Source organism: Solanum verrucosum, unplaced genomic scaffold, assembly GCF_900185275.1.
Source record: "Solanum verrucosum unplaced genomic scaffold, falcon-dt-bn FXZP01000033.1, whole genome shotgun sequence".
Taxonomy (NCBI): Eukaryota; Viridiplantae; Streptophyta; class Magnoliopsida; order Solanales; family Solanaceae; genus Solanum; species Solanum verrucosum.
The window spans coordinates 1,284,116-1,356,204 of NW_026020752.1; the positions used below are offsets into that span (position 1 = coordinate 1,284,116).

General features: G+C 39.0%; 1 pseudogene; it reads right to left on the bottom strand.

The window, feature by feature from the left end:
- Positions 1–9,702: 9,702 nt before the first annotated feature.
- LOC125812754 (uncharacterized) lies at positions 9,703–48,375 on the bottom strand (annotated as a pseudogene).
- Positions 48,376–72,089: the final 23,714 nt, after the last annotated feature.

A 72,089-nucleotide genomic window follows, 5' to 3' on the forward strand; every position in this document is an offset into this window, starting at 1 on the left:
TAAATTCATCCACAACTACTAAAATAAATCACAATTAAACTACGATTAAACTATCAGCAAGCAAGACCCAACAATTATCTTAACCCATATTTGCTAAATCACACCCCAAGAATTGGGGATTTTTGCCACACATGTATAAGAGATAGAAATTTATACCAAATTGAGCTTGCATTCAACTGGTATGAACATTTAAGTCTTGATACATGCCAAAATTGAAGAATCCAAGAGACCCAAATCCAAATCTTAAAGATGAAACCCTTTGGATCTTCAAGTCTGCAAAACCCTCTCAAACTTAGAGAAAAAATATCAAAAAGTACTATTCTAGATGAAAATTGGAATAATTGTTCGACTCTTAAAACTAGAACTCTAACTAGTATTTATAGTTTTCACAGATTTGTGCTGCAGCAGATCATTCGGTATCGTTAGTCGGAATGACCGGTCAACTCAGTGATTCGCCCTTTGGTGTAGTTCATCGCCGTCTTGCACCAGCCTTCAGCATCGTCGAGCTCTGGGTCATTGGGTTACATGGTACTGCTTTGAGGAACTTCTCAGAGGTGCGCCGACTACTCCCTTTTTCCGCTGAATTTATTCTTTCATTCTGGGCTCATCACACTGGTAAAGTAAGACCCTTCGGCGACTCGCCTAGTGGACTCGGCGATCCTCATGCCTTCATTTCTTCGTTCTTTTCAGCCTTCTTGCGACGTAGTGTCCATGCCTTCCTTCAAACTTCGAATACCTGAAACTTAAGGGTTTTCATCAGATATTAAGATAAAATAAGCATTTGAGGACACAATTTCTATTAAAATATAGCCCTAAATGAGTCCAATTTGTGGACTCATCAACACCCCCTAATTAAACTTTTGCTTGTCCCCAAGTAAACTCAAGTGCAGTAGTTCAACAAGGATGTCTCAAACAGTGCTACACAAGACTCAATTACTTATGCAAGGATCAATTGTGTACTCAAAGATTCAAGTTGTGACATACCATTACCAATGATTCTCAAGCTCACAATACTTGCTTCAAATGAAAGTTCAAGCTCAACAAAATTCTTCGAATGCCCTCACACAAATGATGATTCCATTTTCACATGTAAACGTATAATCAATTTAAAGTTCAAGAATCAGATACAATGCTCACACTCACAAAGAAGAACATAATGCATTCTTTCACCCATAAGTTTGCCCGTATTTTCTAATCAACATTTGTTTCGAGTTTCTCAAGATCACAAAGGTCTTAACAAGGCTTGTAATGGGGCTGAGTGTAAAGGTATGGTCATATAGGCTCAGTGACTTTTATTCTAATGAAATGTGGTGCTCTCAAAACTTTCTTTCTTTTTCCTTCGTCATTTTCATTAGTGCATCATATGTCATCGTATTATTCACTTCCCATGGATTGTTCGAAACCTTATTTCTTTGGTACTTTATTCCACAACTTTCTCTTTTTTTTTCTTTTCTTCTATCTTTCTCTCTCTCTTTTTTTATATATATGGAAGGGTTCCATTTATCTCAACACCATGGGTTAAAGGAGACTTTCCTTGCAGTTCTTGACTTTCCCTTTTCTTTTTAACTACACTCCGAACTTAGGCTTTTGGCCTAAATTGTCTATTCAATGAACCACAATTCAAGAGGATTATAGGTAATGGATTAAGAAAGGTAGCACCCACCTTCATTCAAGAGGATTATATGTAATGGCTATTCTTGTAATAGTAGCAACCACCTTATCAATCTTGGTGTTCCATCTTTCTTCGCCATCAAGTAGCGGAGTGCAACATGATCAGTGTGTACTATTACTTTGGTGCCTAGGCAATATGCCCAAAACATTTCAAATGCATAGACCACTGCGAGCAACTCTTGTTCAGTGACCGTATAATTTCACTAGGCACTATTCAGATTTTTGCTTGCGTAATAAATTGGGTGAAATAGTTTGTTGCGCTTTTGCCCCAACATTACCCCAAATGCCAGACCACTAGCATCACACATTACTTCAAAAGATTCTGACCAATCAGGACTGACGATAATCGGGGTAGATACTAATTTTTCTTTAAAACACTTAAATGCGGCCATATAAACATCATCAAAATAGAACTTCACTTCTTTCTGTAGGAGTTTGCATAGTGGGTGTGCATTCTTTGAGAAGTCTTTAATGAACCTTTGGTGGAAACCTGCATGCCCCAAGAAGCTGCTAATACCCTTTACTGAAATTGGCTGGGGTAGTTTCTCAATTACCTCAGTTTTTGCCATATCAACTACTAGCTCTTGTTGTGACACCTTGTGTCTTAAAACAATACCTTCCTTCACCATGAAAAGACATTTCTCCCAATATAGGTCCATCTTCGTTTCAACGCATCATTGAAGAACTTGCCCTAAATGCTTTACGGACTATTCAAATGTATCCCCTACAACTGAAAAGTTGTCCATAAATACTTCCATAGAGTCTTTGATCATATCCGCAAAGATAAACAACATCCAACGTTGAAATGTGGTTGGGCATTACATAGTCCGAATAGAACTCTTTTGAATGCAAATGTTCCATAAGAGCAAGTGAAAGTGCCTTTTTCTTGGTCTTCTGGTGCAATAGAGACTTGATAGTAACTGGAGTACCCATAAAAAAACAATACCATCCTCTTTATAATAACTAGTCAAGCATCTGGTCCATAAAAGTCATTGGAATTTGGTCTTTCTTGGTCCATGAGTTAAGCTTTTGATAGTCTATGCATACTCTCCACCCAGTCACTAGTCTTGTCGGCACAAGTTCTCCTTTTGCATTTGGGACTACGGTTATACCTCTTTTTTTCGGTACACATTGCACCAGACTTTCCCACTTACTAACTGAAATAGGGTAGATCACTCCCGTATCTAGCCACTTAATGATCTCCTTTTTCACCAACTCTTGCATTAGAGGGTTCAATCTTTGTTGATGCTCCATACTAGATTTACATTCACTGTCGGGCCGAATCTTGTGAGTACAGATTCCAAGAGGAAATCCTACTATATCGGCTATTGTCCATCCAATAGGTTTTATATGTTTTTGCAGTACTTTAACGAGCAATTTCACCTGCCTTTCAAGTAAATCAGCTGCGATAATCACTGGTAAAGTATTATTCGCTCCTAAGAAGGCATATTTGAGATGAGAGGATAGGGCTTTTAACTCCAGATTCGGTGGATCTTCTGTTGATGGCTTTGCTAGAGGATTTTCTCTGTTTTTCAGGTCAATATCCAACTTGATTGGATTCTTTGAATATACTCCTAACCCTGCTAAGGCAACTACCACTTCCTCATAGACTTGAACTTGGGATTCATCATAATTGGCAAGTACATATTAAAGGGGTTCATTCTTGCTCATTAAATGGCTCACACTTCCCACTCCCTCATCTATAATATCCTCAGTAGACACCACATGGATATTACTTGGTTGCTTCATGGATTTATAGATATTGAAGGTCACCTCATCATCGTTTACATGGAACTTGAATTTCCCGCTTTCGACATCCACCAATGCTTTCCAGGTACCTAAGAATGGCCTTCCCAGAATAATGGGGATTTCAGCATCGATCTCACAATCTAGAATCACAAAATCAGCCGAAAAGATGAACCAATCTACTTTTACCAATATGACATAAAGTATGCCCACTGGGTGTTTGATTGATTGATCACCCATAAGGATTCTCATTATGGTTGCCTTTGGTTCATCCAAACCAAGTTGCTTGTATATTGCATAAGGCATCAAGTTAATGCTTGCTCCTAAATCCCACAAAGCTTTAGTGAATTGGAGCATGCCAATTGGGCACGGGATTGTGAAAGCCCCATGATCTTCTCTCTTAGTGATTGACTTATTTGTCATAATTCCACACCACCTATGGGGCACCTCAATCGTTTCATAGTCCAAGCTCCTCTTCTTTGTAACTAGCTCTTTCATGAATTTGGCGTAACCTGGCATTTCCAACAACACTTCCACCAGAGGAAGGTTAATTGATAAGTTCTTAAATACTAAACAAGAACTTTTTGAACTTCTCATCTTCATTCTTCTTTTTTAAACATTGAGGAAATGGTGGGGGTATTTTGGGTAAAGGGTGAGTGACTTTTGGAACTTGAACATGTTGCTTTGCATCCTCTGTGGTTCTTCGGCAAGGTTTTGTGGAATAGGCAATTCTCGTTCATCTATACCCTGGCTCTCTTCCTGCATTCGAGGGTCCTCATCCTCTATCACATTCTCTTTTTCCATCTTTCCACTATGGGTAACTACAACCAGACCTCTTCCATTATCTTCCATCATTTTCCTGGATGTTTAATTGAGTTGATAATTGACTCAATTGACCTTCTAGAGTTTTGATGGCATCAGCTTCAGAATTCATTTTATTGTTTAATGATGAAAAGTCATCTCTCATCCCTTTTAGCAAATCTTCAGAGCCCTCAACTTTATCAACTATGCGTGACAATAGACCATTTACCCGAGGACTACTTGCACTCCCTTTTGATTTTAGGCCTTCACTCAATTGAGTATGGTCTTCCTCATGGTCATCTTGCTTAGCCCAACCGTGGCAATATCTCCTTGGTTCTTCACTCCTATAATGCTTCCAACCTTGATTTTTGCCCCGCTATTGATAGCGTGGGTGGAAACCCTCGTCGTATCTTGTGGAGTTCCAACCTTTATTCTCCTACGGCCTTAAGTAATCGGATGAAGAACCCTCCTCAACTCTTTTGGAGTTCCAACCTTAATTCTCCCCCGGTCTTAAGTAACCAAAAGAAGAACCCTCCTTAACTCGAAATACTTTGTACGTCTCGTTCATGTGCTCTTGTATCACTTCCATTTGAGACAAATCTTTTTGATGTTTTCATCCCTCTCAATTTCTTAATCGAGTTGTTCTTGCATTAATCTGAAGCACAGTCGGGAAACTTGGTCAACTTTTGTGTGCCATGCTTGATTTACTCTAGTCATGCCATCTAGGAGAATGAGGCTACTTCAAATGATTGTAAGATTATTCAGCCTTGCACCAGCTGATCAACTATCCCTTTATTAACCAAATCCAGATTACGGTACAAGTATTGGACCAATAACTCACTCGACAGTCCATGCCTTGGACATTTTCGCAAAAATCTCTTAAATCTTGTCCATGATTCGTGAATCGGTTCGCCCTCCTTTTGATTAAATTTTTTAATGTCTCTCTCAGTTTCATCATCTTTGATGGAGGGAATAATCTTTCATGAAAAGTCGTAACCAACTCCTCCCATGACATGATGGAGTTCTTTGGAAACTCGACCAACTACTTAGTGGCTCCCCCGATCATGATAATGGAATTATGCGAAGCCGTCTGAACTCTTGTGATAAATTCTTGAATGACAGAGGGATGTAGATTTCTATGAAGCTTCGTATATGCTCATACGAATCGTCATACTCTAACCCTCCATATAAACCTCTTGAATGTATGAGATGGAGTGTTGTGCTAGTAACTTCAAATGTTTCACTTCCGTCTGCTTGTGACATGCAAATTGCACACATCTCACCCACTTGGTCAAGGTTGTACACACTATTATTATCATTAATATCGTCTCGATGAAAAGCATAACCTGGTAGATGGCCTGCTTGGCAGCTATTTTCGCCGTTCACACTCATACGTCTGTTGAAACACACAAACACTCAAAACAAAACTAAAAATTAGGTAAATAGACTACAACTAAGAAGAACAAAAATTCTACTAATCTAAGAATTCCCAAATAACACCACTCCCCGACAGCGGCACCATTTTGATGTTTGCATAATCATGACATAACTTCCGATGCAAGTGTCTACGATCATACAATAGTTTAGTAAGCCAATCAAGGCTTGGGATCATTCCCAAGGGAGTGGTTTTGAGAAATAATAGAAGAATAAGATTTAGCTCTAACTAGTCGTAGCTAAAGACATTAACGATTAAAAACATTGTAAATTAAAGGGGACACAAGAGTATCAATTAACAATGGGGGGGGGGGGGGGGGGTTCCTCACAAGTAAGTAAAAAGAGCAAAATAAACAAGGATTTCTAAGTAATGAGAGGGGATATTTGGGATGTGACGCGAATAAAAGTTAAGCTAGATTAATGGGTACATGCTTTCGATAGAAGATTCATAGAATAACTGTGACTAGGCTAAACTTTAAGGGGGATAAGTTCTCTCTCGAGCAACTTACCCCGTTTCAAATTCGTTCCTCTCGAACACCCACTTGCCGCATGAAGACTACCCTACGACTTAAACCACTCACTATCTAGAGCTGAGTGTATTGGAATGAGACTAGGATTCACTCTCTCGAGCTGAACCTCATGTCGACCCACTCCCACCATCCATCAATTTAGTAGTTTTAGTTTTACGACCTCTCTCTCTCGCAAGCCGAAAACACAGAAATAAACTTATTTTTTCAACTACAAATTCATTAAATTCATCCAGAACTTCTAAATAAAATCACAATTAAACTACGATTAAACTATCAACAAGCAAGACTCAACAATTATCATAACCAATAGTTGCTAAATCACACCACAAGAATTGGAGTTTTTAGCCACACATGTATAAGAGATAGAAATTTATACCAAATTGAGCTCGCATTCAACTGGGTATATAGATTTAAGTCTTGATACAGGCTAAAACTGAAGAATCCAAAAGACCCAAATCCAGATCTTAAAGATGAAACCCTTTGGATCTTCAAGTCTTCAAAACTCTCTCAAACTTAGAGCAAAAATATCAAACAGTACTATTGTATATGAAAATTATAATAATTGTTTGACTCTTAAAAGTACAAATCTAACTAGTAGTTAAAGTTTTCACAGATTTGTACTGCAGCGGATCATTCGACGTTGTTAATCGGAATGGCCGATGAACTTAGCGATTCGCCCTTTTGTGTAGTTCATCATTGTCTTGCACCAGCCTTCAGCATTGTCGTGCTCTGGGTTATTAGGAGACATGGTACTGCTTCACGAAACTTCTCGGTGATGCACCGACTGCTCCTTTTTTCCATAGACTTCATCCTTTCCTTCAGGGCTCAGCATACTGGAACAAAAGGCGAAGTAAGACCCTTCGGCGACTCGCCAACTAGACTCGTTGATCCTCAGGCTTTCATTTATTTGTTCCTCTCAGCCTTTTCATTCCTTTTTTCTACGTAGTGTCCATGCTTTCCTTTAAACTTTAAATACCTGAAACTTATGGGTTTTCATCAGATATTGAGATAAAATAAGAATTTGAGGACACATTTTCTATTAAAATATAGCCCTAAATGAGTCCAGTTTGTGGACTCATCAATTAGTCATGGTAGCTTGGGATTGAGGATTTATACTCTCCTAAGGATAACTTAGGGTTTAGAATTATACTCCCCTATGGATAGCTTGGACTTGCATGTTACTGTGTCTTCCAAGTTAGTTAGCTTAGCTTATCCTAGTTATGTTAGTAAGATGATAGCATGGTCTAACCTATTAAGGGGTTATTCCTTGATAGCCTTGAGTAGAGGTAAATAGAATAGATGTATTAGTCCCCAACTAGTGGACATTCATGTTAGTCTAATTGAGTACTTAGTGTGGATAGAAGAATGGGATGCTATCCTTACATTGCACAAGTATGACTTAAGTCTAGGTATGAAGGGTTCCCACACATAGTATGACTTATCTTGGGTTGTTGCCATAGTGCCTTCCAAGATATTATTCACTAAGATGGTAGTTCCTTTGTCTTTATGAAGTAAGCTTATAGTAAGACCAACGTAGGGTGAATATGAATAAGATGACTTCAAGGTTATTCTTAATGTGAAGGGTAGTATGGGATGCCTTTCATGCATTGCACAAGTGTGTCTTGAGGTTACTTGGAAGTATGGTGCCTTTATGGTTGAAAGACTTATGACTTAACCATGCATATAGACTATGATTAAGATGATTAAAAAGGGATACTTGGCTTGGGTGGTATTATGGGATGCTATTCATGCTTTGCACTTCTATGCTTTTGAGGTTACTTGAGAATGATTCTATTATGGTATGGATGACCAAGGGCCAATTATGCTTATATGATTATGACTTGTCTCCTATGCTCATTAAATATGTCTTATGTTGACTTAAGTTTATATTATGCTTATGTTGGAGACCATGATGTGACTATGTGGATTATGCTATGAATATATATTACTTCTTATGCTTATGTCTTATGTTGACTAACCATTTTGAGATGCTCTTATGATGTTGTTCTAGCTTTTATACTAGATACATCTTCTACTAACACATATTGCCTACATTCTGATGAAATGTAGGGTTGAGGATATTGAGTTGCTTTGAAGGCTAGGTTACCAAGGATCAAGAGGAGTTGAAGAATTGGTGAGTCCTCATAGGTTCGAGGACAAACCCATCATGTTCCTTTATGTCATTTCTTTATGTTTTAGACTTTGTATGGGTTGCGTCCAAAGAATTTTTTTCAAGTATTATGTTAGATTGTTTGAGACACTGGTTTTGTAAAGACTTCCGCTTCTTTTGTTATGAAAATGACTTCCATTGTAAAATTTTTAAATTGCCCCTACTTTTCTAGTATCTTATGTTATGATTATGCTAAGGGCTTTTATGAGACCCCTTCGGGGTCAAGTATGCCACGTTACTTCTAGGGGGTAACCTCGGTTCGTGACATGACCTTTCAACAATACCTCAATTTATACAATAGTCATAGGATCTTCACTTTCTAAGTGAATCATAACTTCATACACAACTTTCATCAATATGTACAAACCCTCATAATTTTACCCCTAAAGTGTCATGAATCATGTCTCACAATAACACCTAGAAATACTACATTAGGCGTGAATAAAACAAGATTCAATAACTATAATACCATAGAAACAATTCATAGTATTCACCTGGCATCAATACACCCATCAAAATTCATGAAATTGGGGTCATGGGAAATCCATGGGTTCATGGGTGATTTTACTATAAAAATCACCATTAAACATCAAATCATTCATAATATAAGACAATTAACCCATAGAAATAATTTTTAGGAAGAACCCATGGCTAGATTGAAAACCCTATTTTTTAAGAATCTACCAATTCCAAATTAAGTGTTGAACGGCTTCGTGGAAGAAAGCTTTCCATGAATCAGGACTCACATACCTTGATTGAAGCTTTCCCACGAATTGGAGTTGAGAAGACGGATTCTTGAGCCCTAGTCTTTAAGTTTTTGTTCTTCTTTAATGGAGGATTTATAGTGAGAGAAATATTATGAGGGAGAGGATTTTGGGAATTATTTGGGTGTTGTGAATTAATGACTAATATTGGGTGAATTTGACTTAAAATCAACTTATATAGTAACCCTAAAAATACCCAAACGACCTCACTTTGATTGGACTTAAAAAGGAAAACACTTAAATTACCATCATTTATAGACCACACCTAGGTGTCACGAGCACCTTAACGAGCCGTGGTGAGGACCACGATCCATGATCCTGCCCGTGAAGGTTGGGACAGTTGCTAGGAACTTAGGGATTTTGGCTCACAAGCCCAAGGCATTACGATGAGGGGCTCCACGAGCCGTGGTCAACACCACAAGCTGTGGTCCCTCTTGTGCTCCTTAAGGCAATGGCCTTGCCACTGCGACCCTTAGATCAATGCCTAAGGCAAAAACACGAGGACTCCCACGAGCCGTGGTGATGGCTGTGGAAGTTGAGGCAGTAGCAAGGATTTTGGGTGGCAGTTTCCATGGGCAAGTAAGCTTTACGAGCCGTGGTGAGGACCACGGTCCGTGGTCCCCCTCGTGAAGGGTGAGGCAGTGTGCATAGGCAAGAGGCAGCCTTGGGCTTTGGCTTGGCCCCTTTTACTTGGCACTTGCCTCTTGGCTTTGACCCTTATAAACCTCATTTCAACCCTAGATGACTTGTTTACATTCGGGGAGTCATTTTATGATCTTTACCCTTACATTTAGGCTGTAGTTTAACCTACCATTTTCCGTAGGGTTACATTATCTCCCCCTTGGGAACATCTGTCCTCGAATGGAGATTTAGACACCTTATGGAATTAAAGACTCAAGACTAACAACCCATCATGCATGCAACATTAAAATAATGAACAATTCATAAGAGGAAACATCAACTACATTCTCAATACATATGCAACGCAACACAAGGAAGTAGGAGCTACATCCACAACCCATTATGCACAAAACTTCATCATTTCATATCATCATAGGAGGAATTACCTTTTCCAACTCAAAGCAACCTCAACACCACAATATGAAGCTAATATGTCATTTCATCAAAAGCATAACTAAGCATGTTCATCATCAACATAACTAAGCATGGTAAACATATAACCTCATGAAGTAAAATATGCAATCATCATACAAAAATGTAAATCAACACGACGAACATATAAATCATGAAAACTCAATTTATTCTAAATATGAATTTTCACAAGAACATGCATATCATAAGGAAATCATAAAGAACACTTATAGCACATATGACTTCCAAAACACCAACTGAAGAAAACTACTTACCTCAAGTTTGGATAGGAGTAGAAGGAAATAGATGGGGATAGAGGGACTTCATATCCGCCTCAGCCTCCCATGTAGCACCCTTAACTAAGTGATTCCTCCATAAAACCTTAACGGAAGCTACTTCTTTGTTTCTCAACCTCTTAACTTGCCGGTCTAGGATCTCTACCAGAATCTCTTCGTAGGAAAGGCTCTCGTCAACTCCCAAACCTTCTAAAGGAATGATAGTTACCGGGTCACCAATGCACTTCTTGAGCATAGAAACATGGGATACCGGGTGAACCAGAGTCAATTCATTTGGCAAATCTAATTCATAGGCAGAATCTCTTCGTAAGAAAGGCTCTCGTCGACTACCAAACACTCTAAAGGAATATAGTTACCGGGTCACCAATGTACTTCTTCAGCATAGAAACATGAGATACCGGGTGAACCAGAGTCAATTCATTTGGCAAATCTAATTCATAGGCAACTTTCCCAATACACTTAAAGATTTGATATGGGCATACATACCATAGACTAAGTTTCCCCTTCTTTCCAAACCTCATCACACCTTTAATACCTGAGATTTTCAAATAGACCCAATCACCAACCTCAAATTCTAGATCCCTTCTTCTATTGTTGGCATAAGACTTTTGCCGACTTTGGGTTGTTCTCAACCTCTCTCTTATGAGTCAAATGTTCTAAATGGCCTCATAAAATAGTTTGGGACCGATTAAAGCAATTTCACCCACTTCAAACCACCCAAACAGAGATCTACACCTCCTACCATATAGTCCTTCCTAGCAAGGACAACATTAAGTCCAACATAATAAGTCATAAAAGACAAGAAATTTGGAAGTTTTCAAAAACATAAAAGAAGCACATACTGGAAGGGACATGAGAAGATCACTCTTGACCTTCTCTAGATTGAAGAGCATAAAACCTATTCATCTTTGGAGTCTCATCATCCCCACCACTAGAGGCAACTTGCTAACCCTCTCTTATAGTAGCCTTTGCCTTTGGCCAATATTTATTTTTGTGGACACTCTCACCACATCCATAACAACCATCTCTACTAGCCAAACACTTACTCTCATGCCTCTTACCAAACCTAGAACAAGTGGGCCATAGGGACTCACTACATTTCCCTTGTGTCCTAGGGGTAGACACCCTCTCATCCTTATACTTAGGAGCATTAGAATACCCTTGTCTGGAAAACATTAGTTGATTCTTAGATCGACTATGTCCATCGGACCTATCATTATCCACCCTAGACCTATTTTTCTCCCTAGACCTCTCCTTCTTGAGTTTTGACTATTCTATCTTTTGGGCAAACACCATAAGACGTGAGATATCCATATCATGAACAAGCATTGTCGTACGACATTCTTTTTCTACCAAATTAGACACCCCCGTCATGAACCTATTTATCAAATCCCTAGGAGTTGCTACCAAATATGGAGCATACTTACACTAAAGAGTGAACTTCAAGGCATACTCATAGACACTCATGCTGCCTTGCTTAAGCTTTATGAACTCTTCCAACTTAGCCTCCCTGAACTCCCAAGGAAAGAACCTATCTTGAAATGCCAACTTAAAAGTTTCCCACTCTGTAGGGGCCACCTCTACCGGCCTAGCATCTTTCCATTGGTCATACCAAATTTGGGAAACATCCTTCAATTCGTAAGCGGTCAGTTCCGCTTTTTCTCTAGAAGTTACCCCCATGATGGCAACTGTCTTATAAACATCATCTATGAACCCCTTTGGATCCTCTTCTACCTTGGAGCCACTAAACTCCGGAGGGTTCATCCTCCAGAAATCCATAATCCTATAAGCAGCCATTCCCCTTTAGAGTTTGCCGGAGCCACACCCTCTCTATTGGCTTGCGCCGTAAAGGTTTCAGCCTACAATTCCATAGAAGCCCTAAACTCTGCTAGAGTGACATTCCCAATAGGAGGGTCATTAGGAACTTGAGAAGGAGTTTGTTGTGGAATTTGGGAAGGAATCTCATGGTCCCCAACGTCTTCCCCTTCTTTCCTATCATTCGCCCTCGTATTAGCTATACCGTGAAAAACAACGGGCACGGATTAGAAAATGGGCCTACTAAAGCCAAATTATATGGCACGACTAAGAGAATGAAGAAGTGAAAATTTTCCTAATCATCCAATAAACTCCTATTCATAAATGTGTCGCGACTCACACCTATGAATAAGACTCTACTTAGATGTGATTTGAAACATCCTATAACTTATCCCAAAACCTTATGCTCTGATACCATGTTTGTCATGACATAGGGGTACCCCAAGACATAACACGACGTACTCGACCCCGAAGGGGTCAAATACAAGCTCGTAGCATCATCAAAACATACGATCATAGAAAAGTAGGGGAAATGTAAAACTTTCTTTAAAACATTCAATCAAAAACATTTCATAAAAGCGTAAGTCTTTACTAAGCCTTTGTCTTAAACCATCTATGAATAACATGAATAAAAGTCTTGGGACGCAGCCCATATAAAGTCTAAAACATAAGAAATGACATAAAAGGAACACAGTGGGTTTGTCCTCGAAGCTATGGGGACTCATCAATTCTTCAAGTCCTCTTGCACCTTTACCACCCTAGACTTCAAGCAAAATCAATCTCCCAACTCCCTACATTTGATTAGAATGTAGGCAATGTACGTTAGTACAAAATGTACCAAGTATGAAATCTAACAAACTAACATAAACAATCCCAAATGATTAGTCAACATAAGACATAACAATAAGAGACAATAAAATATTCGTAACATAAACTCCATCATATACATCATATCATCACAAGTCAACATAAAACATACATAAATTCATACTTCAACCATTAGTCTTTATATTCAAGAGAACTGCTCCACAAGCCACCTCCAAGCATACTTGTGTAAGGCAAGGATAGGATCCCATAATACTATTCAAGATAAGTACCTCTCTTTGGCCATTTTTGGTCATAGTCCACACTCATAGTCAAGACGTAGGTTTTCATATCATAAGAGCACTTATACTTCTATGTAACCTGAAGGCACATTTGTATATGCATGTGGGCCATCCCATAATACCACACACACTAAGCACATCTTGAAGTCACCCTATTCATATTAACCATTTCTATGTGCCACTATAGACCTACTACATCTTGACAAGGAACTATCAGCATAAGTCAATCGTATCATGGAAGGCAACTATAGCAACAATCCAAGCTACTCATACATCACATAAGAGGATAATTCATAAATAGCTTCAAGTCATATTTGTGCAATGTATGAATTGCATCCCATGCTACCACTCACACTACGTACTCATTTAGGCTAACTTACGCAATGCTTACTAAGCATCATTCTAAACTATAAAAGAATAGCATACTACTATGCTAGACCTAGCTACCATGCAAATCACCTTTCTATGCAACCCAAGCTATCCTAGGAAACATAGAAGCATACCAACCTAGCCACCATGAATCAATCAATAGGATGGAAGCTACCCTTAGGGTAGTATGAATCCCTCAACCCTAAGCTATCCTTAGGAGAGTATGGTGTCCCAATCTTAAGTTACCATGTAATGGTCTTGACCTAACAATGTCAAGCTACCAGGAAACCCATTCTAACACTGCTAGTGCAAGCTACCCATAGGAGAGTATAGATCCTCAATCCTAGGCCACCATGCCTATACTAATGCAAGCTACCATGAAAAGCATCCTACCAATGCTAATTCAAGCTAACCTTAGGAGAGCTTAATTACTTAATCCCAAACTACCATGAGATCTACCATCCCAAGCTACCATGAGATCTACCATCCCAAGATACATAAATCAACTATACATGAAGGAATCATAAGTCTAAACTCCAAACCATTCTATTCTTAAAAGCACAATTCATTTTACGTAATTAGCCTTTCTATCTAGAATCATTCTATGTGAGAATATCTTTCACATTCTACATACATGCAAGCTATCTCATCATAGAGTTACTCTTTAAGGCCTTATGATCAACATTATGACTTCAAACCCACATTCAAGCTTTATTCCACAATCATCATACTAGTCTAGATCACAAGAAACATTATCCCTAAGCCTTAGTCATAGGAAATTGTAAGCATAAATCACCATAGAGTCCCAATTTCAATCACTATAATTCATGTTCTATCATACATGCATAATCCTAGTTCAGTTCATGATTTCATATTCCCACTTTTTGACAAGTTGTATACATGATAACAACCCAAGATAATCTAGCAAGAATCATCAATTTCTCATCCAAAAGCATAAACCCACATACTTTGAAATTTACCAAGGAATTCACCTAAATTCTTTATAATATCATGAATCAACAATAAATTAATCGTATATGAGTAGTATCCAACCATTTGGAATCATACCCATCCAAAACACGTACATTGCAAGTAACCCTAGCTTGATTGGGTTTCTTCTTCACAAATTGGGGGAAATTCTAGGGGAATCAATGAGTGAAAGAACTCGTAGATTAAAAGCTAAACATACCTTTAATCGAAGCCCTAAAGCAAGCTCTCAACAATAGACTTTGTTCTTGACCCAAGCCTGAAGCTCTATCTCCTTCTTCAATATAGGTTCTTCGTAGAGAGAAATATTCTATGGAGATGATGAAGATGGGTTTTCTTTTAATTCTAGGTAGAATAACTTAATAAAGGTAAACTTAGGTCTAATAAGTTATTGTAGTTGCTAGGAAAGCAATAGAATAATGTAGTGTCAACTTTGGTAAAGAAGTAATGACGCTAAACGTTTTAACTAAAACAAATTACTAACCCTCTTGTCCTTGCTCGGCCTTTAAACCATCATGGCTCGCCAACTGCACTAGGCGACTTGCGAAATGGACCCTTGGCTCGCCCATTTTTCCATCAAGGTCCATAATGGGGCGGTTTCACTAGGCAATCTAGGGGACTTTTGGGTGATTGGCCAAGTTGGTTGGTAAGCTATCAATTAGTTTGCACTTTGTTCCAAAATCAAGGTCAAAGGGGACAACCCACTAGGCGACCTTAGGTTCCCTTTGGCGCATGGACAAGTACCTTGGGCGATCAAGCTGCCCAATCGCCAACTAGGCACCTAGGAGAACAAGCTCTCTTTCACACTACCTTGATAGCTTAGGCCCTTACAACCCTATACCATTCCATAGATAGTCTTCTAAGCTACGGTGTCTAACACGTATCTTGACGTTCAACTACTAAACCCCTCATTCAAAGTACGAAAAGTATCATCTACGACTCTATTTCACATACATCAAACCTTAGAACCATAGCTCGAGGCACTAATTTGGTCTACTGGTTTCCGAGGTGTTACAATATCTCCACCTTGGGAGCATTCATCCTCGAATGACCTTTGTAAATACTTCCCAAAGGGAACAACTTTAGACTAGTAGCGCAATATGCATGTGCTACATCTAAATGCACGCAACCAAGGAGGAAAACTTCAATCCAAGCTAAGCTTAATCAATGCAACACAAGGGAGTAGGAACTAATCTACCAACCCAACATGCATGAAATTCTTTATCTATTCAATTTCAAGGGGGAACTACCATCTCCTAGCTACAATATGCTCACCACACACTACATGGAGCCTAAAATGCATATTGACTCAAGGATGATACGACATGAGGCAAAACAATGCATGTAAGTCATATCTAACAAGACCTAGGCATTTTCATGAACATGCATATGGGGAAATCATAGCAACGCATAATCACATAGTAGCCTTATTGGGAAGGCACACTATATCCCCCTTGGGAACAAACCAGCACATGATTTTGTAAACATCATTTATAGATAGTACAACATCAAGTCCAAAATAATAAGTCACAAAAGACAAGAAATCTGGAAATTTTCTAAGACATAAAAGAAACACATACCGGAAGGGACATGAGGAGATCACTCTTGATCTTCTCTAGATTGAAGAGCATAAAACCTTTTCATCTTTGGAATCTCATCATCCCCACCACTAGAGTCAACTTGCTATCCCTCTCTTATAGTAGCCTTTGCCTTTGGGCAATCTTTATTTCTGTGGACACTCTCACCACATCCATAACAACCATCTCTACCAGCCAAACATTTATTCTCATGCCTCTTACCTCACCTAGAATAAGTGGGCCATAGAGATTCACTACCTTTCCCTTGTGGCCTAGGGGTAGACACCCTCTCATCTTTATACTTAGGAGCATTAGAATAGTCTTGTTTGGAAAACTTTTGTTGATTCTTAAAACGACTATATCCATCGGACCCATCATTATCCACCCTAGACCTATTTTTTTTCATAGCCCTCTTCTTCTTGAATTTTGACTTTTCTATCTTTTGGGCAAACACCATTAGATGTGAGATATCCATATCATCAACAAGCATTGCCGTACGACATTCTTCTTCTACCAAAATGGACTCCCCCATCATGAACCTATTCATCAAATCCCTATGACTTGCTACCAAAGATGGAGCATACTTAAACAAAAGAGTGAACTCCAAGGCATACTCATTGACATTCATGTTGTGTTGCTTAAGCTTTATAAACTCTTCCAACTTAGCCCCCCTGAACTCCTGAGGAAAGAACCTAACTTGAAATGTCAACTTAAAAGTTTCCCACTATGTAGAGCCCACCTCTACCGGCTTAGCATCTTTCCATTGCTCATACCAAATTTGGGAAACATCCTTCAATTGGTAAGCAGTCAGTGCCAGTTTTTCTCTAGAAGTTACCCCTATGATGGAAACTATCTTATAAACCTCATATGTGAACCCATTTGGATCCTCTTCCACCTTGGAGCCACTAAACTCCAGAGGGTTCAACCTCAACAACTCCATAATCCTATAAGCACCCATTCCACCAATAGAGTTTGCTGGAGCCACTCCCTCTCTATTGACTTGCGTTGTCAAGGCTTGAGCCTACAATTGCATAGAAGCCCTAAACTCTGCTAGAGTGACATTCGAAATAGGAGGGTCATTAGGAACTTGAGGAGGAGCTTGTTGTGGAATTTGGGGAGGAATCTCCTGGTCCCCAATGTCTTTCCCTTCTTTTCTAGCATTCACCCTCGTATTAGCCATACCCCGAAAAACAATGGGCACAGATTAGTAAAGGGGCCAACTAAAGCCAAACTATATGGTACGACTAAAATAATGAAGAAGTGAGACTTTTTCTAAGCTTCCAAAAGACTCATAATCTTAAATGTATCGCAACTCACACCCATTAATAAGACTCTACTTTGACGTGGTTTGAAAAATCCTAAAACTTATCCAAAAACCTTATGCTCTGATACGAAGTTTGTCACGACCCACGGTACCCCCTAGATATAACACGACGTACTCGACCCCGAAGGGGTCTAATTCAAGCCCGTAGCGTCATCATAACATACGATCATAGAAAAGTAGGGGAAATTTGAAACTTTCTTTAAAACATTCAATCGAAAACATTTCATAAAAGCGGAAGTCTTTACTAAGCCTTTGTCTCAAACCATCTATGAATAACATGAATAAAAGTCTTGGGACGCAGCCCATATAAAGTCTAAAACATAAGAAATGACATAAAACGAACATAGTGGGTTTGTCCTCGAAGCTATGAGGACTCACCAATTATTCAAGTCTTCTTGCACCTTACGAACCTAGCCTTCAATCATCTCAATCACCCAACACCCTACATTTGATTAAAATGTAGGCAATATTCGTTAGTACAAAATGTAACAAGTATGAAAGCTAACATACCAACATAAAACATCCCAAATGATTAATCAACATAAGACATAAGCATAAGAGACAATAAAATATTTGTAACATAAACTCCAACATATACATCATATCATCACAAGTCAACATAAGACATACATAAATTTATATTTCAACCATTAGTCTTTTATATTCAATAGAACTACTCCACAAGCCACCTCCAAGCATACATGTGCAGGGGAAAGATAGGATCCCATAATACTATCCAAGCTAAGTACCTCTCTTTGGTCATTCTTGGTCATAGTCCACCCTCATAGTCAAGACGTAGGTTTTCATATCATAAGAGCACTTATACCTCTATGTAACCTCAAGGCACACTTGTGGAATGCATGTGGGCCATCTTATAATACCACACACACTAAGCGTATCTTGAAGTCACCCTATTCATATTAACCATTTCAAGGTGCCACTATAGACCTTCTTTGTATTGACAAGGAACTATCACCATAAGTCAATCGTATCACGGAAGGCAACTATAGCAACAATCCAAGCTAGTCATACATCACATAAGAGGCCAATTCATAAGTAGCTTCAAGTCATATTTGTGCATTGTATGAATTGCATCCCATGCTACCACTCATACTAAGTACTCCTTTAGGATAACTTACTCAATGCATACTAATCATCATTCTAAACTATCAAAGAATCACATACTACTATGCTAGACCTAGCTACCATGGAAAACACCATACTATGCAACCCAAGCTATCCTAGGAAGGATACAGGTATACAAACCTAGCCACCATGCATCAATCAATAGGATGCAAGCTACCCTTAGGGGAGTATGAATCCCTCAACCCTAAGCTATCCTTAGGAGAGTATGGTGTATCAATCCTAAGTTATCATGTAATGGTCTTGGCCTAACAATGTCAAGATACAAGGAAATGCATTCTAACAATGTTAGTGCAAGCTACCCTTAGGAGAGTATAGATCCTCAATCCTAGGCCACCATGCCTATACTAATGCAAGCTACCATGAAAAGCATTCTACCAATGCTAATTCAAGCTAACCTTAGGAGAGCTTAATTCCTCAATCCCAAGCTACCATGAGATCTACCATCCAAAGCTATCAAGAGATCTACCATCCCAAGATACATAAATCATCTATACATGAAGGAATCATAAGTCTCAACTTCAAGCCATTCTATTCTAACAAGCATGACTCATTTTAGATATTTAGCCTTTCTATCTTGAATTATTCTTTGTGAGAGTACCTTTCACATTCTACATACATGCAAGTTATCTCATCATATTAGACTTACTCTTTAACCCTAGTTATTAAGATTATGACTTCAATCCCACATTCAAACTTTATTCCACAATCATCATACTAGTTAGATTACAAGAAACATTAGCCCTAAGCCTTAGTCATAGGAAATTGTAAGCATAAATCACCATGGAGTCCCAATTTCAATCACTATAATTCATGTTCTATCATACATGCATAATCCTAGTTCAATTCATTATTTCATATTCCCATTCTTGGACAAGTTGTATACATGATAACAACCCAAGATAATCTAGCAAGAATCATCAATTTTTCATCCAAAAGCATAAACCCACATACTTTGAAATTTATGGTTAACCAAGGAATTCACCTAAATTCTTTATAATATCATGAATCAACACTAAATTAATCATATATGAGTAGTATCCAATCATTTGGAATCATACCCACCTAAAACCCGTACATTGCAAGTAGTCCTAGCTTCATTGGGTTTCTTCTTCACATATTAGGGGAAATTCTAGGGGAATCTATGGGTGGAAGAACCTGTAGATGATAATCTAAACATACCTTTAATGAAATCCGTAAAGCAAGCTCTCAACAATGGAGTTTGTTCTTGACCCAAGCCTCAATCTCTATCTCCGTCTTTAATGGAGGTTTTTCTTAGAGAGAGAACTATTCTATGGAGAGGATGCAGACGGGTTTTCTTTTAATTCTAGGGAAAATTACTTAATAGAGGTAAACTTAGGTCTAATATGTTTATATAGTTGCTAGGAAAGTAACAGAATAATGTAAGGTCAACTTTGGTAAAGAACTAAGGACCCTAAAGATTTTAACTAAAAAAATTACTAACTTTCCCGTCCTTGCTCGCACTTTGCACCATCATAGCTCGCCAAGTGGACCCTTGGTTCGCCATTTTTCCAGCAAGGTCCATAATGGTGCAGTTTCACTAGGCGATCTAGGGGTCTTTTGGGCGATTCGCCAAGTAGGCTGGGAACTATGACTTAGCTCGCCCTTTCTTCCAGAATCAAGGACAAAGGGTACAGCCCACTAGGAGACCTTAGGTGCCCTTTAGCGCATCGCGAAGTACCTTGGGCGATCAAGCTGCCCAATCTCCAACTATTCACCTATGAGAACAAGGTCTCTTTCACACTACCTTGATAGCTTAGGCCCTTGCGACCCTATACAATACATAAATAGTCTTCTAAGTTATAGGGTCTAACATGTGTCTTGACGTTCAACTACTAAGCCCCTCATTCAAAGTACGGAAAGTCTCATATACTACTCTAGTTCACATACATCAAACCTTAGAACCCTAGCTTGAGGGTCAAGTTTTGTCTACTAGTTTCTGAGGTGTTACATAAATTGGCACTCAAGGATCTCTACCGAAACCTCTTCATAGGAAAGGCTTCATTAACTCCCAACCCTTCTAAGGGAATAATAGATGTCGGATCTCCAATGCGCCTTTTAAGCATAGAAACATGGAATACAGGATGAACCGGGGCCAAATCATTTGACAAATCCAACTCATAGGAAACTTTCCCAATACGTTGAAAAAATTGATATGGGCCTACATATCGAGGACTAAGTTTCGCTTTATTGCCAAATATCATCACACCCTTCATGGGTGTGATTTTCAAATTGACCCAATCATTCACTTCAAATTTTATATTCCTTTTTTCTGACTTTTGCATAAGATTTTTGTCTAGTTTGAGCTATTCTTAACCTCTCTCTAATGAGACAAAGTTTCTCAATAGCCTCAAAAACCGATTCGGGACCAATAAGATAAATTTAACCTACCTCAAACCAACCAACTGGAGTCCTACATCTCCTACCATACAAGGCTTCAAAAGGAGCCATATCAATACTGGAGTGATAACTATTATTGTAAGCTAGCTCTATTAATGGAAGGTGGTCATCCCAATTACCTTTGAAATCTATAACACATTCCCTCAACATATCTTCTAATGTTTGGATGGTACACTCTGCTTGCCTATCGGTTTGGGGATGAAAAGTCATGTTAAGCTTAACCTTAGTACCAAGCCCTTTTTGGAATGACTTCCAAAAGTTTGAAGTAAATTGAGTACCCCGATCCGAAATTATATATAAAGGGACCCCATGCAACTTCACTATCTCATTTACATATATTATTTTGCATAGTCTTCCGCCGAAAGAGAAACCATGATGGGAATGAAGTGGGCTGATTTTGTTATCCGATCTATAATGACCCAAATAGAATCATGTTGCCTTCGGGTACGAGGCCAACCCACAATAAAATCAATATTCACCTCTTCCCACTTCCAAGTGGGAATTTGTATATTTTGTAATAAGCCTCCCGGTCTTTGATGCTCGACCTTAACTTGTTGACAGTTCGAAACATTGGCCACAAATCCCGCAATATCCTTTTTCATTTCTTTCCACCAATAGACTTCTCGTAGATCAGGGTACATCTTGGTGGCTCCCGGATGAATAGAATATCGAGAACTATGAAGCCTTCTCTAAAATTTTCTCCCTCAAACTGTCAACATCAGGAACACATAATAGACCTTGGTACCTAAGTACCCCATATCCCCCTTGGGAGAAAGCCTCTATGGACTTTTTGAAGACCGATTCTTTCAACTCCACTAATAAAGGATCAAGACCTTGCTGAGACTTCACATCCATCACAAAGGATGACTTGGAATCACTATGGCCATGACACCACCCTTGGTAGAATCCACTAGTTAGACACCTTGTCGGGCCAATGCACCTCACGAACCAATTCTTTCTTTGCAACCTCGACATGAGCCACGTTACCCATGGATAATCTACTAAGTGCATCCACTACAACATTAGCCCTGTCGGGTTGTAAAGGACACTCATATCATAGTCCTTCAAGAGTTCTAACCACCTTCTTTGTCGAAGATTCAAGTCCTTTTGACTAAACACATATTGAAGATTCTTGTGATCGATTAAAACATCCACATGAACTGCATACAAACAATGCCTTCATGTTTCAAGGTAAATATAACCGCCTCTAATTCAAGATCATGTGTCGGATAATTCTTCTCACAAAATTTAAGTTTCCTTGAAGCATAGGCAATTACCTTACATTTTGCATGAGCACACATCCCAACCCCACTATAGAGGCATCACGATATAGTACTAAATCACATGTACTCTCCGGTAAGGTTAACACCATAGCAGGAGTAAGTCTATCCTTGAACTCTTGGAAGCTTTTCTCACAAGCCTCCGACCACTCAAAATTAGCTTTGGTTTTAGTCAAAGCCGTCAACGGAGAAGCAATGGAGGATAACCCCTCAACAAGCCTCATTTAGTAACCGATCAACCCCAATAAGCTTCTAATGTCGAAAGGAATAAGAGGTCTAGTCCAACTCTTGACCGCATCCGTCTTCTTAGGATCTACCTCAATACCCTTTTTTGACACAATGTGACCAAGTGAAGTTACAGACCTCGACAAAAATTCACACTTTTTAAACGTTGCAAAAAGTTGTTGGTCCTTAACAACATTTAACTTAATTCTCAAATGGTTCATATGTTCCTTCTCACTCCTTGAATAGATCAAAAAATCATCAATAAACACAATCACAAATATATCAAGGTAATGTCTAAGCACTCTATTCATCAAATCCATAAATGTCGTCGGGGCATTTTTCAACCCAAATGACATAACCACAAATTCATAGTGACCATACCAGAGCCTAAAGGCCGTCTTGGGAATATCAACCCCTCTCACCCTTAATTGGTGATAACCCGAACGAAGATCAATCTTAGAGAAATAGCTAGCCCCTTGATGTTGGTCAAACAAATCATCAATTCTTTGAAGGGAATATTTATTCTTGATGATAACTTTATTCATTTGATGCTAATCGATGCACATTCTAAGAGACCCGTCGTTCTTTCTAACAAACAATACCGGAGCACCCCATGGATTTGTACTCGGTCAAATAAAGCCCCTTATCTAACAAATTTGTTAGTTGATCTTTCAACTCTATCAACTCGGCCGGAGCCATTCTATAAGACGGAATGGAGATAGGTGGCGTATCTGGTAAAAGGTCAATACCAAAATCTATTTCCCTCTCTGGAGAAACACCGGGTAAATCATCGCGAAAGACTTCCAGAAACTCATTCACTATCGAAATCAAATCTAGAGAAGGGGTTTCAGACTCAACATCTATCACCCCAACAAGATGGTAAATACACCCTTTGGAGATCATCTTCCTAGCTTTAAGGCAAGAGACAAATTGACCTCTAGGCATAGAATTTCCCCCCTTCAACTCTAAGATAGGCTCATTCAGAAATTAGAATATTCTAACCACCCGAGTCCTACAATTGATAAAGGCATAACATGCATGCAACCAAACCATACCCTAAATCACATCAAATTATACACTTCCAACTCTATAAAATCCACCAAAGTAAATTTATGGGATCATGAAATGGGAAAACTTCTACAAATTATTTTAGGAACCTCCGAGTCACTAATCGGGGTAGAAACCTAAAAAGGCTCTACTAACACTTTGGGGAGTATTTCAAACTTCATGGCTACAAAAGGTGTCACAAAGGAAAAAGTATCACCGGGATCTAACAAGGCATATACATCAATAGAAAAGACTTTTAACATACCGGTCACAACATCTAAGGAGATCTCTTGGTTACCTCGGGATTGAAGAGCATAAAAGCGGTTTTTCTTTAGAGCATTGTAATATGAACCATTTGTAGGAACTTGCTTGCCTTCTATCCCCTTGGCCATGAGTACTAGGCAATCTCTCATCTTTTGGCCACCCTTTCCACAACCATAGCACCCATTCGACTCAACTAGGCACTTGCCATCATATTTTCTACCACACATTGCACAATTAGGCCTAGCAACTTAAGAACCACCAGTATTGGCTCCTTGAGGATTAGGATTAGACACCCTATCCTTGTTGACCCTTGTAGAACTAAAGGAGCCTTAGAGGGAGAACCTTTTTATGAACCTTGGTCGACCTTGTCCATCAGACTTAGCATTGGAATAATTCCCATAACCGATTCTAGCTCTTCTTACCCCCCTATTCTTGTCTTGGAGATATCCATATTATTAGGAAGCATTGCCGAATTAAATTATTTTCTCTACAATCAAGACACACCCGTCAAATACCTACTCATCATATCTCTTGAATCCGCCACTAAAGTCGGAGCATACTTGGTCAATTGAGTAGACTTTAGAAAATATTCTTGAACACTCATACCTCCTTGATGAAGGTTAATGAACTCTTTCACCTTATCTTCCCTCAACTCTCAGGGAAAGAATCTATCAAGGAAAGCCTATTTGAACACTTCCCACTCTATTGGACGCGCTCTTACCGGCCTATTATTCTTCCATTGAGTATACCATACTTGATCCACACTCTTCAATTGGTAAGCGGCTAACTACTCTTTCTCTACTGAAGTCAACCCATGCAATTAATTATTTTGTTAACCTCTTTCACAAATTCTTGAGGATCCACTCCAACTTTTGAACCATGAAACTCGGGAGGGTTCATTCTTGAAAAATCCCTCAATCTAGAAGCGGCAGAATTCATATTAAGATTGACCGGAGCTACAAATTCTCTATTGGATTAAGTCAGCACGACTTGAGCCAACATTTGGACAGTAGACCTAAACTCTACATGCGTCACATTCTCAACTACGGGATCAATTGGAGCTTGGTTAACTTGAGGATCTTGATTACCTTGAGGAGCTTTCTCATTCACATTACCACCATCTATTCTTATAGCATGTAATGACCCTTAAAATGAATAAGTTAAACTAGAGCCTAACGTGTGTGTGTTAGAGTTTAGTTTGAGGTTTGATGGTTATTTGTGTTGTCCTGAGCCATGGTTGAGGTGTTTATGGGTTAAACGTCAAGGTATGACTCCCCAAGGACCACCCTAAAGGCCCTTGAGGAGGACCCATAATTCTAAACCCCAAGACCCTAAGGAAACCATGAGGATTCCCAAAATGGGGTGACCTACAAAAGTTGTACATGCCCCGTAGGTCCATCCACGCCCCATGGATGGCCTCCGTAGGTCATGGCCCATAAATGCACCTCTCTGACCCTAACCACAGACCAACAGAACAGTCCGTGAATGGACTCACGGTCCGTGAGTCTAGGTCTCGTGAATGGCACCTATGTGCTATCAAAGACATGTCCACGCGAAGGGTGGTTTGGTAAATTCCTCCCTTGGCTAGTTAAGTGTTTGGACGGTTATTTTGGGTTTATTTGCATATTTTAAGAGTATTAAAAGTGTTTAACTCTATTTTACATTCTATTATTTCAAAACCCCAAATGAAAATCCTTCCCTCTCAAAAAGTCCTCTCTAGAAACTCCAATGGAGATCAAGATAGGGTTGGGGATTTCAAGGTGTTTCTTCTTCAATTTTTGTGGGGAATCAATAGCAAGGTATGGTAGTCTTTATCCTTGTCTAATTTTCTATTCAAGGAGCCAATTCAAAGGTGATTTCAAAGTATGAAAATCTAGGTTTTTACTCAATCTCATGGGTTCTTTCATCAAACATTTTCAAATGGTATCTAATGTTAAATTATTATTGTATTGGCGTTTAATTAATGATTTATGATGGAATTACTCAATGAACCGATGAATTCTCTCAATTCCTAACTTGTACCTTATGAAGTGGGTTGTTGATCATGAATGGATGTTTATGGATTATGTCTAGATTGATTTATATTGTTGAATTGTATCACTATACATGCCTTAATTTGAATAAAGTGTGGGTGTGTTGGTGACTCTTGATCATGGCCTTGGAAGGTCATGTTGTTGTCTAATTACATGTTGGATTAGAATTGTGCAAGAGATGATTGATCCACTTGAAAGGTGGAGGTGTTTGCTTACTATATATATTGTGGTATTGAATTGATGGATACATATTCCTTGTACCCTACATGTGGAGGTTAATGTATAATTATAATGTGGAGCATGTGTGTGATCTAAATGAATGAATTATGATCATGTTTAGAAGCTAATTATGTTAGGATTGAATGTTATCTCTCTATTAAAACTTGTGAATGCTGGTAATTATGTGAAAGGATATTCTCACATACACACACACTTGAATGAAGAATGAATGAAGTTCAATGATAATGTTAATGATGATGGGTTAATTGAAAGGTTATTCTCAATTGTACTATAATGAATGTTAATGAGTTATTGTGAAAGGACTTTCTCACAATAAGGGGGTTCTTAGGTTAAAAGCTATTCTCAACTTTGAATCTATGAGATTTTCAATGAATGAATGAATGTTGGGTGGGGATGGATACTCATCCGTGAGTTGAGGCGGGGTATCTAGTAGCAATCTCTTGAGATGGGTGCTCATTCGTGATTTGAGGTGGGGTATCTAGTAGCAATCTCCATATCTCATAAACTATGTGCCCACATAGGTCTAGCTAGTGGATCCACCTAAGCTAAAAGTAATGGTCCTACCTTAGGCCAGTAAGAATCCCTTATCCAGTGAGGGTGACACCGGGATTCCATGAATTGTTCACATGGTCTATGTCGGTTAAGGCTTACCCCCACAAATAATATTAATGAACTATGGATTCTCAAGAATTCACTACTTAGTGTGGCTGGTAGTACGGGATGCCATACATGCATTGCACAAGTACGCTTTGAGGATCGTTATTGTGTGTTCCTTTATGATGTAATGTTAAATGAAATGAATGTGCTCTTATGATGATGCTAATGATAAGGTTGAGTTAATGTATAATTAGTGAAGGTGCTCGTAATGAAGCTAATGAAGAATGTTGACTTATGTGCTTAATAAGATGATGTATGCTTCACTTGGATTGTATTGTATCATAAGTTACTTCCTTGTCATGACTTATTGAATATCAATGTGCCTTGTCTACGGTGGCTCCAAAGGAGTACTTAATGTGAGTAGTAGTATGGGATGTTACTCATACATTACACAAGTATGACTTAGGGTTGCCCTAGATGATGGTCCTAATGTGTTGATATGATTTATGAAATGTTTATGTCTCTTATGCATGAGTATTGTGTAAAGATGGAAAGGATGAATGGCATGTTCACTTTTGGTGACCTTGATGTGGTACCTATTGTGGATGGTGGTATGGGACGTTGTTCATACATTGCACAAAGTATAGCCTGAGTGTTACTTGAGGTGAAAGCTTAATGTTATGAAATAGGTTATATGTTGATTATGTTCTAATATGATGAAATGACTTTTATGTTGGTTATGTTTGTATATTATACCTCTTATATTTATGTTCATAAAGGTTTTCTCAAATTGGCATGAAAGCATGATTTCAAATAAAATGTCCTTTATAAGCATGGTTTTTGCTTGGCTATCTTACTTAGTACATCTAATGTGCTAACCCATATTTCTCCATTTTACTAATGTGTAGTGTTTGGAGATTTGGTGTTCTATACTTGAAGGATAGGTTTCTAAGGAGCAAAGAGATGAAAAATTGGTAAGTCCTCATAGTTTCGAGGACGAACTCATTATTTCCCTTTATGTCTTTTACTTTTTGTTTAGAGCTTTTGTACGGGCTTAGTCCCAAAGTTTATTCAAAGTATTGTAGATGGTTTGAGACAAAGTGTAGAAAGACTTTTGCTTGCTTTTTATGAAAAATGACTTTGATTGTTAAAGAAAAGTTTTAATTCCGCATTTTTTTCCTATGATCTTATGTTCAAGAATGCTATGAGGCTTGTATGGGACTTTGTAGAGTCTTGTACGTCGTGTTGCATCTAGGGGGTACCCTGGGTCGTGACAAACATGGTATCAGAGCACAATATTTTTGGATGGTTTTAGGATGTCTTAAACCACATCTAGTAGAGTTTTTTTCATAGTGTGCAGTGTGCCACATTTATGAATAGGAGGCTATTGGATGTTAGGAAAGTCTCACTTCTTCATTCTTCAAGTCGTACCATAGAGTTTAACTATATAAGTTCTCTCTCTTATTCCTTATACGATGGTCTTTAGGGTATGACCACTTGAAGGGCTTATGTTACAAGGATCGAGGGAGAAAAAAGTTGGTTGTAATGTCAATTCTGGCTATGTGACTTGTTAGATTTGAGGTGATAGATTGTGATGTTGTCTTTAGTATGAATGGGTTGCTTTATGATTATGTTTAGTTGATGGTAGAACCCGACTTAGTCATGATGAGTTGTGAGGTATGTTGATAGATTTAATGAAAAGAGTGTTATAGTAATGCCTAGATGTGTGGAGTGAGTAGACTACTCTAAGAAGAGTAGATATGTATTTATCATTGTTTAGAATCATCTTGTGTGATGAGTGTGAAAGTTTAGTGATGACTTGCTCCAACCTTAGAATTTAAAGAAGTGATGCTTAAAGGAGTTTGTATAGGCTTACTCCCAAGAGGGAGATAATGTGCTTAGATAGCAAGGTCATTGGGTATCCTTGATGTTGATGATTTAGGTTGACTAGAATTATCACCTTGAGTGGTATTGGTAAGGTAGTTTGTGAATAAGAGTTGCTTAATGAGGACCTACCTAGTTTACAAGTATCGGTTGGGATCTGAAACCGGCAAGTTAAGAAATGGAAGAGTAACGAAGTGGTTTCCATGAAAATGTTCAGGAAATGGTGTGATGAATAGTAAGGGTGTTGAGAGTTTCGATATCCTTATCTCTTTCCTTCTATTCCTATTCAAGCTTGAGACCAAGAGTTCCTTGTAACTTGTTTCATCTTTTGGAGTCATGTGTGATTATGTGTTTCCGTGATCTCCTTAGGTTATGCATGTTCTTGATGAATTTATGTTTAAATGAGAAAATTAGTTTCTATGAATTATGTTCCTCATGTTGATATGCATTTAGTATGAGTTGATTATATGCTTCATAAGTTGAATTGTTGAACATTCCTGAATATGCTTTTAAGAGAAATTGCATAATGTGTTTAATGATGTTATGATGAGCATGATTTGAGTTGGAGAAGGTAATTCCTCCAATGATAGAAATGTTGAAGTTTTCATGCATAATGAGTTGGTAGATTCAGTTCCTACTTTCTTGGGTTGCATTGAGCATGTTTGAGATGGAGTTGATGTTTCCTCCTAGTTTTGTGCATTGTTTATGATGTTGCATACATGATGGTCTACTAGTCTTGAGTCTTTGATTCATTAAAGTGTTTAACGTGTCATTCGAGGATGAATGTTCCCAAGGGGGGATAATGTAACGACCTGGAAAACTAGTAAGTGAAACTAGAGCCTAACTAGTTTGGTTTTGAGTTTGTTGTGGGGTTTCATGTGTTTGAATGTTGTCCCAATCTTAAGTTGAGGGTTTTAGCGGTTAAACATCAAGGGACGACTCCCCAAGGACCACCCAAGGGGTCGTTGAGGAGGACCCTAAAGCCTAATCCCCAAGACCCCAAGACCCCAAAAAGCTGTCAAAATATAGTTACCTACGGATGGCAATCTACGGCCAGTAGATGGACCCATGCCCCGTACGTGGAGGTTGTGGCTCAGGCCCCAATTTGACAGGTTGCAGCCACCACCTACGTACATGCAAGACAGCGCGTCAATGTACCCACGGTAAGTAGGTCCATGGGGCGTGGATTCCACCTGCAATCTACCAAATTTGGCCAACGTGTTGGGGTACTTTGGTAAATTTCTTTTTAAGTTAGTTTAGTTGGGGGACTGTTATTATTGATTTATTAATGTATTTTATGGGTTTAAAATTATTAAACTCTTTTTTCAATTCATTTATTCAAAACACAAATTAGAAACCTTCCCTCCCTTCCAAAAGTTCTCTCTTTAGAAACCTCCATTGGAGGTGAAGGATTCCAGCTTTCAATCTCAAGATCTCACCATTTCACTCAAGTTTTGTGGATTTCTTCCCTACAAGGTATGGTAGTCTTCATCCTTGTCAAAGTTTCATTCAAGGAGCCCAATCAAAGATGATTTAAACTTTCCAAAGTTCCCCAAAAACCCTAGTTTTCAATCTATGCATGGGTTTAATTCCAAAACGTTTTCAAAAGGTTTTATATGATGAATTATGAATGGATTGTTGAATTATTGATTAATTATGGTCAATGTCTTCTATGAACCCATATTTTCCCCAAAATCCTAAGTTGTGAATTGTGATTGGGAATTGAGTGATCATGAAAGTATGTTGAATTATTTATGTTTATATTGAATAAGTTATTGAATCATGGTATTTCCCTTTTCTATTGTAGTATCTTAAATGTTTGTGTTGGGATTGATGTAAGGCCTTGGAGGGTAATTTCCTGAAGAATCTAGGAAGGATCAGGATGTGAAGTATATGTGTCTGATTTCAATGATAGTATTATGATCATGTTTAGAATGCAATTGTGTTAGTATTTAAAGCTTATTCTCAATTTAATACTTATGAATGATGATGATATATGTGAAAGGTTATTCTCACATACAGACACACTCATTAATGAATAATGAATGAAGTTCTATGATTATGTTAATGATGATGTGTTGATTGAAAGGCTATTCGCAATTGTACACTAATGAATGGTAATGACATGTTGTGGAAGGACTTTCTCACAAAATGGGGATTCTTAGTTGAAAGGCTATTCTCATTTTTGAATCTATGAGCTATCTTAATAAATGAATGTTGGGTTTGAGATGGATACTCATCCATGACCTAAGGTAGGGTATCTAGTAACAATCTCTTATTCCATAACAATGAACTTATCACAACCCAGGAATACCCCCTAGGCGTAACACGACGTACTTGACCCCAAAGGTGTGTCATACAATCCCTTAGTATCATAACATAGGTAATAGAAAAGTTTGGAAAATTTTAAACTTCTTTAAGACCATACAATCGAAAACATTTTCATAAGCAAACAGAAGTCTTTACTAAATCCTTGTCTCAAACCATCTAATATAATTCTTGAATAAAACTGTTGGGATGCTGCCCGTACAAAGTTTAAAACATAAAGAAATGACATAAGGGAAATATGGGTTCGTCCTCGAAGCAATGAGGACTCACCAAATCGTCAAGTTTTCTTGATCCTTGGAAACCTAGGTTTCATAGAAACTTAAACTCCTAAACCCTACATTTGATTAGAATGTAGGCAATATGCATTAGTACAAAATGTACCAAGTATGAAAGCTAGCACAACATCATAAGAGCATCTCAAATGGTTAGTCAACATAAGACATAAGCATAAGAGATAATAACATAGTCATAAAATAATCATCATAGTGATAGCATAATCGTCATAGTCATAGCATAGTTTGCAATATAAGCTTCATATAAACATAAGTCAACATGAGATATAGTCATACACATATAAGAATAATAGACTCTTAGTCCTCTTTACCATAATAGTACCATTCTCAAGTAACCTCAAAAGAATACATGTGCAAAACAAGAATAGCATCACATACTACTACCCAAGCGAAGTATCCCTTTTTGGTCATCTTAATCATAGTATGTATGCATGGTTAACTCATAAGTCTTTCTACCAATAGGGTACTATACTTCTAAGGAACCTCAAGACACACTTGTGCAATGCATGAAAGGCGTCCCATACTGCCCTTCACACTAAGTATAGCCTTGAAGTCATCTTAGTCATATTCACCCTCCTTTTGGTCTTACTATTAGCTTACTTCATATAGACCACAGAACTACCACCTTACTCAATCATATCTTGGATGGCAACTATGGAACAATCCTATCTAAACATACATCATATAAGAACAAACATCTCATGAGTCACCTTAAGGCAAGTTTGTGCCATGCGTGAACAAGACTCCATAATCCTACCCATGCTAAGCTAGACACATAGGTTCATCATTCATGTTCATCATCTCTTAACATCATAAAGACAAGGGTGATCACCTCTTAGTCATGCATGAAGTGGAGAGGTATCTAGACCTACTATCCCAAACTAGTCATGCTCATGTTCCTAAATGCAAGGGGGAACTCACCTCAAGGCATAAATGTTTAGTTCATCATGAAGGACAAGTGAAGTCACCTCAAGCCACACATATCATGGTATCATAAAAACAAGGGTATTCACCTCTAGTCATACATATCATGAACCATAGGTATTTGCCTCCATGTTCATTATTAGTGGAATATAGGTATTCGCCTCCATATTTATTTTAAGGTGATGTAGGTATTCGCCTCCATATCTATTTTAATGTGTAATGTAGGTATTCGCCTCCACATCATCACATAAGGATCATAGGTAATTGCCTCCATGTCCTACATAAAGGCTAATGGGTAATCACTGCTAGCCTTGGGAGTCACACATACATAAGGGTAATCACCTCACACTCACCATACTTAACTAATTTGGAGTATGGGAATTCACCACACATTCCTATCATGTAAAGGTCATTTAGGGGAATCACGACAAGCCTCATCACATCTTAGAGTCCTAGGACTTAGATTCATTTTAGGTGAGAAATCCTTTCAACCTAGAATCATTCTATGTGAGAGAACCTTTCATGTCATATTATGTTCATGCATAATGTCTTGCCTAAAATTCTACATTTGACATGGATACTAGCATAACTCAAGTGAATCTATCATTATGTGCACCTAAGCACTTATAATATAGATTAGGTAGGTATAGACCTTCTACCACAATTCTATACTTTAATCTTCTAATCTCACATATAGACTTTACTATCAAAACCTTAACATTCATAGTTCATCATATTGGATTTACCTTCAAACCCTATTGATCAACATTCATTTCTACAAGCTTTACATTCAAGCTTTACTTCCTGCAACCCTTATTCATACTTACATTTCAAGGTATTTGAATCATATTAATCATTACTAGGTGATTCTAGTCATAATTGATCATAAAGGTTCAATTCTATCTTTACATGTCAAGATTCATCACATACAATAGAGTCTAGTTCAATTCATGATTATATGATCCTAACTTTGATCACTTACTATACATGACATTGATTTAGGAAGATGACCTTTTAACCTTCAATTTTGCTTCTAATGGCATAAACCCACAAATATCACATTCATCAATTTAGATTAGGGTTTACCATAGAAATCACATGAATTAATCATAATATCATTAAACAACGCTAAACAATTATAATTGGGTGATATCCACTAGATTGGAATCACACCCAAACCCTACCCACAATGCAAGCACAACCCTAGCTAGAATTGGGTTTTTGATTTCACAAGTGGGGAAACTATGGGTGATCTATGTGTGGAAGAACCCATAGGTAATTAAGCTTCACATACCTTTAATCAAAGCCCTAAACAAAGCTTGAATCAATGGTTAATTCGACCTAGCTATTGCCCCTCTTCTTCTTCTTCTTCTTCTTCTTTGCTTCTAGAGAGAGAATATTTGGAGAGTGTTTTGGGGGTTCTAAGATGAATGAGCTAATGAATCAGTTTAGGGGTGTATTAGACTTATATAGGAGGTAAAATAACTAACTAACCGACCTCCCTTAACCCCTAATTAATTAACTAATTATTTCCCAAAATTTAACTAACAAGTAAAAGTCACCAAAACTACTCAAACCACGAGACAACTACCCACGGACTGTGGGTTGGTCTTTGGACCGTCCTAGTCCTCCGTGGTTTGAGGTTGGGGGTCTAAACTTGCAGGACATGAGCAACCTTGACCCACGACCCCAACCTACGGGGCGTGGGTCCATCTACGATAGGTAGATGGCATCCGTAGGTGCAGCCAAATTCTAGATTTTATGTGCTATTTTGGGGTCCTCCTCAAGGACCCCTTTGGTTGATCCTTGGGGAGTCGTAGCCAAATGTTTAACCCCTAAAACCCCTATTCTAAGTACGGAAACCATTTTTAAAATTTTTTTAATCCTCATACGCCACTCCAAAACTCTTACGAAAGGCTCTAGAACCCACTTGATCAACTCACTAAATTATGGGGTGTTACAGAACTAATCTAATGAATTTTGAGTATTCTGTGGGGAATAATGCTAAGCACCGAGTGGATATGGCTTGAGATGGGTACTTATCCGTGAGTTGAGGCAGGGTATCTAGTAGCAATCTCCCTATCCCATAAACTATGTTCCCACATAGGTCTAGCTTGTGGATCTACCTAAGCTAAAAGTAATGGTCCTCTTTTAGGCAAGTAGAAATCCCTTATTCGGTGAGGGTGACACCAGGATTCCATAAATTGCTCACATGGTCTATATTGGTAAAAGCTTACCCCCACAAAGAATATTAATGAACTATGGCTTCTCATGAATGTACTACTTAGTGTGGTTGGTAGTATGGGATGCCATCCATGCATTGCACAAGTAGGCTTTGAGAGTTGTTATGGTGTGTTCCTTTATGATATAATGTTAAATGAAATGAATGTACTCTTATGATGATGCTAATGAGAAGGTTGATTATGTCTAATGACTGAAGGTGCTCTTAATGAAGCTATTGAAAAATGTTGACTTATGTGCTTAATAAGATGATGTATGCTTTACTTGGATTGTATCATGAGTTACTTCCTTGTCATGACTTATTGTATATGAATGTGCCTTGCCTATGGTGGCTCCAAAGGAGTATTTAGTGTGAGTAGTAGTATGGGATGCTACTCATACATTGCACAAGTATGACTTAGGGTTGCCCTAGATGATGGTCCTAATGTGTTGATATGATTTATGAAATGTTTATGTCTCTTATGTATCAGTATCGTGTAAAGATGAAAAGGATGAATGGCAAGTTCACTTTTGGTTACCTTGATGAGGTACTTAGTATGAATGGTTGTATGGGACGCTATTCATTTTATGCACAAAGTATAGCTTGAGGGTTACTTTAGGTGAAAGCTTAATGTGATGAAATTGCTTATATATTGATTATGTTCTAATGTGATGAAATTACTTGTATATTGGTTATGTTTGTGTATTATGCCTCTTATATTTATGTTCATGAAGGTGTTCTCAAATTGGCATGAAAGCATGATTTCAAAGAAAATGTCTATTTTAAGCATGGTTTTTGCACGGCTATCATACTTAGTACATCTAATGTTCTAACCCATATTTCTCCATTTTACCAAAGTTTAGGGTTTAGAGATTTCATATTCTATACTTGAAGGGTAGGTTTCTAAGGAGCAAGGAGATGAAGATTTGGTGAGTCCTCATAGTTTCGAGGACAAACCCATTATTTCCCTTTATGTCTTTTACTTTATGTTTAGAGCTTTTGTATGGGCTTAGTACCAAAGCTTATTCAAAGTATTGTAGATGGTTTGAGACAAAGTGTAGAAAGACTTTCACTTGTTTTTTACGAAAAATGACTTCGATTGTAGAAGAAAAGTTTTAATTCCGCATTATTTTCCTATCTTCCTATGTTCAAGAATCCTATGAGGCTTGTATGAGACTTTTTGGAGTCTTGTAAGCCGTGTTGCATCTAGGGGGCACCCCTGGGTCGTGACAGTGTGTGGGAGTCATGAGTCAAGGCTAGACCTCCCTCAATTCTCCAAAGTTCAAGTAACATACTACGAACAAGCAGTACCGTCTGAGGACCCACTCACACCCCGTGGGTGGGATCTCATGAGCGAGGGCTAGACCTTATCCAAAATGAGGAGCCACAGACCCAACCCACAAGTTACCAGTATGGTTCGGGTTCCCAAAATAGTTATCCCATGAGATGGAAGCCTTTTACCTCAGTTAGTTCGGGTTTCTAGTAGCAATCTCCTTATCTCGTAAGTATGTGCCCAGATAGGTCTTTAGCTAGTGGATCCACCTAAAAGCTAAACATGTTAGCTCTACCTTAGGCAAGTAGGAGACCTCTTTTCGGGGTGGGGCATGACACCGAATTCCATGTAGTTCACATGGTCTATGTCAGTTAAGGCTATATTCCCTACATGACATGAGTAAGAATATGAACATGAATATGAACTATGGACAAGAATGAGTTATTGAATATCGATTCTCAAAAGGTTCTACTTAGGATGAATGAGGGTATGGGACTTCATTCACGCTTTGCACAAGTAGGCCTTGAGAGTGATTGTTGTATGTTCTTTTATGAAATGATACTTTATGAGTTAATATATGCTTAACATGAATTATGAACCATCAGCATGAACCATGAACAAGAACTATGAACATGAATTACAAATATGAACATGAACTATACTTATGATTTCTTAATGAGCTTTGCTTAGTGTGAGTGGGGGTATGAGACTTCACTTATACATTAAACAAGTGGACTTATAAAGGTGTTATGGTGTGGTTTCCTTATGCTATGAATGTATATGAAAGTATGTATGCAAGATATGAATTGTTGTTAACAGTGACTTTACTTATTATAAGATATGGACATGAATGACTCCTTGTCTATGAGTATTGGCAATGGATAAGGTCAAGGTAAGTTATGCATGATTATGGTATCCTAGGGTTGCTTATGAAATGGTTTGACTATGTAATTACTCTAAATGTGCATGATGGTTCTTAAAGTTGACAAAGTGCATGATTTCAACTAAATGTCCCTGTTTACATGATTTAAGGATTTTTATTCATGGCTTCCATACTTGCTACAATATTTTTGCTAACCGATATTCTCTACATTTTCTTATAAATGTAGGTTCCGGTCGTTAAGGTTTACTTCTCCTTTCAAGTAATGCTTGGGTTGACTATTCTCCAAGCTCGCTGAGTACTCATGGTTTGAGGAAAACACATTATTCATTTCTAGTTCCTTTTGTACTTTCTATTTTAACGACTATGTTGTAAAGAGCTCTAACCCTAAGATTGTATTCGATTGTATTAGATGCTGATTGAGACAAGGTCTAGAATCTTATACTTCTTTTATGAAAAACACTTATATTGTAAAAAGTTTTAAATTCTGCATCATTTCTATTACCTATGTACATGATTATGCTAAGGGCTTGTATGAGACCCCTTCGGGGTCGAGTATGTTGTGTTACATCCAGGGGGTACCCCTGGGTCGTGACAAACTTGATAATCAGAGCACAAGGTTTAAAATAATTCTAGGATGGTATCTCATGAACCACGTCTAGTATAGTCTTGTTCATGTGGGTGAAGGGAGCCACACTTCTGAATGAGAGGATATCAGATGTTTAGGAACTTTTATTTCATTACTCTTTAGTCGTGCCTTAGTATTTTAACTCTATAAAGTTATTTTCCTAAGGCCTTCTCTTGTGTTTATAGGATATGAATACAAGAAGGGTGACCGCAAGAAAGATTGAAGAGGAGAATGTGAATGAGGGAGTTCCTCCCCAAGGTCCCCAAGGTCCTCAAGAGCCTCAAGTTCCTCAAACTCCTAATGATGGAATGGGGGGCTATCAAAAATGTGGAAATATAGTCGGCTCTCCATATATTGACTCAAGCCGTAATGGCCCAAGTCAATAGGGATGCTAAAGCTCATTTGAACCCTATTGATAGCACCGTGGTGTCAAGATTGAGAGATATCACACAAATGAACCCTTCAAAGTTCTTTAGTTCTCGAGTGGGTGAAGATCCTCAAGAGTTTGTAAAAGAGGTCTACAAGATAGTTGATTCTATGGGGGTGACTTCTAGAAAAAAAGCGGAGATAACTGCTTACCAATTGAAGGGTGTGGCTCAAGTTTAGCATACTCAATGGAAGAGAAATAGGCCAGAAGGAGTGGGTCCCATAGGTTGGGAAGTGTTCAAGAAAGCATTTCTTGATAGGTTCTTTCCCCGAGAGAAGAGGGAAGCCAAGGTGGAAGAATTTATCAACCTTTGTTAAAGAGGTATGGGTGTTGAAGAATATTCTCTAAAGTTTACCTAATTTTCCAAGTATTCTCCATCTTTGGTGGCGGATCCTAAGGATGAGATGAGTAGGTTTGTGTCACGACCCAAGCCTAGGGCCTAGACGTGACATGGCGAATGAGGAACCCGAAGGAACCCCAAACAAGCCTCTCAAACTTGTCATCACACTTCATCGGTCGCGGAAGTACATTCAACATTAATTAACGGGAAATAGGGACTAAGGAAAACCATTTCAAAATGACATCATAGAATAAGAGTCAAGCTCGTTTACAAAATACTTGTCCAACGCACACCTCTACATACATAGATAGGACGGGGGCCATGACATATTACCGGCTCCCCTCATAGTTAAAATACAATTGCAAGCTAAAGTCTCAAAACATAGGAGTAAGAAACATAACATAGCCCTCGAATTATTGAGGACTCACCAACAAACTCGGATAAGCGTCGTACTAGCCACGTGAATGGAGAGAAGGATCAAGAGTAGCTCTGGTCCCTTCATGGTGACATCATGTAGGCAAAATATGTGTTAGTACTTGGAATGTACTAAGTATGCGGGGTGCAACACAACAATAAACAAGGACACAATCGAAATACAAGAAATAGTTTCATAGGCATTATGAATAACAATATGAGGATGCATGATCAAAGTGAAGTCAAAACATGTTTAAGTAAATCTATACTAATAGTAGATATCATATGTGTATGCATGATCCAACCAATCTATAACCCCAACTTAGGATGGGGGATGCCGTTCACACCCGGACACCCTGGTGGCAAGGTATAAACCCCTCACATGGTTGATGTTGGTCACACCCCAAGCATCCTAGGTGGTGAGATATAAACCTCTCACATGGTTGATGTTGGTCACACCCCAAGCATCCTAGGTGGTGAGATATAAACCTCTCACATGGTTGTCCGGTTCTTTTCCCCCGGACCGGGCATGGTCATGCAACACTTTATATAGGAAATTCTCATTAGGCTCTAATGCAATCTCACGTATGGAATGAACATATACACAAGCTTAGTTTGTCATCAACACATCTTTGGAGTTCCATACATCTCATAACTCAAGCTTTAAAGCATCAATTTATCAATTCTCCATAGTTGGACATTTTGTCAAACACCTTGAAGGCATGTAATGGAATCAAAGAGCATGGGAAATAGGGTAGTAATTATGCAGCCAAACCAATGAACAACCTACAACAACACCTTTTTAACACCCACAATACCACATGAAAATCTCCACTTCCATTCCAAATTTAGGTTCAAGTTCTAGGGTCACAACATGCTCAAAACAATCACTTTTCATGTTTAAAATTCAATGTGTAGGAAATTATTACAAAGAACAAGACTAATATATGAATCTTAACTTAAACCATGAATTAGTAAGTAGAATAGAGTCTAGGCACTATGGGTGGAAGGACCCATGAGTTCAACACCACATACCTTGAGTTCTTATGAAGGTCTTGAGAGTGTCTTCAATGGAAGCTTGCAACTTGGAACAAGAGTCTCTTCAATCTTGAGGAAGATTTTGGATTAGGGTTCTTGAGAGAACTTGAGAGAAAATGTGTCTAAGTATGGGAGAGGTGTTTTGGAAATGTTTTAGAGATGAAATTTGAACTAATGCTATATAGGAAATAACATATGCCCTTTGGAAGAAAATCGTCCAACACTTAGAAAAAAAAATGGGGCGGGTGAACAGTAAAATTAGCTACTGGAAATTGTCTTTTTCTGCCGGACAGATTTTACGAAAATGGGCATAACTTCTTCGTCCGAACTCCGAATGAGGTGAAACGAAGTGCGTTAGATAGCTAACTCAAAGGGATTTCCATGGATATATTATTGGCCACCAAATAATTTGTGTGCTAGGATATATGACCCTCCAAAGTAGACCCTCGAAAAAGGCTTCACTTGGAAATTTTGGATTTTGATACGGTTGCTCTAAAATTTGGGTTAGACCCATTTCCCACTCAATTTGACCCCCTAAACAAGAATATGAAGTCGGATTTTCGAAAAATGAAACGGATTTTGAGATATATGGAAATTACAATTATAGGTGTTTCCGAAGCACATTTTCGGGCATTTTTGGGGTCGTTTCAGTTTGTGAAGGGGGTGTCTAGTTTTGTGAGAAAAGAATGTCGTTTCGCTAAGCTTTATGATAACATGGATATATCCCGTCTATAGTAGTTGTCCTATTTCTTTGTCTCACAAAGTCACATTGGTTGATTTGATAAAGTTAGACATGTTAGACTTTGATGTCATTTTTGGTATGGATTGGTTGCATGTATGTTGTCCCTATATTGTTGTAGGACTCGGGTAGTATAGTTCCAATTACGAAACGAGTCTACTTTAGAGTGGAAGGGGGGAAATTCTATCCCTTGAGGTCAATTTGTTTTTTGTCTCAAAGCTCGAAAAATGATCTCAAAGGGGTGTATTTACCATATTGTTAGGGTAATGGATGTTCAGTCTGAAACCCTTCCTTAGAGTCTGTCCCCGTGGTGAGTGAGTTTCCAGAAGTCTTTCCCAATGAATTGCCCGACATTCCTCCCGAACGGGAAATAGACTTTAGCATTGATCTCTTGCCATATAGGCAACCTATCTCCATTCCTCCTTATAGAATGGCTCTGGCCGAATTGAAAGAGTTGAAGGAGCAACTCAAGGATTTGTTAGACAAAGGCTTTATTCAACCGAGCAGCTCTCAATGGGGAACTCTGGAATTGTTCGTTAAAAAGAAGGATGGGTCCCTTAGAATGTGTATTGACCACCGCCAATTGAACAAGGTGACTATAAAGAATAAGTATCCCCTTCCTAGGATTGATGACATTTTTGATCAACTTCAAGGGGCTAAGTATTTCTCCAAAATAGATCTTCATTCGGGTTACCATCAACTAAGGGTGAGAGAGGTCGACATTCCCAAGACGGCTTTCTGAAACGAGATATGGTCACTATGAGTTCCTAGTATGGTCCTTTGGTCTGACAAATGCATCAACGACATTCTTGGATCTAATGATAGGCTGTTTAGACACTAGCTTGATATGTTTGTGATAGTATTTATTGATGATATTTTGATCTATTCAAGGAGTGAAAATGAACACATGAACCATTTGAGGATCGTATTGCAAGAACTTAAAGACCACCAACGATATGCAAAGTTTAGTAAGTGTTAGTTTTGGCTAAGGTCTGTAGCCTTCTTTGGTCACATTGTGTCGAGCAAGGGTATTGAGGTAGATCCAAAGAAGACAGATGCGCTCAAGGGTTGGCCTAGACCACTAACTCCTACCGATATTAGAAGTTTTTTGGGTTTGACCGGTTACTATAAGAGGTTTATTGAGGCTTTTTCTCCATTGCTTCTCCATTGAAGGCTTTGACTAAAAAAAATGCCTAGTTTGTGTGGTCAGAGGCTTGTGAGAAAAGCTTCAAAGAATTGAAAGAAAAACTTACTTCTGCGCTGGTGTTGACTTTACCGAAGGATACCGATGGGTTTGTGGTATATCTGACGCTTCTCAAGTGGGTTTGGGATGTGTCCTTATGCAACATGGTAAAGTGATTGCATATGCTTCGAGGTAACTCAAGGTACATGAAATGATTTATCCAACTCATGATCTCGAATTAGCGGCGGTGATGTTTGCCTGGAAAATATGGAGGCACTATGTATACGGGGTCCATGTAGCTGTTTTCACCGATCACAAGAGTCTTCAATATGTGTTTACCCAAAAAGACTTGAATCTCCAACAAAGAAGGTGGTTAGCACTTTTAAAGAATTATGACATGAGGGTCCTTTACCACCCCGGCAAGGCTAATGTAGTTGCGGATGCCCTAAGTCGATTGTCCATGGTAGTGTAGCTCATATAGAGGATAAGAAGAAGTAGTTAGTTCGTGATGTACATAGGTTGGCCTGTTTAGGTGTCAAACTAGTGGATTCCACCAAGGATTGTATCATGGTCCATCATGGTTCCGAATCATTCTTTGTGGTTGATGTGAAGTCTAAACATGGGCTTGATCCCATATTAATGGAGTTGAAAGAATCGGTACTGAACAAGTCCGTTGAGGCTTTCTCCCAAGGTAGAGATGGGGTGCTTAGGTACTAAGGTCGTTTATGTGTTCTGGATATTAATGGCTTCAGAGAGAAAATTCTAGAAGAAAATCATAGTTCGTGGTATTCTATTCATCCGGGAGACACCAAGATGAACCATGATATACGGGAAGTCTATTGGTGGAATGGCATGAATAATGATATAGCTGGTTTTTTGGCCAAATATCTAAATTATCAACAAGTCAAGGCCAAACACCTAAGACCGGGTGGTTTGTCCCAATATATATATATATATTCCCACTTGGAAGTAGGAAGAAGTGAATATGGACTTTGTTGTGGGTTTGCCTCGTACTCGTAGGCAAGATGATTCTATTTGGGTCATTATAGATAGAATGACAAAATCAGCCCACTTTATTCCCGTCAAGGTTTCTTATACGACGGAAGACTATTCCGAATTATACATCTAGGAGATGGTGAAGCTACATGGTGTTGCTTTGTCTATAATTTTGGACCGGGGTACTCAATTTACTTCACAATTTTGGAAGGCATTCCAAAAAGAGCTTGGTACCAATGTTATGCTTAGTACCACCCTCAAATGGATGGTCAAGCGGAACACACCATTCAAAACTTAGAGGAAATTTTGAGGGCATGTGTGATACATTTCAAGGGTAGTTGGGATGACTATCTACCATTGATAGAGTTTGCCTACATTAATAGTTACCATGCAAGTATTGCCATGGCTCCTTTTGAAGCATTGTATGGTAGGAGGTGTAGATCTCCGGTTGGTTGGTTTGAAGTAGGTGAATTTGCTCTAATTGGTCCCGAACTAGTTTATGAGGCTATTGAAAAAGTTTGACTCATTAGAGTGAGGTTGAAGACGACCCAAAGTCGGCAATAGTCTTATGCCGATGTTGGAAGGAGGGATCTAGAAATTGAAATTGGTGATTGGGTCTACTTGAAAATTTCACCAATGAAAGGTTCGATGAGGTTTGGTAAGAAGGGGAAGCTTAGTCCCCGGTATGTGGGCCCATACCAAATCTTGAAACATATTGGAAAAGCTTCTTATCAGTTAGACTTACCAAAAGAGTTGGCTCTGGTTCACCCAGTGTTTCATGTTTCCATGCTTAAGAAGTGCATTGGTGATCCGGTATCCACCATTCCTTTAGAGGGTTTAGGAGTTGATGATAGACTATATTTCGAGGAAGTTTTGGTGGAAATTTTTCACCAGCAAGTAAAAAAGTTGAGAAACAAGGAAGTAGCTTTTGTTAAGGTTTTATGGAGGAATCATTTAGTTGAGGGTGCTACATGGAAGGCCGAGACCGATATGATGTACCTCTATCCTCATCTTTTTCTTTCTACTCCTATTTAAGTTTGAGGTAAGTAGTTCCTCTTGAATTTTAGTGTTTTGGGAGTCATGTGTCTTGTATGAGTTTTTCCTGATTTCCTTATGCCATGCATGCTCTTGATGAAATTCATGTTTAGTAAGAAAATGACTTTTATGATTTATGTGTCCCTCATGTTGATTGTGCATTTAGTATGATGATGGCATATTTGAATTCATGAGGTGATTTGATGAACATGCTTTGTTGTGCTTGTGATGGAATAGCATATTGGCTCCATGATGTTTTGTAGAGCTTGCTTTTAGTAGGAGAATGTAGTTCCTCCTATGAACATGATAAATGCTGCACTTCATGCATATTGGGTTGGTAGATGTAGTTCCTACTCCCTTGTATTACATTGACCATGTCTTGAGATGGAGTTGAAGCTTCCTCCTTTTTGATTAAGTGCATGAGGTGAATAGTGCATTTGTAAGCTTGCATATTTTTAATGTTTCGTGCATGATGGGCTACTATTCTTGAGTTTCTAATTTAGTTTTGTGTCAAGGACATCATTCGGGGACGAATGTTCCCAAGGGGGAGATAATGTAACACTCCGGAAATGTAATTAACTAAGCGAGAGCCTAATATGTAAACCAGTAGCCTAAATGGGGTTGAACGTAAAGATTAGAGTATTAAAATAACTTCCCAAAGTTTGTAAATGTGTGTTATGATCTAAACGTCAAGGCATGACCCCCAAAGCACCATCCAAGGGTCCTTGAGGAGGGCCTTGGTTTGCAGCTAAAAAGCTGCCTGAAGGTAGCCACCCATGAAATGGGCACCCACGAGCCGTGAGTGGACTCACGCCCTGTAGGTGGGGGTCATGAGTCAAGGCAATACCTTCCCCAATTCTCCAAAGTTCCAGTAACATACTAGGAACATGTAGTATGGTCTGTGGACCCACTCACGCCCGTGGGTGGGGTCTCGTTAGTGAGGGCTGGACCTTGTCCTAAATGAGGAGCAACAGACCCAACCCACGAGTTACCAGTATGGTATGTGGGTCCAGCCACAACCCGTGGGCGGGGATTGTGGATGGGGTATGCATAACTGCCTCAGATTCGACCTAGGGTGACTTAAATGAAGAAATTCCTAAATTAATTATTGAAGGGTGGGGATAGTTTGTATTAGTTATTTAGACATATATAAGTACTTTTTAAATATTAACCACCTCTTTTACACCTCATAACTCACAAGACCCAAACTATAAACCAACTCCCCTCTCCAATATTTCTCTCTCTAAGACTCCATTGAAGAACAAGAACAAGGTCAAGCTTAGGGTTCAAGGAGCAGCCTTTCTACTTCAATTTCATGTGGAAATCTTCCTAAGGTATGGTGGCTTTTCATCTATGGGTAGCTTCCACCCATAGAGTCCCTTCAAGCTATAATTTCAAGCTTTCAATTTCTCTAAAAACCTAGGGTTTCAATCTAAGTCATGGGTTCTCTTTCAAAAAGTTTTCAATTGTTTATTTACTGTTGATTATGATTGATTATGGTGGATTAAGGTTGAATTGATGATTAATTGATGATTTATGATAAAATCCCACCAAGAGCCCATAAATCCCCCAATAATTCTAATTAGTGAATTCATGATGTGGGTTGATTGATTAAGGAAGCATGTCAATTGATTATGTTTATGTTAATTGAGTTATTGAATAATTATATACCTCTATCTAAGGTAGTAATTCTAGAAGTTTGGGTTGAGTTTGATTCATAGCCTTAAAGGGAAAATTGTTAGGGTTTGTACATATTGATGAGGATTGTATATGAATTCATGATTCACTTGGATAGTGATGATCCTATGAGTATTGTTTAAGTGTGGTATTGTTGCAAGATCCTTCCCCCCATACCATTACACATGGCTATGCATGAAAGGTCTATGATAATGATATTACTGTTGTGTTGACTGAAAGGTTATTCTCATGAAACACTATGAACATGAAGTGAAAGGTTTACTCACCTATTAATGATTCTAAGGTTGAAAGGACATTCTCACCTAATGAATGCATGAGCTACCATGATACTATGTTGGTTTGAGTGCTAGGCATTCTTCCATAAGCATGAACCTAAACTAAATACTCAACATGAATACTAAAGGGAATTAAGCTTAGCACCGAGTGGATATGAATATGAGATGGAAGCTTTTACGTGAGTTAGTCCAGCTTCCCATTGGGTTCCTTTTACGTCAGTTAGTCTAGGTTCCCAAAATAGTTATCTCATAAGATGGAAATTGTTTACCTCAGTTAGTTTGGGTTTCTAGTAGCAATCGCCTTATCCCGTAACTATGTGCACACATAGGTCTTTAACTAGTGGATCCACCTAAAAGCTAAACATGTTAGTTCTACATTTAGGCAAGTACGACACATCTTTCCGGTGTGGGGCATGACACCGGATTCCATCTAGCTCACATAGTCTATGTCGGTTAAGGCTATTTTACCTACATGACATGAACAAGAATATGAACTATGGACAAGAACATGAGTTATGTACTATGGTTTTTCAAGAGGTTCTACTTAGCATGAATGAGGGTATGGGACTTCATTCACGCATTGCACAAGTAGGCCTTGAGAGTGATTGTGGTATGTCCTTTTATGACATGAAGCTTTATGAGTTAATGTATGCTTAACATGAATTATGAACCATGCACATGAACTATGAATATGAACATGAGTTATACTTATGACTTCTTAATGAGTTGTGTTTAGTATGAGTGGGGGTATGGGACTTCACTTATACATTGCACAAGTTAACTTATAAAGGGGTTATGGTATGATTTCATTATGCTATGAAGATTTATGAAACTATGTATGCAAGATAAGAATTGTTTCTAAGAGTGACTTTACTTATTATAGGGTATGAATATGAATTACTCCTTGTCTATGAATGTTGGCTATGGATTAGGTCAAGGTAAGTTATGCATGATCATGGTAGCCTAGGGTTGCTTATGAAATGGTTTGACTATGTAATTACTCTAAATATGCATGATGGTTCTTAAAGTTGACAGAGTGCATGATTTTAACTAAATGTCCCTTTTTACATGATTTAAGGATTTTTATGCATGGCTTCCATACTTAGTACAATATTTGTGCTAACCCATATTCTCTACACTTTCTTATAAGTGTAGGTTCGGTCATTGTGGTTTACATCTCCTTTCAAGTAAAGCTTGGGTTGACTATTCTCCAAGCTCGGTGAGTCCTCATGGTTTGAGGACAAGACATTACTCATTTCTAGTTCCTTTTGTCCTTTCTATTTTCAACACTATGTTGTAAAGGGCTATGACCCTAAGATTGTATTAGAAAGTGATTGAGACAAGGTCTAGAGTCTTATAGTTCTTTTATGAAAAAGACTTATATTTTAAAAAGTTTCAAATTCCGCATCATTCCTATTACATATATTTATGATTATGCTAAGGGCTTGTATGAAACCCCTTTGGGGTCGAGTACACCGTGTTACATCTAGGGGGCACCTCTGTGTCATACAATTATTCAGTTTGAGCTTCATCTACCCTCTCTCCATATACAACTAAGGCACGCCCAGTAGCAAGGAATGGTCTCTCTAAGATAAGGGGAACCTCAAAATCAACCTCACAATCAAGTATCACAAATCCGTCAGAAGATGAACGACTCCACTTTCACAAGGACATTTTGGAGAACACCAATGGGCTTCTTCACAGTTCTATCGGCCATGAGTAGACACATCGCAATCGGTTTTTTAGCCCCTAAACCCAACTTAATATAAGTGGATAACGACATCAAGTTGATTCTAGCACCTAAATCACACAAAGCTTTTGCAAAGTGCAAAATCCCGATGGTATAAGGAATAGTGAATGCTCCAGGATCCTCTTTCTTTTGGACAAGTCACCTAGTAGTAATAGCACTACAATGTTGCAACCTCTCATCATTCACTAAACTGACGACCCTCTTCATGGTCACCAAGTCTTTCATAAATTTCGCATACCCAGGCATTTGCTCCAAAGCTTCTATCAAATGGAATATTGATGGAAAGCTATTTCAAAAGAATTATGAATTTCCTCTATTTTTCTTCTTCGGTCTTCTTCACCAATTTCTATGGGAGTGGAGGTGGAGGTCTAGGAATGGGAACAACTTTTTGGTTCACAATTTCATCTTAATCTTTTTCTATCACATTTTCAACCTCAGACGACATCGAAGGATCAATGGTCTGCTTACCTCCTCAAGTGGTGACCGCAATACAATGTCTACCATTTTTCAGATTCTGGATGGTGTTGCTAGGAAGTGTGCCAGGCTGATGTGGGTTCACAGTAGTGGACCCCAGACTAAACTGCTGCTCAAGTTTCTTGATTGATACTGTATGAGCATCATTTTTTTTTATCTATTCCAGACAAGTCATTTCGCATCTCTTTGACATTCTCATCAATTGCATCAAACCTATTTGTCATCTTTTGCATTATATCCTCAATGCATGATATACTACCCCCAACCTCTCTATTGCAAGATTTACTATTCCCCGGTGGAACATAGGGCCCAACTCTCTCATTTATGTTGCCATAAATGTTCCTATTGTAGTTGTTATCACGATTGTAGTTCCCATCCTGGACATAGTTTCCCTCTCGATTATAGTTTTCATAGTTCTAACATGGGTTTCCTTGACCTCGGCGCCAATTATCTGAGTTGGAACCTTGGGCGTTGGCTCGAAAACTCTCTATCTGATAATTTACCAAATATGAATCCTCCTCATAATAGCATTCCTCAACTCGTGGTGTGGAGTTCTTGTTAGGTAATTTACTGCATTCACTTTTTCTGCATTTCCACTAACCTGCCTCAATACCAAACCCAGTTGTGCCCTCATCTGAGCCATTTCCTCAAGACTGTCATCAGTAGATTAGTCTGGTGCAGCTTGAACAACAAACGTGCTTCTTCCAGTATTAGCTTTTCTAGTGCTCCATACCTTATTGTTTCGGGAAGTCATTTTCAATTTCTCAGCAATCTCCTCAAAAGTGCACTCACAATATAATCCTCTTGCAATAGTATCTAGAACAACCTTTCCATTTTCGTCCTTCCCTCTATAGAAATACTCTTTTAATGACTCATCATCTATGCGGTGATACAGAACACTTCTGATGAACAAGTGACCCTATCCCATGAACTGCTCACAGATTTTCTAGGTAGTGCTACAAAATTATTCAAGTTTTCCTTGTGATTTAGCTTCTTATACACTTGGAAATACTTCGCCATGAACACTCAATGCAATTGATCCCATGTATGTATTGAATTTTATGGAAGCTCAGCAAACCACACTGCATCATCACCAATCAATGACAGAGGGAAGACACTCAATCTTATGACATCCATATCCAATTACGGTCGTCCCACTCTACTCTTGCTGACACTTTTCAATTTAGTCATGTGACCATATGGATCTTCCAATGCTAGACTAGAAAACAACCCTCGTGTTGTAAGCATTTGCATCAGACTGTTGGTTATCACAAATGTATGCCCTGGAGATAGAGGGGAAAGAATAGTGGGTCCTTCTGATTCAACTGTATTAAAGTCAACCCTTTAATTATCACGCAACCTCGGTGCTGATGGATTTTTCACCCTTACTGCATCTCCGGTAAGATTACCACCATGAACATTAGCATGCACATTTACAACCCAGGAGGCTGCAATTCAACTCCATTACCTAAATTCTCTTCAATTGGATTGTTGTGGACCCCTTGATTATTCAATTTTTGTAGAGTATTGCTCAACTATTGATCTTAGGGGGTCAATGGTTTGCCTCCACTCTGTGTACTTGGCATACACTAGAGTAGAAACCTGTAGAAAACAAAAACAAAAGCAAACATAATATCAGGAAATACTTGACTAAAGTTCAATAATGTAGTTATACATAATCTAAAAACTTTATTCCCCAACAGCGGCGTCAAAATTTTGTACCCTCAAATTACACCTCCCTAAAGAAGTATAAGAGATCGTTGTCAAATAAAGAACTTAACTTGTAGGTTGGGGTCGATCCCACAAGGAATATGGTTTAGACTTAAACTTAACTCACTATTATATTTCTTTAGTCAAACTATTTTCAAGACAAGTAAATAAATGGGGGAGGGGGGTGGGGTTTGTATGCAAATAATAGATTGTTGATTAAGTAACAAGTAAGCAAGATTCAAACTTTGAGTTATCAATATGAGAGAGAAACTAGAGTATGTGTGTTCCCCACAACCTCTTAATGTAGTAATCCTAATAGTAGTAATCATTTCCTGGTATTTTACTTGCAATGTTGGTAAGCTAGGGAATTTCACCTCGCACCTTGGTCCGGCTACGGGTGTGTTCTTAACTAACCCTTACCTTTACCCCACATTAGGCATCAAATCAATGTATGGCTTAGTTTTCACCCTCGCTTCAATTGACATTAGAAAATAAGATAGCATCCACTAAATCTCTGTTGTTAATTCTTTTCTCATTAATTACCTCTTTGGTCCGGATAGTACCAACGACCTCTTTGGTCCGGATAGTACCAACGAGGAGAGTTCTAATGAGTGCACTTGTGCAAAAGACTTCTAAGCGAAAGAATTAACAATACATGCATAAACACTATTCAAGAATTACTTAATTATTATTAATACTTTGTTAATTGCTCATGGTTTCCACAACCCTAGTTGTGGATTTAGCTACTCATGCTTGAGAGTTCACAATTCATAATTAAGAAGAAAGAATTCAAGAGCTTACAATTAGAATAGATGAAACCTGAAATCTTCAATTGAATTTCAAAGAGAAAATATTATAAAACAAAATCCGGAAATAAAATTGCTAAAGTTTGTAAGTTAATTCCCAAAAACACCAAAACTAAGAGTTTACAATAATGTCTAACCTCCAAAAATGAGAATAATAACTCCTATTAATAGAAAACAAAGTCCTAAATAAAATAGGAAATAAAATAAGGAAATAACTTGCAGGATGCGGTTTCAAACGATGCTTTGACCTATGGACCATGGGTCGACCTACGGTCCAAAGGTCCCCTTAGTGGCTCAACACTTAGAACCTTTCATCACATACTGGAACCTTCAACTCTCAGATCATCAATGATGGATATGCAAGATGGACCGTGGGTCAACCTACGGTCCAACGTCTTGCTCTGTGGTTCCACACTTATCAGACTTCCTTGATATTCCACCTACAATGCACCACTTACTGTCCGTGGACTGGACTACGTCCGTCGTGGAACACCATGGTTTGAGTTACTAAAACTTATCTCCTAGGCCAAGACCTACGACTCCCCATCCACTGTCCGTGGATAGTACCGTTGATGCCTACTTTAGCACTTTTCAACTCGCATCCTCATCAGCCGCATCCAAGCCTATTTCCTGAAAACATTATACACAAAACATCAGTTCTAATCCAAAATAACCCCAAGGCGAACACAAACACTAAGTGAAACACATAAAAAATACTGTAAACTCACGGTATATCAATGGATCATCCAATGAATTGGAGCGCAGCTCCGCTCTCCAAGCCTGCAATAACTGATCATCCTAAGGATCAGAGATAGATGCCTAAGAATCATGTGATTCCCCCTAACTGACTGATATGGTGAGGTGAGTCTCGTAGACCCGCTCACTGTCTGAGCTTGCCTCTTCAAGAGGCACAACTACGGGCGCCTTGCCCTTGCCTTTGCGTCCCTTTGAAGATAGTTTTGTTGACTTTGCTCTCGATGCTGTTGCATCCTCATTGATGGTTATTCCTCGTGCTCGCTTTCACGGTAGCATGTCTCTACATGTGACTTTGGGTCTAGCCATCCCTGCAAAACAACATGAAAAGTGTTAGAAAATTTCAAGAAAAATATAAAAATATAATTGTAGGAAGGCTCGCCAAACCGGTCGGTGAGTCGCTGAACCACTTAGGCAAGCCAGGTAGGGCTCTCCGAAAGTTTTAGAACAAAAGTTTCAAAATTTAAAAGCTGACCGACTATCTCTAGGACAATTCGGTGGACCGATGATACTAATCGGCGAACTAAAGGTAGCTCACCGAAGGTTATATTGTATTTTAAGGAATTAGGGGCGTAGAAGGGCGATCAAGAAGCACTTTTAGCAAGTTGCTGAGTGAACTCGGTGAGTTCAGGCATATCGCCAAAAGTTACACATTCAGACATAGCATTTTATGGGAAATTAAAGGCGATCCAAGGGGATTTAGGCGAACGGCCGAGCTAATCGGCGAGCTCGATCCAGCTCGTCAGAATGGCCCTTCGTTCTAGTTTTTCACCCCACTCTTAAAAATAAAACACGCAGCCCATGAAATCAAAATTAAACACTTACACTATGAAATTACAGGGAGACCCATACTACACATGCCCTCGGGGTACTCAAAATTCCCCCAATTTGGTAAAAATTGGCAAATTAACGATTTGCACTTAAGAATGATGTCAATCGCTCCATCATTGGACAAAATACAACATTTGGCACAATCTGGGGTTATTCAGACTTCACCTCTCTAGACCCAACACATATTCAACACAACCCAACAATTTTGACTTGATTTCAAAAATCAAAGACATGGGAATCAAGATTAAAGGCCACTTAATAATGATTTCACTTAAAATTAGGCAAACAAACAACAACACAATGATTCAACTACATTACCCAATGATATTAATCAGCGAAACACCTAAAGCATTTGATTTGAACTACAATTAAGTTTGGGGTACGAAAAACCAACCTTTTACACCAAAATAGATTTGAAAATCTAGGCAACAGAGAAATCCAAATTCCATCCCCGAGCAAAGACCCCAATAAAATGAAAGTAAAAATGCAAAAAGATGAAAGACTAATATCAAGGTGATAGTACAGGAGTTGAAAAAGTGAGAAAATTAAGGATTTTTTTAATTTAAAACTGTTAGACCCTTTAAAACCTTTCAGTTCGCACGCCATTCAGTGGAGTAAGTCGCACCCATTGAACCACTCGGTGATGCACCAAGTGGTATTTTGGCTTGCCGAGTTTTAGAGAACTCCAGGAAATTTGGGTGTTCAAACGGCATATAAAGTCAAGATCACCAATATTTCTAGTGAGTCGCCAACTAAGCTTTTAGCTCGCTGTGTTTTACACAATTCGCCATCAAGCAGGGTGGTTCCAACGGAGGTCCAAGTTAGGCTTGGGACTTTTGGTCACCTAATTTCCCACTTTCCAACACTTTTCACTTTTCAACCTGCAAAATCAACACCTGTTATTCGAAAACAAAATTTAAAAACATCGAAGACTTGGGTTGCCTCCCAAGAAGTGCCTTAGTTAACGTCGTGGCACGACGTAAATACTAATTCAAACTTCATTTTTGGGGTTTGTCGTCGTATCACTAGGCAATCCCCCTTTTGGCCTTGGGTTCAAATGAGATGAAATTTAACCCATTTGCATTTCCAATTGCTTGATAGACACTGAGTATTAGGTCACCGTCTGATTGAGAGTTAAGACGTCCTCCTTCATCTCTTTCAACACTTTGTCTGACCTTTCAACCTTATTGAGAATATGTGCTAGCATGTCTTCCATACAGAATTTTTCCAGGTCAGATCTTTGCTCTTTAGGCTATTGGTGTTCATGAGTTGGGACATATCTTTGTTTTTCACCATCCCTTTCCTTCCAAGTAGCACTACGTTCACGCCATTCCCTATCAAGAACTCTCCATCCATCATCTATATTCTAACCGAGATTTCCACCGGACCTTGGATAGTTTGAACGAAATCCTCCTCCTTGATTTGCAAGGAAGTTCACTTCCTCATTGTACAACAACTCAAATTGCACTACATTGTGGTAAAAGCAAGATATGTATAGGGATGGCAATGGGGAGGGGCGGATGCGGGGCGGGGTGGATTTAAAGCGATGTGGGGCATGGCAGGTTTAAGGTTGCGTGGGGCGGGTCGGATGCAGGGCAGGTTGAAGTGGGTTTTTTAAAAATTAATGTGGGGTTGCGCGAGTTGCGGGTATATGTGATTTTATGTGGGTTCAAACTTAATGCTACTAAAATATTCAAGATAATAAATGAAATTTGTTCAATAAAAAATAATACAATTTGTTACATGTTTCCCAATTGACCTCTAAAAAATAAAATTTAAGTTACTATCCTATTAAATTTATAGAACTTAATGAAAAATGAATTTATTTTATGAATTTTATATTTAGTATCAAACATAACTAGAAAAAAAATATTAAAAAAATTATGCGGGGCGGGGTGAAATTGAAAAGAGTTGTTATACGAGGCGGGTCCGGGCAGATTAAAAATTTTGCGGGTTAAGCTCAACCCGCACCACCCCTGCCCCCACCATACACCTTCCCATTGCTATCTCTAGATATGTATGTTGTTGGTGGCCTAAAGGTGATACTTAGCATTTGGTAGGATTATGGGATTTTACCTTTGCATTGCACTAGTATGGCTTTGGGATTCTTGTATGTTGATTTGACTTATGTTTCTTCATAAATGTGCATAATGGCTTATAAACTTGATAAAGGAATGATTTTAACTAAATGTCCCTTTTATGCATGTTTTAAGGAATTTTGTGCATGGCTTCCATACATAGTACATTATTTATGCTAACCGATATTTTCTACATTTACTATAAGTGTATGTTCCGGTCGTTGAGACGTACTACTTCGTTCAAGTGAATCTTTGGTTGACTATTCCATAGGCTTGGTGAGTTCTCAAGTTCGGTGACAAGATGTTATAATTTTCTAGCTTCTATTGTAATTTCTACTTTTGAGACTTTATTGATGTAAAGGGCTTTGACCCTATTTGTACATTCTATTGTACTAGATGTTTATTGAGACAAGTCTAGACTCTTATTTTCGTTTATGAAAAAGAAGTTGACTTCGATTGTATAAGTTTTCAATTTTCCGCATTTATTCTATGTCATTATGTTATGATTATGCTAAGGGCTTGTATGAGACCCCTTCAAGGTCAAGTACGTCATGTTTCTCCTAGGGGGTAACCCCGGGTCTTGACAAGTCTAATGCATCAACCTTACATTGTAGCAGCCCAACTCTTGGATGGCATGACCAAAATTAACTAGGCATCGTACACTCGTGAAGATCGGGTCTCTCCTCTCACTTACAAGTTGAAGAAGGTAAATATTAAAAAATATCAAGAGAGAGACCAAAATATGGCAACGAAGATGACCCAGCTGGACATCTTGGCCAAGAACGTTATGGGTGTTGGTATGAGGAGTGTTAATGTTGTGCGTGTTAGGTGTGTAAACCCTGATGAGGCCAAGTTTGAAGCATTGTATAACGAGGAAGTGAACTTTCTAGTCAATCAAGAAGGAGGTTATCGTGCAAACTACCCAAGGTCGGGTGGTAACCAAAGTTGGAATAGAGATGAGGGCTCTAGAGACCATGATACAGAGTGGCGTGATTGGAATGCCACTTGGAGAGAAAGAGATGGGGAGAAGGATAGGTATGTTCCTCCCCACGAGCGTCAAAAGGCCAAAGATTCTGGGGGTCGCCGGACTGAGGATATGCTCTCACGTATTCTCAACAAGGTTGAAGGGCCTGACAAAGTTTTTAAGGAAATGAAGTAAGATGTGTCGACTCTCAATCAGATGATGACTTCTCATTCCATCTCTATCAAGCAGTTGGAGACCCAAATGGGTCAAATTTCTTCACATTTAAACCCAAGACAACAAGGGGGTTGCCTAGTGATACTATGGCAAACCCCAAGAATGAAGCTTGAGTTAGTACTTGCATCGTGCCACAACGTTAAATAAGGCTCTTCTTTGGAGGTAACCCAAGTTTTTCTTGCCTTATTTTGGTTTTTGGAGTAACAGGTGTTGATTGTGTAGGTGAAAAAGTAGAATGTGTTTGAAATATGCAGGTTGACGAGCCAAGAGTCCGGTTGGCGAGCCCAACTTGGACTGTCGTTAGACTCAAGAAATTACAAGGATGGAGTCTATAAAACACGGCAGGCCCAAGGACTAGTCAGTGACTCACCTAATAGGTCGGCAAGCCCGACTTTGTCGACCGTTTTAACTCTGAAATTAACTGGGGGTCCTATAAAACTCGGCGAGGCAAGTAATCACTCGGGGTGTCGTAGAGTGGATCGGCGAGGACAAATAACATAGCCGAAAGGGAAAGAACAGTATAGTTTTTAGAAGGCCAAAGGTTTAAACTTTTAAACTCTTTCACATTCCCTCACTTTTAACTTCGTACAATAACACCCGCACTGGATATTTTCTTTATTCTTGCATTTTCTCACATATTTGTTCATTGATCTTATGTTCGGTGTTGGGATTCATTGTCGCCTAGCATATCAAAATCAGAATTCGGCATTAAAGGTTGGTTTTTCTGAACCCCGAACTCTTAAATAGAGGTGTAACTCAAATGCAATTGTTTAATTCTTATTGATATGTGTTGGGCCTCTCTGAAATCATAAATGTGTGGTAGTTGCCTTTCCTATTCTCGTAACTGTGCTAAAATTACCTAAATGGTTGATTTCTTTAATTTTGTGTGTTTAAATTAATCATAATCTTGCAGGTTGCGCTAAGTTGTTGTTGGGTCTAGTCAGGTGAAGTCTGAGTAACCTAAATTGTCCTAAATGACGTGTTTTTCCCAAAAATGGAGTGTTTGACGTCATTCTTAAGGGTGAACGTTGTCAAATGGCCAATTTTGGCGAAATTGAGGGAAGTCTGAGTACCCCGATGGCATGGGTCATATGTGTCTGGGCCTAGTTTAGTTTGCATTTGTCTGATTTTGTTTTCGGGGGCTAAAGGTTTGATTTTGGGAATCGGGGTGGAAAATAGGCACATTCGGAAGTTTGGCGAGCTGGGTCAAGCTTGCCGAACCACTCGGTGGTTCACCGAAATCCCCTTAGATCGCCTTGAATTTCATGAATTGGTTGTGTTTAGTTCTATAACATTTGGTGAGAAGCCCGAGCTCGCCGAGTTCACTCGGTGACTCGCCGAAAGTCTCCCTTTATCCCCTTTTCTGCGCTCCTAACACCTAAAATATACTGTAACTTTGGGCAGGCTAATCTGAGTTCGCCGAAAGGCTTTCACATCATCGACATGCCATTTTTCTGGTAAATTTTTAGGCCAATACTTTCGGCTAGCCCGATCTCGCTCGCCAAAGTGATTCGGTGACTCACCGATCAGTTTGGCAAGGCTTTCTGCAACATGATTTCTATATTTTTCTTGGACTATTTCTAACCGTTTTTTATGTTTATAACAGATATGGCTAGGACCAACTTGGGCGATAGTGGTATGCTGCCCCACAAAAGAGCAAAGGACATTGTTATTAATGAGGGAGCAACTACTCCCTCTATAAAGGGCAAACAAGTACATCCCAAGGGAGGCAAAGGCAAGGGCAAAGCAGCCGCATCTGAGATACCGGAGCACAACTCCGGCAGCGAGGGAGAATCCTTTGATTTCTAGGCTGCATTCTCTGAGCCTAAGCATGACCAACCTCTGCAATCCCAGCGAGCTGAGATTCATTCCAGATTTCATCAAGGTCCGTCTATGACCTCAAAGGCCACCCCTCCTGCTGTTGATACAGTGCCAGCTTCAGCACAGACGGTGGTTCCAGCGCCACCAGTTCAAGGTCCTCCTCCTCAACAACTCAATAAGCTAAAGGCCGAGGGATTGAGGACGATTCTCGATGAGAAGTTGTTGTCCACGAAGGGCCTAGAGGGCATATATTCATAGGAGAGGGACACACTCTTATACCATCACTTTGACATCTTCACCAAGCACCGAGGCCCGTATTTCCCCATCTTGGTTCGTAAATTTTACAATGCGTATGGTGAGTTAGTTCACTAGGGGAAGAAGAAGGCTAGTGCGTTCAGACCAGTGAAGTCCGTAGTGGTCCAGGGGAAAGAAGTGGGGTGCAGCAGAGATCAGATCAATGTTGAACAATACAGTTCCAAGAGGTTTGAGCATGAGTATGAGGGGCTAGGTAAAACATAGGCCCTGGATGATCTTAAGTGCTGGATTGCTCCCTTGATTTCTGGCACCACTCTGAGGCGGATTGAGGCAGGAGCTCCGATAGAGAAGAAGGATTTGAATGTAGCTGGGCGGTACTGGTTTGGATTCATCAGCTGCTCCATCATGTATAAACAACTGCAAAATAGATCATGATACTAGACCCAAAAAGTTAGTTAACAACCCAATCCATACTCACATCCCTGGAATTCTAGTTTTTGCCAAACATTATAAAAGTGAAAGAAATTATACCAAATATGTTTTCAACCATCAAAGTTTTAATAATAAGCAATAATCTTCAATACCCACTTTTAATTAAACCCTAAATTATCCATTACAAATTGTTCAAAACCCCAAAACTAAGAGGAAAGTAAAGTTCTAATTCAGATATTCCAAAGTCTCTTTGAAAAAGGATAAAAGATACATTTTCTCTATCTTTTAGGCTATGTATAATTTCCCCAAATATTAGTTCAAAATTCCATGTGTGACCTGATTGGGGACATTAGTTGCGCTCACCTACACGATCGGTGGATCACAATTTTATTCTGCAACTCACCATTCTTTAGCTTCAAGCTTTATGTGTTTGAACAACCTGTGAAAAACTATATTGAATAAGCCAATCACGTTCTGGGATTTGTTGATGACCACTTTTTTGCCTATTTTAGCCTTTAGTTTTTTTTTAACCTTCCCTCTTTTAGGTGATGGAATTTTTAGCTCGCCCAATTGCTTCGGAAAATCACCATTTGAACTTTAATTCATCTACTTGCCTTGATTATTTTCATAAGTGATAGGCGATCCTTCGTATGGAATATTCACTCTTTTCAATGTTTTTGACCTCTTTCTCTTGATTCCATCCTTGCCTTGTCCTTTAACCTTCATAGGTGAAAAACATCCAAATATCATCATATAAGGGCATAAATATACATTGAGGAAACTATTTTTGAACTAAAAGACTTCAAATGAGTTTGACTTTGAAACTTATCATCAATCCCGACTTACACTTGTTATTGTTCTTATGTAAATCAATAACACAATCAGTTCAACAAGGATGTCTAGAACAGTGCTCAATGCAAGTTACCTTGCAAGTGCAATCACAAGGCTACTATCAAGTGTATGCAAAATCTCTATTATTCTCAACAGGCTTCAAATGATGACTAGGCGGTATCAATCCAAGAACAACAACACTAATGTTGGATTATAATGCAAAACTGTGCTTTAACAAAAGCATTAAAGCGCCCTCACAGCCAAAATTATTCTATGTTAAAAAGTACATCAATACAAAAGTTAGAAATCACTACAACTCTGACATTCTGAAAGAAAAATATATGAAAGCATCATATAATAGGTTTTCCCATAATTTCCAATCACCACAAAGCCCAATTTAGGCAATCTCAAGGGCCTTTTCAAGTTTGTAATGCAGCTAACTATAAAGGTATGATCAATTTGGCTCACTAACTTCACCTTTTAAAAATACTGTTGCACTCATCATCACCCCTTTTTCAAGTTATTTTCAAACTTTGATTTTGAGACTCAATCCTAAAAAAATCAACTCATTGGAAACCCATTTTACTTCATCCAAACATTCTTTTTAAATCCTTTTTAATGCTTTTGCTTTATTTATACGAAGGGGTCTTCTTTTTGATACAAATATCAAGGTTGAGTCTCACCTTCCTTTCTTCTTTTTCACTTTGCTATGTTTCCTCGTTCTTTCCACGCCCCAACTTTGGCTTTTGGTCTAAGTTTGATAATCAAACAAATAAATACTTAGAAAAGCATTATGCGTCAGAAGTTAGGAACATATTTGTCACGACCTGATCCTACAACCCGGACGTGACACGATGTACAAGACTCTGAAAAGCCTCATACCAACCTCATAGCATATCATAACATAAGATGATAGAATATGGTGCGAAATTAAAATCTTTTAATCTATACAATCAAAAAAATTGGTTAAAATAGCGGAAGTCTACTTGTCTCACATGGCCATCTAATATATCTTGAATCAGAGATTGGGTCACGACCATTACAATAGAAAGTCTAAAAAGTGTCTAGTACAATGAAAGAAATGAAACAACAATATAGCACTTGTCCTCGGATCCATTAGAACATACCACAAGCTTGATGAATATTCAACCCAAGCTTGAACTACAAGAAATCCCCTTAAATGCCGAAACCTACACTTATAGAAAAATGTTGAAATATGGGTTAGCACACAAAAATGTACTAAGTATGATACCCATGCAAAAATCATGCTTAGAAGGACATATTGGTTGAAAACCATGCTATATGCAAATTTTGAGAAACATCATGAACTTTAGTATAAAAGGCATAAGATACAAACATATTCAACATATAAGTTATTACAACACATTAGAACCATCATCTTAAGTAACCTTATGCTATACGTGCGCAATGTAAGAATGGAATCCCATATTACCAGTTATACTAAGTACCACCTTGAGGCCACCATAAATGAACTTACCATTCTTCATACTCATCTTTATTCAATAATTATAGATAAGGAACATTTATATTTAATAAGACATGACAAGGAACGTAACTCACAGTAACATTTCCAAGTTAAGCATTCATCATTTCATTATGCCTTTAAGTCAACATTCTCATTAGCTTCATTAGGAGCACATTAATTTCATTATACATTAATACATTGGAGAATAGCACCATAGTGGTAACGACCCTAAAAACGAACTAGTGAAATTAGAGCCTAGCTAATGAGTGTGTGAGTGTGTCTTGAGTTTTGATGTGGTTTAATATTGTCCCAAGTCATGGTTGAAGGTTTTAGGGATTAAACGTCAAGGTACGACTCCCCATGAACCACCCTAGGGATCCTTGAGGAGGACCCTAAGCTTAACCCCCAAGGCTGCCGCATTTGATGAAAGTTTGCCAAAGTTTGGTGATCTACGGAAGGGGTCCACGCCCCATGGGTCCATCCACGCCCTGTGGATGGCCTCTATAGGTCAGGGCCCTGAATGAATAGCCACATCCACCAACCACGGATGATCATTACGTGGCGTCAACTAGACCATGGTCCGTCGTTTGGTGGGCGTCGATTGGGCCTGTGTTTGTTGTCAAGTTGCGGCATTGGTGGGGGTGAATTGGTAAATTCACCCCAAGTACCAATTAATGTGTGGACTATTATTTTAAGTGTTTTAACATATATTAATAGTATTAAAATATTAAAACACTCATTTACATTTCATCTCTCAAATCAAAACCTTTCCCTCCTGAAAAGTTCTCTCTAGAAACTCCATTGGAGATCAAGGTCAAGATCAAGCTAGGGTTGGGGATTTGAAGGTTTTTCTTCTTCAATCTTAGTTGGGAATCAATAGCAAGGTATCGTGATCTTTCATCTAGGGTTAGTTTTCACCGTAGAGTCAATTTCAAAAAAGTTTTCAAGTTTCATGAAAAACCCCACGTTTTACTCTATCTCATGTCTACTTGCATAAAACATTTTCAAATGTTAAATTATGATTATATTGATGTTTAATTAATGATTTAAGATGAAAAACTCTATGAACCCATGATTTCTCTCAATTCCTAAATTGTGCTTTATGAAGTGGGTTTGTTGATTATGAATGAATGTTGATGGATTTATGCTTAGATTGATTTAGATTATTGATTTGTATCATCATCTATGGATAATTATGGTGAATTGTTGGGGAATTGAGGATTTGTGATCGTGGCCTTGAAAGGGCAAGTTTGACCTAATTTCATGTTAATGTAGAATTGTGCATTGAATTGTTGATCCACTTGAAAGGTGGATGTGTTTACTTACTATGTACATTGTGAGCATGGACTTGAAGGCATAGTGTGAGGAATTGATGTATTATCATGATGTGGTATATATGGATGTATAATGTGAAGGATATACATGTGTTTCATTGATAAAATGATGATCATGTATTGCATGTTAATGTGTTATTATTGAAAGGCTATTTATCAATGTTTACTCTCATGAATGTTGATGATGGAATGGAAAGAGTTTCTATAATGGGAATGTTGAATCTATAATTGATAGGCATATGCATCCTTTTCTTATATAATGAATGTGTCTTGACTTGATGAATATGAATCGATAGGCTATGGCACTACTTTAATTTATGAGTGAATAATGTGTCTTGACTTAATGGCTATGAGTTGATTGGCTTCATGCATATTTTCATAAATGATCTAATGTAATGAAGACTCTTGAATCGATGGGCTAGTGGCATTCCATTCTTAATGAGTCAATGTACCATGAATCGATGGGCTACTGACATTCCTTTCATGAGTATAAGAATGTAATGAGGGACCAGGAATCGATAGGCTTATAGTATTCCTTTCATGAGGACTATAGAACTATCCTTGAATGTACCATAGATCGATAGGCTAATATAATTATTTCCTTGGTAATGATGTTGAAATGACCCAAAAGGTTCTTAAAAATGTGCTTCGAAAGTTACCGGAAACTTGTTTAGCTATATCAAAAAAATCCGTTTCATTTTTCGAAAATCCGACTTCATATTCTTGTTTAGGGAGTCAAATTGAGAGGGAAATGGGTCAAACCCAAATTTTAGAGCAACCGTATCAAAATCCGAAATTTCCAAGTGAAGCCTTTTTCGAGGGTCTACTTTGGAGGGTCATATCTCCTAGCACACAAATAATTGGGTGGCCCATAATATATCCATGGAAAGCCCTCGGAGTTAGCTACCTAACTCACTTCGTTTCACCTCATTCGGAGTTCGGACGAAGAAGTTATGCCCATTTTCGTAAAATCTGTCCGGCAGGATATGTAATTTCCAGTGAGAGTTTTTACTGTTCACCCGCCTCTTTTTTTTTTTCTAAGTGTTGGACCATTTTTCCAAAGGGCTTATGTTATTTCCTATATACCATTAGTTCAATTCCCATCTCTAAAACATTTCCCAAAACACCTCTCCCATACTTAGACACATTTTCTCTCAAGTTCTCTCAAGAACACTAATCCAAAACCTTCCTCAAGATTGAAGAGACTCTTGCTCCAAGTTCAAAGCTTCCATTGAAGACACTCTCAAGACTTTCATAAGAACTCAAGGTATGTGGTGTCGAACTCATGGGTCCTTCCACCCATAGTGCCTAGACTCCATTCTACTCACTAATTCATGGTCTAAGTTAAGATTCATAAATTAGTCTTGTTCTTTGTAATAATCTCCTGCACATTGAATTTTAAACATGAAAAGTGATTGTTTTGAGCATGTTGTGACTCTAGAACTTGAATCTAAATTTGGAATAGATGTGGAGATTTTCATGTGGTATTGTGGGTGTTAAAAGGTGTTGTTGTAGGTTGTTCACTGGTTTGGCTGCATAATTACTACCCTATTTTTCATGCTCTTTGATTCCATTACATGCCTTCAAGGTGTTTGACAAAATGTCCAACTATGGGGAATTGATGAATCGATGCTTTAAAGCTTGAGTTATGAGATGTATGGCAATCCAGAGATGTGTTGATGACAAACTAAGATTGTGTATATGTTCATTCTATACGTGAGATTGCATTAGAGCCTAATGGGAATTTTCTATATAAAGTGTTGCATGACCATGCCCGGTCCGGGGGAAAAGAACCGGACAACCATGTGAGAGGTTTATATCTCACGACCTAGGATGCTTAGGGTGTGACCAACATCAACCATGTGAGAGGTTTATATCTCACCACCTAGGATGCTTGGGGTGTGACCAACATCAACCATGTGAGGGGTTTATACCTTGCCACCAGGGTGTCCGGGTGTGAACGGCATCCCCCATCCTAAGTTGGGGTTATAGATTGGTTGGATCATGCATACACATATGATATCTACTATTAGTATAGATTTACTTAAACATGTTTTGACTTCACTTTGATCATGCATCCTCATATTGTTATTCATAATGCCTATGAAACTATTTCTTGTATTTCGATTGTGTCCTTGTCTATTGTTGTGTTGCACCCCGCATACTTAGTACATTCCAAGTACTAACGCATATTTTGCCTACATGATGTCACCATGTAGGGACCGGAGCTACTCTTGATCCTTCTCTCCATTCACGTGGCTAGTACGGTGCTTATCCGAGTTTGTCCTCAATGATTCGAGGGCTATGTTATGATTCCTACTCCTATGTTTTGAGACTTTAGCTTACAATTGTATTTTGACTATAAGTGGAGCCGGTAGTATGTCATGGCCCCCGTCCTATCTATGTATGTAGAGGTGTGCGTTGGACAAGTATTTTATAAATGAGCTTGACTCTTGTTCAATGATGTCATTTTGAAATGGTTTGCCCTTAGTCCCTATTTCCCGTTAATTAATGTTGATTGTACTTTCACGACCAATGAAGTGTGATGACAAGTTTGAGAGGCTTGTTTGGGGTTCCTTCGGGTTCCTCATTCGCCATGTCACGTCTAGGCCCTAGGCTTGAGTCGTGACAAGCTTGGTATCAGAGCACTAGGTTGTTAAATCCTTGGTGTCCAACACACCGCGTTGAGTAGAGTCCTAATCATGGTTGTGAAGCGCGCCACGACTATGATTGGGAGGCTACAAACGTTTTAGGAAAGGTTTCCCTTCTTCATGTTCTATGTCGTGCTTAGAGTGCGATAAGGTGATTCCTCCCTAACGCTTGTTCTTTGGATTGCTAGATCATCATGCCAAACATGAGGGGAAGACGGGCCCGATCACCGGAAGAGCCACCCACCAATGGTGAGCTCCGTGATGCACTCACCATGCTTGCACAAGTGGTAGCTAACCAAGTGCAACAAAGAGCCCAAGCTCCTCGAAAGGGTGAGAGATTTCATGAGGTTGAACTCTCCGGTCTTCCATGGTTCAAAGGTGGATGAGGACCCGCAAGAGTTCATCGATGAGGTATGCAAAATCTTGACCATTATGGATGTTGGTGCTTGTGAGAAGGCGGAATTGGCGGCCTACCAACTCAAGGGGTTTGCTCAAATTTGGTTTGATCAATGGAAGGGTGAGAAAGGTAATGGCTATGTGGTGTTGTGGGAGGAGTTTAAACTTGCTTTCCTTAATAGGTTCTTCCCTCTTGAGCTTAGGGAGGCAAAGTTGGTGGAGTTCATGAACTTGAAGCAATGAGCTATGAGTGTGAGGGAGTATGCCCTCAAATTTGTCCAACTCTCCAAGTATGCACCTCACTTGGTGGCCGACTCTAGGTCGAGGATGAACAAATTTGTGATGGGTGCATCCGACTTGGTTAGCGAGGAGTGTCGGTCCGCTATGCTCATTGGAGATATGGATTTGTCTCGGTTGATGACTTATGTCGAGCAAATGGAAGAGGAGAAATTGAGGAAGAGAAGGGGGCACGAGGCCAAGAGGGCCCGATTGGAGAATAGGTTCCCTAAGGGTGCTAGATTTCATGAAGGCCGAGGAAACCCCCATGTCAACCGGGGATTTGCTATCAATGTTCCTAGACCTCAAGGAGGAGGTGAAGTGGATTCTATGGATGTATGCCCTAAGTGTGGGAGGAAGCATGGTGGTCCTTGCATGAAGGGTTCGGGTGCTTGCTTCGAATGCAGAGAAGTGGGTCATAAGAGGTTTGAATGTCCCAAGATCCGCAACAAGGTCCGAAGTGCTAACACTACTCCTTTGGGTAGAGGTGCTTCTCAAAGTGGTGCCCCAAGGGACAATCAATTTTATGCTTTGCATGGTAGACAAGGTGTTAATGAGACTCCGGATGTGGTGACCGGTATGTTGCAAACCTTTGATCTTGATGTTTATATTTTGATTGATCCGGTGCCACCCTTTCCTTTGTTACCCCCTTAGTTGCTAGAAAATTTCATGTCGAGTCGGAATTGTTGCATGAGTCATATGAAATATCCACTCCCATTGGTGTCTCTATTGTTGCTAGAAAAGTGTATAGAAATTCTCCGGTTTGCATATTAAATAAGTTGTTGCCTTGTGATCTTGTTGAGTTGAACATGGTGGATTTTGATGTTATTCTTGGGATGGATTGGTTGCATGCATATTATGCTTCTATTAATTGTAGGACTCGTAAAGTCAAGTTCCGATTTCCTAATGAACCCGTCCTTGAGTGGGAGAGCCGGGATGTTGTGGTGAAGGAGAAATTCATTTGTTGCATTAAAGCCCATAGGTTGATTTCCAAAGGGTGCTTGTACCATATTGTGAGAGTCAATGATGTGGAGTCTAAAGTCCCTCTTATTGAGTCTATTCCGGTTGTTAATGAGTTTCTAGATGTCTTCCAAGAAGACCTTCCCGGTGTCCCTCCCGAAAGGGAGATAGATCTTGGTATAGACCTCCTTCCCGATACTCAACCTATTTCTATCCCCCCTTACCGTATGGCCCCGGCGGAGTTGAAAGAGTTGAAAGAGCAATTAAAAGATTTGTTAGAGAAGGGGTTTATTAGACCTAGTCATTCTCCCTGGGGTGCTCCGATTTTGTTTGTGAAGAAGAAAGATGGGTCTCTTAGAATGTGTATTGATTATCGACAACTTAATAGGGTCACCGTCAAGAATAGGTATCCTCTTCCAAGGATTGACGATTTATTTGACCAATTGCATGGGGCTAGTCACTTCTCTAAGATTGATCTTCGGTCAGGGTATCATCAAGTGAAGGTGAGGGAGTGTGATATTCTCAAGACGGCCTTTCGTACTAGGTATGGACACTATGAGTTTGTAGTGATGTCTTTCGGGTTGACTAATGCTCCGGCTCTCTTTATGGATTTGATGAATAGAGTTTTCAAACCCTACCTTGATTCTTTTATGGTGGTGTTTATAGATGACATCTTGATCTATTCTCGGGGTGAGAAAGAGCACAAGGGTCACTTGAGGGTTGTACTCCAAAGATTGAGGGAAGAGAAGTTGTACGCTAAATATGAAAAGTGTGAGTTTTGGTTAAAGGAAGTTGCTTTTCTTAGCCATGTGGTGTCGGGGGATGGTATTAAGGTGGATCCTAAGAAGACCGATGTTATTAGGAATTGGCCTAGACCTTTGACCCCGTCGGATATAAGGAGTTTCTTGGGTTTAGCGGGTTATTATAGGAGATTTGTGGAAGGGTTTTCTTCTCTTGCTTCTCCTATGACTAAGTTGACTCAAAAGAAGGCTAAATTTGTGTGGTCGGATGAGTGTGAGGAAAGCTTCCAAACTTTGAAAGAAAGGCTTGTGTCCGCTCCTATTTTGTCACTTCCGGATGGGTTAGAAGGTTTTGTTGTTTATTGTGATGCTTCCCGCATTGGTTTGGGTTGTGTGTTGATGCAAAGTGGTAAGGTTATAGCTTATGCTTCTAGGCAACTTAAGGTTCATGAAAAAAATTACCCAACCCATGATCTTGAATTGGCTGCCGTGGTTTTTGCTTTAAAGATTTGGCGTCATTATTTGTATGTGGTGCATGTTGATATCTTCACCGACCATAAGAATCTCCAATATGTATTCACGCAAAAAGATCTTAACTTGAGACAAAGAAGGTGGTTAGAATTCCTTAAGGATTATGATATGAGTGTTCACTATCATCCGGGGAAAGCTAATGTGGTGGTGGATGCATTGAGTAGAGTGTCCATGGGTAGCTTGGCTCATGTGGAGGAAGGTAGTAAAGAGTTGGCTAAGGAGGTCCATCGGTTAGCCAAATTGGGAGTTAGGTTAGAAGGGGTGGATAGTGGAGGAATAGTTGTTGTTGATGGTTCAAGGTCTTCCTTGGTTGATGAGGTGATAGTCAAGCAAGATCTTGATCCTTCTTTGGTAGAATTAAAGGCTTCGGTGAGTAGTGGTAAGGTGGAGGTTTTCTCCCAAGGGGGAGATGGTGCCCTTAAGTACCAAGGTAGATTATGTGTTCCTTGTGTGGATGGTGTGAGGGAAAGAATCCTTGATGAAGCTCATAATTATTTTTATTCTATTCATTCGGGGTCAACAAAGATGTATAGAGACTTGAGGGATGTGTATTGGTGGGGCGGTATGAAGAAGGACATTGAAAAATTTGTTTCGGGTTGCCATAGTTGTCAGCAAGTCAAGGCTGAACATCAAAGGCCGGGTGGCCTAACTCAAGACATTGAGATACCTACTTGGAAGTGGGAAGAAATCAACATGGATTTTGTAGTGGGATTACCCAAGGCTAGAAGAGGCTTTGATTCGGTTTGGGTGGTGGTTGATCGGATGACAAAGTCGGCTCATTTCCTACCGGTTAAAACTACTTACGGGGCTGAAGAGTATGCCAAGTTGTACATTCATGAATTGGTAAGGTTGCATGGGATTCCTTAGTCTATCATCTGGGATCGTGGTGCCCAATTTACTTCTCACTTTTGGAGGTCATTCTAAAGGGGTCTTGGTACAAAGGTAAAGCTTAGCACGGCCTTCCACCCTCAAACGGATGGCCAAGCTGAAAGAACAATTCAAACCTTGGAGGATATGCTTAGAGCTTGTGTATTGGAGTTGAAAGGTAGTTGGGATGATCATCTTCTTTTGATTGAATTTGCATACAACAATAGTTATCATTCTAGTATCGGTATGGCTCCTTTTGAGGCACTTTATGGTAGACGGTGTAGGTCACCGGTTGGGTGGTTTGAAGTTGGAGAGGTGGCCTTGTTGGGTCCGGATCTGGTCATGGATGCTCTTGAGAAGGTAAGGATGGTTAGGGAGAGGTTGAAAACAGCCCAAAGTCGTCAAAAGTCTTATGCCGATGTGAGGAGACGGGATCTTGAATTCAAAGTGGGTGATTGGGTTTATTTGAAAGTTTCTCCAATGAAAGGTGTGGTTCGTTTTGGTAAGAAGGGGAAATTAAGTCCTAGGTATGTCGGTCCTTATGAGATAATAAGAAGGGTTGGTAAAGTAGCCTATGAGTTGGGGTTGCCCAAGGATATGGAATTAGTTCATCCGGTATTCCATGTATCGATGTTGAGGAAATGTGTTGGTGATCCTAACGCTATTGTACCTCTTGAGGTTGTGGGTGTTATAGAAGATAATTTGACGTATGAAGAAGTCCTGGTTCAGATCTTAGATAGAAAAGTTAAAAGGTTGAGGAACAAAGAAGTGGCGTCCGTTAAGGTGCTTTGGAGAAATCAACAAGTGGAGAGTGCTACTTGGCAGGCCGAAGCGGACATGCAAAGACGTTATCCTTATCTATTCAACTCCACTCAAGCCTAAGGTATTAAATCAAGTCCTTTGTACTCCATTGAGTCTGACATTTCAACCCCTGAATCATTAATGTGCATATATGTTTAAATTGATGAGTTATGGATGCTTTACACTAAGTTTTGAAATCTTGAAGTGATGATTAAATAAAAATTTTGCATTCATGTTGGGGCTGATATGTTCTTACTAAGTCTTGCCTTGTACGTCTCTTCCACATTCGGGGACGAATGTTCCCAAGGGGGAGATATTGAAATGACCCAAAATGTTCTTAAAAATGTGCTTCGGAAGTTACCGGAAACTTGTTTAGCTATATCAAAAAAAACCGTTTTTTTTTTAAAATCCAACTTCATATTCTTGTTTAGGGGGTCAAATTGAGTGGAAAATGGGTCTAACCCAAATTTTAGAGCAACCGTATCAAAATCCGAAATTTCCAAGTGAAGCCTTTTTCGAGGGTCTACTTTGGAGGGTCATATCTCCTAGCACACAGATAATTGGGTGGCCCATAACATATCCATGGAAAGACATTGGAGTTATCTACCTAACGCACTTCGTTTCACCTCATTCGGAGTTCGGACGAAGAAGTTATGCCCATTTTCGTAAAATCTGTCTGGCAGGAAATGCAATTTCCAGTGAGCGTTTTTACTGTTCACCCGCCTCATTTTTTTTTCTCAGTGTTGGACCATTTTTCCAAAGGGCATATGTTATTTCCTATATACCATTAGTTCAATTCTCATCTCTAAAACATTTCCCAAAACACCTCTCCCATAATTAGACACATTTTCTCTCAAGTTCTCTCAAGAACCCTAATCCAAAACCTTCCTCAAGATTGAAGAGACTCTTGCTCCAAGTTCCAAGCTTCCATTGAAGACACTCTCAAGACCTTAATAAGAACTCAAGGTATGTGGTGTTGAACTCATGGGTCCTTCCACCCATAGTGCCTAGACTCCATTCTACTCACTAATTCATGGTTTAAGTTAAGATTCATAAATTAGTCTTGTTCTTTGTAATAATTTCCTGCACATTGAATTTTAAACATGAAAAGTGATTGTTTTGAGCATGTTGTGACTCTAGAACTTGAATCTAAATTTGGAATAGATGTGGAGATTTTCATGTGGTATTGTGGGTGTTAAAAGGTGTTGTTGTAGGTTGTTCACTGGTTTGGCTGCATAATTACTACCCTATTTTTCATGCTCTTTGATTCCATTACATGCCTTCAAGGTGTTTGACAAAATGTCCAACTATGGAGAATTGATGAATCGATGCTTTAAAGCTTGAGTTATGAGATGTATGGCAATCCAGAGATGTGTTGATGACAAACTAAGATTGTGTATATGTTCATTCTATACGTGAGATTGCATTAGAGCCTAATGGGAATTTTCTATATAAAGTGTTGCATGACCATGCCCGGTCCGGGGGAAAAGAACCGGACAACCATGTGAGAGGTTTATATCTCACGACCTAGGATGCTTGGGGTGTGACCAACATCAACCATGTGAGAGGTTTATATCTCAGCACCTATGATGCTTGGGGTGTGACCAACATCAACCATGTGAGGGGTTTATACCTTGCCACCAGGGTGTCCGGGTGTGAACAACATCCCCCATCCTAAGTTAGGGTTATAGATTGGTTGGATCATGCATACACATATGATATCTACTATTAGTATAGATTTACTTAAACATGTTTTGACCCCGCATACTTAGTACATTCTAAGTAGTAACGCATATTTTGCCTACATGATGTCACCATGTAGGGACCGGAGCTACTCTTGATCCTTCTCTCCATTCACGTGGCTAGTACGGTGCTTATCCGAGTTTGTTGGTGAGTCCTCAATGATTCGAGGGCTATGTTATGATTCCTACTCCAATGTTTTGAGACTTTAGCTTGCAATTGTATTTTGACTATGAGGGGAGCCGGTAGTATGTCATGGCCCCCGTCCTATCTATGTATGTAGAGGTGTGCGTTGGACAAGTATTTTGTAAATGAGTTTGACTCTTGTTCTATGATGTCATTTTGAAATGATTTTCCCTTAGTCCCTATTTCCCGTTAATTAATGTTGATTGTACTTCCACGACCGATGAAGTGTGATGACAAGTTTGAGAGGCTTGTTTGGGGTTCCTTCGGGTTCCTCATTCGCCATGTCACGTCTAGGCCCTAGGCTTGGGTCGTGACAGATGTATCATGGGTTGATAGGCCTATGGCGTTCCTCCCTAATACACCAATGCATTGGGAATAAAATAATTAATGGGAATGTAGGCTAAGCACCGAGTGGATATAGTTAGATGGAAACTCTCCCAATGTTAGGTTAGAGTTCTAATGAACATCTTCCTATCCCATAACTATGTGCCCACATAGGATATTGGCTAGCGGATTCCATCTCACCTAATGTTATCGTTCTACCTTAGGCAAGTGGAACACCTCTTACGGTGTGGAGTTACATGACACCGGATTCAATGTCTGGCTTGCATGGTCTATGTCGGTTAAATGTTTACTCCCGTCATGTGAGATGTGCACTCCAACTATTTTATAGGTACTACAAAGTGTAGGTAGTAGTATGGGATGTCATCTATACATTGCACAAGTAGGCTTTGAAGGGGCTATAGTGAGTTCTCTAAGTCTTAATGACTAAATGTATGAAAGTCCTATAAATGCGTGAATGTGTCCTAAATGAATCTAATGAAGAATGTTGTCTTAAATGCTTAAGCGTAAAGATGCGTACTATAATTGGATTGTATTATAAGTTACTTCCTTGTCATGTCTATTGTATATGAATGTGCCTTGTCTAGGGTGACTTTAAAGGAGTTCTTAGTGTGAATAGTAGTATGGGATGTTATTTGCACATTGCAAAAGTATGACTTAGAGTTGTATTAGGTGTGGTCTTAATGTGATGATAAGACTCATGAAATTTTTATGTCTCTTAAATGCTTTATTGTGTAAAGGTGGAAAAGATGAATGGTAAGTTCACTTTTGGTGACCTTAAGGTGGTGCCTTAGTGTGGGTGGTGGTATTGGACGCTTCCCATACATTGCAAAAGGTATAACTTGAGGGTTACTTGAGGTGGAGGCTCAAGGTAAATGTAGAGGGTTATATGTGATCTTGTTCTAATGTGAAATGATGACTTGTATGTTGGTTGTGACTTGTATTATGCCTCTCTTATTCAATGTTCATGAAGTTTTACAAAAATGGCATAAAAGCATGACTTTCAACAAAATGTCCCATTTTAAGCATGTTTTTGCATGGTCATCATACTTAGTACATTTTTTGTGCTAACCCATATTTTCTCTTATTTGTACTAAAAGTGTAGGTTCTGGCAAGTGATCGATTCTAGTTAGGAGTTGATGTTCTTGGATAGAGTTTCCTCCAAGACTTGGTTTGTCCTCACAAGTCAAGGACTAGGACTTTTATTGTTTCTAGTTCTTATGTTTTAAGACTTTTGTCTATACTATGATTGTAAAGGGCCGTGACCCTATCATGTTAAAGTTTGTCTAAGATGGTCATGTGAGACTTAGTATTCTATTGCTTTATAAATGT